This window comes from Cryptomeria japonica, chromosome 9 (genome assembly GCF_030272615.1).
Source record: "Cryptomeria japonica chromosome 9, Sugi_1.0, whole genome shotgun sequence".
Classification (NCBI taxonomy): Eukaryota; Viridiplantae; Streptophyta; class Pinopsida; order Cupressales; family Cupressaceae; genus Cryptomeria; species Cryptomeria japonica.
The window spans coordinates 681,848,676-681,920,764 of NC_081413.1; the positions used below are offsets into that span (position 1 = coordinate 681,848,676).

Genomic DNA, 72,089 nt, shown 5'->3' on the forward strand with positions numbered 1-72,089 from the left:
GTGGTAGATATGTTTAGCAAGATGTCCCATTTTATTCTATGTAAGGTCACTCATGACGCTAGTCACATTTCTCATTTGTTTTTCAAGGAGGTTATTAGTATTCATGGTTTACCTATCAATATTGTATCAGATAGAGATGCAAAGTTTATTGGTCATATTTGGAAGACTTTATGGCGGAGATTGGGTACTAACTTGTCTTTCAGTTCCTCCTATCATCCCCAAACGAATGGCCAAATAGAGGTGGTCAATAGAACACTTGTAAACCTTCTTAGATGCCTAACAAAGGATTATGGACAAGCTTGGGATCAGATTATTCACCAAGCCGAGTTTGCCTACAATGATAGTGTGAATAGGTCAACTGATAAAAGCCCTTTTGAAGTTGTGTATGGCCTTCATCCTAGAGGTTTTTTGGAGCTCAGAGATGTTGGAAAGATGGAACAACATAGTGGACATGCTTTAAAAATGGCTCAATCCATGCAAGAGGTTCATGAGCAAGTTAGGACAACCCTATTGGACACCTCTCAAAGAATCAAGGAAAGAGAAAATGAGAGAAGAAAAGATGTACAATTTATAGCTGGGGACATGGTCATGGTTCACTTGAACAAAGAAAGGCTTCAAAAAGTTTTCCCTAGTAAGCTTCAAATGAGGAGAATTGGTCCTTGCAAAATCTTGGCCAAGTATGGCAACAATGTTTACAAGATAGACCTACCCTGTGATATGGCTTTATCTCCCATATTCAATGTTGCAGATTTGGTGCAGTATAAGGGCACACTTCCAGAGGAGGATAGTAGAGTCTCAGAGGTCTCTCAAGCACTTTCAGACCTTCCCTTACCACCTACAACCTTGCCAAAAGCCAAGAAGGTGTAAGACTCCAGAGTTCTCAAGAAAACAAGACATAATGTCTATATGGAGCACTTGATCAAATGGAAGCACCTGATAGTTCTGATACTAAATGTAAGTACAGATCCAATAGCCAACAAGATGAGAGGGGGGGGTGAATCATACAAACTTAATCTTCTATAAAAACATCAGATTCAACCTCGGTAACATATACTTCAGTAATATAACCAAAATTGTTAAATATGCAAACTCAAAAGCATATAAACATCATAAACCTCATAACACCAGATTTAACGTAGAAACCCAAATAGGGAAAAACCACTGTGGGATTTCGGACCCAGAGCATGCTTGGTTAAAAGCAAATCCTGTTAAAGATTACAAACACATTGCTAGATGTGACCCAGATAAGGGATTTCCCTCAGATCTGTTAGGATCTTCACCTTGTTAGAAGTGACCTTGTTAAAGGATTTCAAACACTCAATCAGAATGTCACCTTGCTAGAGGGTTTTACAAATAAGACTGTTAAGTCCACTCGGTTAAGAGATTTTCTGTCACTTTCACAAAATAACAGTAATAAAAATCTATCTGCAACTTCACATCTAAAATGCTAAAGAAGATTCTTATTTGTTCAATATAATCTAGACATAAAACTAATATTGTCCATCTGCTGGGCTTCTATACTCTGTTATTCAAACAGGTCTTCAAGCTTCTATGCTCGGTAATCACTATGTAGCATCCCTGTGCATACACTTGCCCCATGCATTGTTTATCAACTGTTCCCTATTTATAAATAATTAGCTAACTGCTTAATCTCCTTGATCACATTTCCCATGATCAATCATAGCCATTAGATCTTCAATCTTGTCCAGGTTCAATGCATCTTTTGATCTGAAAATGTTTTACCTCGCCTAGGAACTTGCATATATTTCTTGGAACTTATGCTAGGGTATTGCGGTTCAATCTGCATTGTAGATCTTCATGTTGATCTTCCTTTGCCATAGATTCATTAACAAACTATATTTACGGCATACCAATCATTTAATCAGTTCCAGCTCATCAGCTTCCTTCATTAAATAATTCATGTAACCATTTAATGCATTATGTTATAGCTTGGTTACAACTCAGTTACAACTTGGTAAATACTAAAATTTACTCGGTAGACATTCCGCCTTCATTAACCGATAGCGATAACCTTAGGGTTTACTAACTAGGTTCCTTAGGGTTTACTGACTAGGTTCTTTGCTTGATAACATAGTATAGTATTAACCTTACAATTTACAACATATGTATGATGTCAAAACAATCTAAACATCATGATCTCATCATTGTCTGACTCGGTAATAGTTGCCCATTGAATACCTTATTCATCCTCTTATTCATCATAATCTTTCTGTGTGTTTTACCGACATCTTTATATTCTTCAAATCATACTTCTCTTGATATGGCAACATCATACTGAATTAGAAAATCAATTTCTTAACATCAATGACAAAATAATAATATCAAGACAGTAAACATCATTAATCAGTTATATCCATAATCATCAACAACCTTCTCAATATCCTTATTGAAATGCCAACAATCTTTCATTGTCTGTTATAATGCTATATTGCCAACAGCACCTTCCAACCTTTGAGGCTACTTGGGTACCTAAGGAAAAATTTTATAAGCTTTTTGTTCCCCTTTCTTTGTTGCCTAAAGGAGTCACTTGACTTCTTTCTCATTGGGGGAGTATGGTGCAGGAGCACCTAGTTTTGAGTACATTTCCTATATTTTGGTGTGTTAGTCTTTAGTTTGGTTTTGTATTGTGAATAATTAACTACTCATAACTCCACATGTGGTTTTGATATACATTTGGAGGATGAATGTCATTGGGATCATGTAGTTACTCAATTTTGACTTATAAGCCCTTGTAAGCCTAAAATGGCATATATGTGCATTTTGGTGTCAAACATCTTGAAAAACCTTATTTTTCATTGAGAGACATCATTTTAGTGGTTTTAAGTCATCCTAGGTAATTTGGAATAAGGAACAAAGCATAAAATGCAAAAATGCACTTTTGGCAAAAGTTGTCAATGTTGCTCAACAACATTTTACAACTTTGAGCAACTTTTTGAAAGTTGGAGCAAATCGGTGGTTAGGCAACCAATGGAGATTTGGTTAGGTTCAAAATGGAATATAAATTCTCTATGGATGAATGTAATGTGGTTGGTGAATGCCTTGATCAAATTGCAATACATTTTGAAGACCTTTTTCAGTTTTACATTGCATTTTTCTCAAATTGTGAGCAATAGTCTGTATTTCATGAATTGATTTCATTATTGTTTCTTCATGATTGATTGATCCATACATGCTTTGATGGTGCTCAGGAAGAATTTGATTTATTCTTTGTTGCAGGTTGAATTAAGTTTTTTATTTTATATTGCTCTCGGCCTAAGCAAGGGTTTTAAAGCCCAAACATGGTTCTGGCTTGAAGTCCTTTGAGTTACTCTCTATAAACCTTGGGACTCGAACCATGGAACCTTTGTACAGTGTATATAAGATTTATTTTGATTTGGAGGTCATTGAAAGGCCATTGGACATCATTTCCTAGGCGATCTCAGTCATAGCCCGGTTAGGAAATGATTGAAATTTTGCAAGTTCTTGCAGGGATGATCAGGTTGGAAAATGCCAAGTGTTTGATATGAGTAAGTGGGGTGTGGCAGATCCTTTATGGAATTTTGGAGGTGTGGTAGACCAAAGAAGATTCAAAACCCTTGGAAGAAGACTAAAAAGGCCCTAAAACCCTTCAAAATATGCCATTTTTGGGTTTTGTACCTGTACGAACTGACCTGGTATCCTCACCTGATGAATCTCAAAGTTCTTCCAAAAGGGTACTCAGATCATAAATTATTTTTTCTCGTTATTTGAGATAATTTTGAGTAATTCCACAAAAATTGGTTAGGTAGGGCTAATTGGGGTCTCTAGGGCTACTAGGCCTAGAAGGTAGGGAAAATAAGGAGCGATGGAGAAATGAATGAAATCCAAGAAAAAAACCAGTTGATTGGCTTGAAAAAACCTTAAGGACCCCTGTTACAACCCCTACAAGCATATTTTAGGAGATTGATAGATTAAGGTTGGATTTATCCTTTGTGAGTCTCAACCATGCCTGAGCAAGTAATTGAGCACATCTTGATTGGGAGCACTCCTAGAGAGTTAGTATGTCTTCTTTATTGAAGGAAAATTGTAGAGAGAAGGGAGCCCACTAAGACATCTCTCAACTTCCTATAAAGAAAGGTTAAACTCTCTTTGAGAACCCCTCCCCATCATAGAAAGAGGTAGGTATATAAATAGTAGTGAGAGAAAGATAGAGTGAGAGATATAGAGGTACAAGAGGAAAGAAAGAGAGTAGAGGGAAGGATGGATGGAGAGGTTCACGTGGACTATGACAGAGACTGGCCTATTGTAGCACTGGCACTTGCTGCTCAAGGGTTCTATGAAAGCATCCCAAGCCCCTCGAACAGTGAATGATGGTTCCCCTTTTCCACAAGGTTTTTTATTTTTTTAAAATACTCCGATGATTTTTTTACTACTATTTGTTTAGCGGAAAATAGTTAATATAGTTGATAGGGTGTAGCACATTGAGCCCAGATTTTGTATCCCCGACCAAAGCTAGTATATAAATAGTTGGTTTTATGTTGTTTGTTTATTAATGCAGGTGCTGACCTATCCAGCTATTTGCTTACTAAAAATATAAAAAATATAAAATTGTTGTGATGCCCCACTCATGGCCTACAGTGCTAGTACAGGTTCGAGATGAAATTGGGAAGGCCTTGATGGCATGACTGTACTCCCTTGTCTTCATGAAAGGTTGAGTTGGTTCTAAATGAGTGTCACCTACAAAGAGGTTCATTGTAAGGATGCTTGGAGGTCTATACTATCAATAGGTTCCTTGTAAGGATGCTTGTAGGTAGAGATGGCAACATGTGATGACACTTTCCCTACTTATGCGTCCTTGGTCTTAGCCTTGTTTCATGGAAGTATCCGGCATTTTTCTTTGTTTTATTTGATCATGTGCCTCGTATTGATAACTCTTTGTTATGATTATTTATTGTATAACCTTGGAAAAAAAGGTGTCAGTCTAAGCTTAGTGTGTGTCAGGCCTTATATCATTCTTCGGGCATGGGGGGTGGTTCCTTTTGGTTCCACATGGTCAATGGTCGATGCCTTTCCTCTATTGGGATATTTTCTCCGAGTTGGATGTTCGTGAGCATTTTGAATATTCTTATGGAGCATTTGTATTACATGATTACCTATTTATAGCAAATGATATGTATATATGGTAGGATACATGTACATGATGTAATATATAATTTAATGATGATTCATGTAATGTTAATAGAGATACATGGATATAAATTCTATATGGAAATTGATCATTTATTGATGTTGTATATTATCTTACTTGTAATTTAGTAGTGATGTTATGATACCCTAGGGAATATTGCTATATGATTATTAGTTGATATTCTATACACTTAAAAATTGGCTTGAGAAAATTAATTAAATACATGTTATTTAATTAATAATTCCTCTACCTATGAATAGATTCATTAATTTATTTATACGGTTCATAATCTTTATTCCTCTAATCATAAATCATTTTTCACATCATTTAATCCATTTTTCTTGTTAAGCCACACCAAATGGCCACCTCAACATGTGTCTCCCAAATTAAATATTCTTAAATATTTAATTGAGCAATTATCCTCAGCAAATCCAATAAACTAAATGGACACATGTCCTTTGCAACAACATTGAAAGATTAACCAACTATGAGACGCGTGGCATTTTAACCAATTGAAGTACACTTGACATTCCTTCTACATCTCCATCCTCCACCTTGCACTTGTTGTTGGGATTTTCAAATTGTTGGTATTTTGCATATAGATTGCATTAATGATATGTTGTCATTGATGTCAATTGAACCAGTATAATGATATTCATAATATTGCCAATGTTATTGTTCTTATTTCTTTTGTCTTGAAAACCGGTATGAAGAGAGTAAGAAGAGATTTGTAAAATGTTGTAACCGGTATGTAAAGTTTGTGAGTAAAATCGATGAACCGGTACAAAGGGTTAAACATGTCTATGTATGTAACCGGTAAACCCTAACCTGTTGATAAACCCTGATCGATCATGTTTGTTGGTTTATTACCTATTGAGAGGAAATGATGGAGACATGTGTGATCATTGTATAAGGATAAATTCAAATTGGTTTAGCGCATTTGTTTGATTTATTGGAAAGGAACAAAGTGAATTGCATCTAATGCACAGCACGTGATGAGTTACAAAGTCCAATGGAGCGTTGATCATGGAGCAGTTGGAATTGTCTTGAAGAATGTGAAGAGATTGTTATGATTTCTAACGGTTGGTCAAGATTGTACCGACTTGTTTGTAATCTCGATGATGAGAATTAGGTTTTTGCTTGTGTTGCCGACCTAATTGTTTGTGTATTTAAGGTCGATGAAGTTGTTTGTAAAAGTATTGGCAAAGTTGACAAGATTGGTAGAAACTTGTGAGTGTGCAGTTGCCTAACCGGTAGATGGATCTATACTTTGAGTAAAGACATATTGAAGCTTAAGATGGATCTGATCAAGCAAGTATAGTGCTATTTAGACAGATCAACAGAAAATGTTGTTTTCTAACAATTACAGCAGAAGTAAAATCCCCTAACCGGGTAATCTCTAACAAGCTTGTTTACTCATTAAATCCTCTAACAAGGTGGTCCATTAGCTTGGATTCTTAAATCCTCTAGCGAGGTTACTCCTAATAGGGTATTGTGCCTTTTATCAAGGCATACTTTTAAATCCCTTAATCGGGTGATTCCTAAATAGGGATTAGTTCTTAACAGGACTTATTGTAAAGCTCTAATAGGCTTTGGCTCCTAACAGGGTGAACTTCAAAAGATTTCAGATAGCTATCTTTGTGAGTCCCATCTCACCATGGTTTTTACCTATTTGGGTTTTCCACGTATAAATATTTGTGTCAATTGGTGAATACTTTTGTGGATGTGATGTTACATGATTAGATTAATTTCTGATGAAGCATTGAAGGTTATGTTTAAGTATTATTGATTTACATAAGGGTTGAAGTTGTTTTACTATTGAGTTGATATAACAGTCAAACTGGTGAATGTCAAGTATTCTTATGACTATTGTTTTTTATTGAGAAAAGTTTACTTTGTGAGATTGAATTTGAGTTTGGGAACTTTGTATCAGTTTTTCAATATACTGATTCACACCCCCCCCCCCCTCTCAATATTCTACCGGATACTTATTCTTTCATCATACCATCACTTGTTTCCTCTTGAGGGAGCAAGATCCACTATTTTCTCCAACTTCCTCATCTTCAACTATTTGATTCTCCAAAGCAAATCTCAGTCGTTGATCTCTACCACCTAGGACACGAGCCTTGGAAAATTTATAAATGGGCTCTCATTTGCACAATTAAAGCTCTCAATCATTTTAGAATTTTAAGCATCTTTAGCACTTTTCATCCTCTTTAGCATTTAAGAATTTTTAGAATCATTTTAGAATCAAGTTAGCATAATCATTTTAGCCAATTAATATCATTAGCATAATCATGTAGCATTTCAATTCATAGCTTAGAGTCATCAATTAGAAGAATTTAATTATCACATATGCCAATTTGCATATCATCTTAATCATATAGTATAAGAGTGAATTTCTTGCATTTAAAATTAGCACTCATTCTCTAGGTTGTCATTCTAAAAACCAATGTATCACAATCTGAGAGAAATCATGGTTTGAAAATAATCCTTGGAGATAGAGAACAATGGAATGCAATTAGGGAGTTTGTATTTTGCTTAATTGTTTAAATTCCTTAGTATAAGGTTTCATTAGTGTGTTTAATACTTTAATTGATTAATACTTATTTTCCAACACAGAGATATAATTATTCTGCTTGTGTACTTTAGTTTGATTTGTTCATATTAAAAAATTGCATTTGTAATTTGTAATGAGTAATGTGATAATGTGGTTTAGCAAGTAGTTTTTATCTTTAAAAAAAATCTCTACTTTTCTAGTTTATGTGTTGGATTCTCTAGGGTTTTTGTGGTGGGCATTACATTAGTAATTATTAAAATTTGACTATCTAAGAAACTATATGATCTAGAGTTTGGGGAAGAGAGGGGAAATTTAGATAGAAAGGGGGGAGAAAGAGAGTAACAATAAACAGATAGGTCTTAAGCTTGGAAATACAAAGAGTGAGAGATAAAGATATAGCAAGAGAACGATGATGCGAGCCTACTAATTATTGGAATTTGACTTAGTTTGAAAAATTATAAGATCTAACATCTAAAATTTACATTATGACTCCTAGAGATTTGAAGTCATTCTCAAATATCCTGCTAATATATACATAAAATATAACTTAAATGGAACTTATACTTAAAGGAAATCTTGAATATTTTTCCTTAAGTCTAAGTGGCATTTAAGTTATATTTTTTCTATCTCATTACACATCTCTCTCTCTCTCTCTCTCTCTCTCTCTCTCTCTCTCTCTCTCTCTCTCTCTCTCTCTCTCTCTCTCTCTCTCTCTCTCTCTCTCTCTCTCTCTCTCTCTCTCTCTCTGTGTATATATATATATATAGATCTCTCACCTCTCTCCCTCTCTCCCTCTCTATTGATAGGTAGGGAGTGAAGGAGAGAGATTAAATAGAGAGAAAGAGAGAGGTAGAGACAACTAAATATGGAAGCAAGGAGAGAGAGGTATGTAGATGAATAGAGTATGGGGGTGAGGGTGAGGTATGTAGATGAATAAGAGTATGGGGGTGAGGGAGAGGTATATAGATAGGGATAAGTAGAGAGAAAATGAAAGGGAGAGGTAGAGAAGTAGGTAGGGAGGGAAAGATCTGGGTTGACAGAGAGAGAGAGAGAGAGAGAGGTGAAATTTATAGAAGTGGCAAGGGAAGGCTCAAGAAATACAGGGAGGGAGAGAAACAAAGGTCTTTTAGGGAGGGAGAGATATGTAGAGAAAGAGAGAGGGAGAGAGGGTATAAAAATAAATTGAGAGGGGGGGAGGTGGAGAGGGAGAGTTGAAGCAAGGGAGGGAAGGAGAGGCATGCAGAGAGAGGGGGGGTAGATAGAGGTAAGTAGAGAGAGGGGGGGTAATTAGAGGTAAGTAAAGAGAGAGAAGGGGGGAGATAAAATTATAGAAAGATGGAAAGAGAGGTAGGTAGAAAGAGGGAGAGGGAAGATAGATGGATAAATAGAGATATAGAGAGAAGGAAAGAGGGAGGGAGGGAGGGAGGGAGGGAGATGTATATAGAGAAATAGAGATAGATAGGGAAGGATGAAGAGGTATGTGCAGATAAATGGAGAGGTAAGATGGATATAAGTAGAGATAAAAGGGAAGAAATAGATAGAGAGAGGGGGAGGAGGGAAGGAAGGTATGTAGAGAAATAAAGGCAAGGAGTGACTGAGGGGGAGGTATGTAGAGAGGAAGAGGGAGAGAGAGATATATATATATATATAAAGAGTAGAGAGGAAAGACTGAGAGAGAGAGGTAGAAAGATAGGTCTAGATCTTGGGGAGAGAGGAGAGAGTGAGATAGAGAGAGTTAGAGAGAGGGGGGGAAGGGGAAGTGATAGGGGGATAAATAGGTGTAAATCTCGAGGGAGACGAAGAGAGATATAAAGAGAAATAAAGAGGGAAGGAGAGAGTGAGGGAGAGATATTTATGCAAATGAATAGAAATAGGGAGGGAGACAAGAAGGTAGAGGTACGTAGAGAGAAGGGGAAGATAGAGATAAGTAAAGAGGGAAAGGATGAGAGAGAGATAAGTATAGAGGGAGAATGGAAAGGTGAGAGAGAGAGGTATATACATAAATAGAGGTAAGGAGGGGGTGAGGGGAGGCATTTAAGGAGAGAGAGAGAGAGAGAGAGAGAGAGAGAGAGAGAGGGGGGGGGGGGAGATGGAAAGGAAAGAATGTGTGTGAGGTAGGTGAGGTAGGTGAGGTAGGTTTAGAGCTTGGAGAGAGAGAAGATTGTGCGATAGATAGAGGGGGAGAGAGGGGCAATGGGAGAGTGATATGGAGAGAGATAGGAATAGAGATAGAGGGAAATAAAGAGAGTTAAATAGAGGTAGAGAGAGAATGGTGATAGGAGCTTGGTGATTATTGAATTTTGGCTACCTGCAAAATTATAAGATCTAGAGCTTAGAGAGAGAGGAGAGAGTGAGATAGAGAGGTCTAGGAGAAGGAGACTGATAGGTAAATAGATAGGTCTAGAGCTTGGGGGAGACAAAGAGTGTGAGATAGAGGGATTGCAAGAGAATTATGGTAGGAGCTTGCTTATTAGTGAAATTTGATTAAGTTTAAAAATTATACGATCTCCTAAAATCTAGAATCTTCATTATGACTCCTAGATATTTGAAACCATTCTCAAACATCATGCCAATATATACATAAAATATAATTTAGAGTATAAGAAAGGTAAAAGCCATATTTCAATATGTCTTTTACCTTTCTTATACTTAAATGATATATTTTACGTACATATTATAATGAAATAATCTAAGGAATTAACATTCACAACGTGTACACATTTTGTGGAACTAAAAATAAAAGCATGAGCATGTTTTTTTAATAACTTCAAATCAACAAAACGCGTATATGTTATGCTTATTAAGAAAAACACGTACATGTTTTTCTTGTAAGGAATTTAAGTAGCGAAACAACTTCCTACACTAACCTTGAGAGGAGGGTAATGCAAAAAAATTTACAGATCGTCACAACAATTACAAAAAACTTAACATAAATACTCATAAATAACATTCATACCACAACATAGTGATTTACGTGGGGAAAACCCTTTTGGGAGAAAAACCCCACACTCCAAAAGCCGCCCAATATATTATTCAGAAATCAAAAACAGATTACAATATACTTGCAGAGCAAGCTATTCTCAAGAGTACCACTAATTAGAGATTCAGAGGTAACTCAATAGCCATAAGACTCTTACACACAACCTCTATCTTACGCACCTCATAAATAGGAGATACAATACAAGAAACTGTCAAACGGTATTACAAAACCATGTGCTAAAACCAACCAATAAGGTGTAGCCAACCTTATCTCCCTTCTAGATGCCTTATGACGTGTCCCTCTTGTTTCACAACTCACTTATGTGTCTGATACAAATTATTTTTCCTATTTTAGGAGTACAAACTTTCGAAGGCCATAACTTGAGAACCGTGTGTCCTATTAACTGTTTGAAACACCAGAAAGCTCATGAAGTTCTCTTTTGCCTCGTAAACTACTATGCCATTTATGCCAATGTTCTAGGGTATTTTGGGGCCTCTAGAGTCCTCAAAATCAAATTTAAACCTTTCATTGGACCCCTCCAAAATGGAAAATTTAATATCTTCAAAATTGGTTGTGATCTTGTGACGTAACTTTATCAAAATGCTTATCTAGCCAACCAAAAGCTTCGAGGAGAATTTTACTCCATTTTGTGCTCAAACAAAAACTTACTATAAATAGTAACCTCATGTAAATGCAAGATTGAGACATCATTTTCCCAACAAATCTGCCACTTGTCGAACACCTTGCAAGAGTAAATGGAGTATCAATATAATGAATCAATTGCTAGGGGCCATGAGGCCCATTGACTCCGAACACCATCTAAACTTCTCTGTGCTCACTACCTTAGTTAAAGAATCTAAAAAATTCATCAAAGTTTCTACCTTAACCAGCTTCACCCTGCCATCTTCAACCATATCTCTGACAAAATGATATTGAACATCAATGTGCTTTGTCTGGGCATGAAATATCAGGTTCTTAGCTAGGCAGATCACACTCTGACTGCCACAATAAACTATCACAACTCCTTATTTTATTCCAATGTTTGAACATGGTATCTTAAGCCAAATGACCTCTTTACAAGCATGAGTATCTGCCATATACTCTGCTTTAGTAGTGGACAAAGCAACCACAACCTGACGCTTACTCATCCAACAAATTGCACCACTAAATAAAGTAAACACATAAGCACCGGTGGATCTTCTGCTATCAATATCACTTGCTCAATCTAAATCCACATAACCATGAATATAAAGGGAAATCACGTCTCCAACTGAATTACTATGATAACACAAAGAATACTCTGAGGTACCCTTCAAATATCTGAAGACTCTTTTGCCTGCATCCCAATGAACTCTACCAGAATTAGACATATATCTGGACAGAACTCCCACTGCTTGGGAAATGTCCGGTCTAGTACAAACCATAGCATACATCAAACTTCCAAGTGCACATTGGTAAGGCACTCTTCTCATGTCTTCCATCTCCGGTGGGGATGTAGGACAATATGCAGCTGATAATTTCATTCCAATAATAAAAGGAACACAAAATGGTCTACAATCCTACATGTTGAACCTCTGTAACGTTGAATTCACATACTTAATTTGGCCTAGCCATAGATTTTTATTATCTCTATCTCTTCTAATTTCCATCCCAAGAATGTGGTTTGTTGCACCAAGATCTTTCATTTCAAATTTAGCAGAAAGATGAGACTTTAGTTTTGAAATCATACATTTTCCTTTACCAATGAATAACACATCATCAACATACAATGCAATGTATAAGAAATTATCACCATCAGATTTATAATACACATAGTGATCTAATTTAGAACACTCAAATCCCAAACTCAACACATATGTATCAAATTTTTGGTACCACATCCTAGGACTTTTTTTGAGACCATATAAAGATTTCTTTAATTTATAGACCAAATTACTTTTATCTTTTACCACATGGTGCTCTTGTTGTGTCATATAAATATCCTCCTCCAAGTCACCATGAAGGAAAGCAGTTTTCACATCCATTTGCTCAACCTCTAAATCATAAGCGGCAACAATAGAAAGCAAAAATCTAATGGATGTCATTTTGGCAACAAGAGAAAATATCTCACCATAATCAACACCCTCAACTTGAGAGTGGCCTTTTGCAACCAACCCTGCTTTATACTTTTCAATGATTCCATCTGAACCAATATTTTTCTTGAACACCCATTTGCAACCAATAGGCTTTTGTCTTTCAAGCAATGGTACAAGATCTGATGTATCATTCTTTTTCAAAGCTATCATTTCTTCTTCCATAGCAATCTTCTAGGATTCTGCATCATTCATACCAAATGCCTCTTCTATAGATTTTGATTCATCCACATTACTACTCAAAGAAAAAATACATCTTCAATCATCAAATGAATACCTTTTAGGTGGTTGTCTATGTGTTGTAGACCTTCAAACAAGCTGAGTTGGAGGTTCTTCCTCCTATTCTGAAGATTCAGAGCTAGACAAGCTCTCCTCAACTTCTTGGCTATCTAGGGGTCTCGATTCAATTCTTTCAGGTGTAGAAGGAAATTTAATCGCATCTTCCTTTTTAGTCTGTTATGGCTGCAATGTAATAGAAGGAGACTTAATTTATCTAAAAATAACACTTATATTATGAATTACCTTTTGTGAAACAGGGTCCAAATGCTTGTATCCTTTCACACCATAACTATACCCGATGAATATACATTTCACATCCTTGTTCTCCAACTTTGTCCACTTCTCCTTTGGCACATGTGCATATGCCTCACAACCAAAAACTCTAAGATGTCTCAATGAAGGCTTGCGACTTAACCATGCTTCCATAGGCATTTTATCAACAAGGGCTGATGTAGGAGACATGTTGATCAGGTAGCGAGCAGAGGCAACAACTTCTTCCTAAAACTTTTGTTCTATACCAGCACCACTTAACATATTCCTAGCCTTCTCCATCAGTTCCCTATTCATTCTTTTTGCAACTCCATTCTATTGTGGAGAATAGGGAGTTGTCTTCTGTCTATTAATGCCACAGTCTTTACAAAATCTATCAAAATAATTAGAGAAAAATTCACCACCACTATCAATCCTCAAAATTTTAATTTACTTTCCAATCTGCAACTCAACCATTGCTTTAAATTCTTTAAATTGACTAAAAACTTCAAATTTATTCTTTAATCAAAACTACAATCATTCAAACCTTCAACAAGGTTTTTATTTTTCAAAGTCCTTAGATCCTTTTCTCCAATGTGGCCAAGCCTCTAGTGCCATAACATACTCTTCTCTGCAAGTAACTTTGCTTCAGAAGAAAGAATACCCTTGGGTACCTAAAAGCCATTTCCATCTGCTAAAGGTGAAATCCTCAAATCTTCCATAGATTTACTTTCTATAGAAGTGCTATTACACTCAATAGTATATGCGTCTAGCTTATACAAAGTGTCGAACCTGACACCTCTAGCAATTACCATAGCACTCTTAATCATCTTACATCCTGTTTCAGAAAAGACTACCTACATCTATCAGTTTGCTCACAGATAACAGATTTCATTTTAAACCAGAGATATGCAACACACTATTGATCCTTTTTTTCTACCATTAGAAAACCTGATTCTAACTTTACCTTGACCAACAATGTCTAAATGTGAATCATCACTTAAGTACACCTTACCTCCATTAAATTCTTCACATTCAAAAAATCAATCTCTATTGACAGTCATATGAAAAGATGCACCTGAGTCAATTAACCAGACATCATTACCTGCATGAGTCGCCAAAGCTACAATAAATGCATCACCATATTCCTTCTCAAACTCAGAATTAGAATCAATCTTTTTCTTTTTGTTCTTTTCTTCTTTGCGGTCCTTACGGATGTGACCTAGTTTATTGCAATTCCAGTAAATGACTTTGGACTTTCCAGGAGATTTTGATCTCCCTCTCGATTTGGACTTATCATGCTTCTCATTCTTCTTGCCTTTCTCCTTAGGTCTTCCATGAATAGTTAGGGCTTCCTTCAAAGTGTGGGATGCCTTCCTTTGCATCTCTTCACCAAGTAGGGCACCCACCACATCTTCAGACTTCAAAACAACAAAAGTACTACTGAAAGCCATAACAAGAGAATCCCATGAATCGGGCAAAGAACAAAGAAAGATCTAGCATTTCTCCTTTTCGTTCATCTTAATATTGATAGATACTAATTGAGACACCAACATATTAAATGGTTCCAGGTAGTCTGCAACTCATCCACCCTCTTCCATCTTCAAGGAATACAATTTCTTCCTCAAGAAAATCAGATTTAATAAAGATTTCGCTTGATACATTTCACCAAGCTTAGTCCATAGCTTCTTTGCAATGTTTTCTTTGTGGACATTGATCATAAATGGAGTTTGCCAAGCATAGTTTGATTAGACCCTTAGCTTTTCGATCCATAACATCATATTGAGTTGATGCAGTAGTATCTAAGGACCTTCAGACATTTGCATCAACAACATCCCATAGATCTCGATCTATTAGCAGATCTTCCATCTTCATCTTTCACATCTCAAAATTTGTTACATTAAATTTCTCCACCTCTATTTTCCCTGACAACTTGCCATCTGAAAATTCCTACAACAAGATCAAAAAGTGTCTTTTGCAAAAGCTCCCACTCAAATCTGGTTTAGTTCAAAAAACCCAACAACCCACAACTAAAACCAAAGGTGATCAAGCTTTGATACCACTTGTAAGGAAGTTAAGTAGTGAAACAACTTCCTACACTAACCTTGAGAGGAGGGTAATGCAAAAAAAATTACAGATCATCACAGCAATTATATAAACTTAACATAAATACTAATAAATAACATTCATACCACAACACATTGATTTACGTGGGGAAAACCCTTTTGGGAGAAAAACCCCACACTCCAAAAGTCACCCAATATATTATTCAATAACAAAAAATAGATTATAATATACTTGCAAAGAAATCTCTTCACGAGAGTACCACTAATCAGAGATTCAGAGGTAACTCAATAGCCATAAGACTCTTACACACAACCTCTATCTTACGCACCTCATATATAGGAGATACAAAACAAGAAACTGTCAAATGGTATTGCAAAACCATGGGTTAAAACCACCCAATAAGGTGTAACCAACCTTATCTCCCTTCTAGATGCCCTATGGTGTGTCCCCCCCCCCCTTTTTATAGCTCATTTATGTGTTTGATACAAATTATTTTTCCAATTTCAGGAGTGCAAACTTCCAAAGGCCATAACTTGAGAACCGTGTGTCCTATTGACAAATCGTTTGAAGCGTCGGAAAACTTGTGAAGTGCTCTATTTCCTCCTAAACCATTGTGTTGTTTAAACCCACTTTTTAGGACATTTATAGGCCTCTAGTGTCCTCAAAATCAAATTTAAAGCTTTCATTGGACCCCTCCAAAATGGAAAACTTAATATCTTCAAAATTGGTTGTGATCTTGTGACGTAACTTTACCAAAATGTTAATCTAGCCAACCAGAAGCTTCAGAGATAATTTCACACCATTTTGTGTTCAAATGAAAACTTGCTATAAATAGTAACCTCATGTAAATGCAAGGTTGAGACACCATTTTACCAACATCGCTCTCATAAAAAGATGCACTTGTTTTGAATGCTAAAAATATGAGCATGTTTTTTATTCAAAAAACACGTACGCATTATACCTCAAATTTTACAAGCCATAACATGTACGTGGTTTTTGAATTTATTAAAAACATGTACGTGTATTGCTTGTTTTTGTTTTTTGGGGGAATTTGACCACATTTTTTAACCCTATCTTGGTTCACTTACTCATATTATCTTTATTATTGGTAATATTGTTCTTAAGTCTTCAAGTTGAATGGTCTTTATCATAGGCCATCTTATGAGACACCATTTTCCCAACATTGCACTCATAAAAACATGCACTTGTTTTGAATGCTAAAAACTTGAGCATGTTTTTTATTCAAAAAAAACGTACGCATTATACCTCAAATTTTACAAGCCATAACATGTACGTGGTTTTTGAATTTATTAAATATGCATACGTGTTTTGCTTGTTTTCGGTTTTTTCGAGAATGTGACCACATTTTTTTACCCTATCTTGGTTCACTTACTCATATTATCTTTATTATTGGTAATATTGTTCTTAAGTCTTCAAGTTGAATGGTCTTTAGCATAGACCATCTTATGACACTTTCAAGATGTCAATCTCTATAGTACTATGTTATTTTTCACAACTCATAATTGTCCATAATTTTGATATATGGGGTCTTGCACTTGGATTGTGTGTACTTGTTTCTATGCATATATTCTTGTTTGGACTATCACATAACCACTTTCTCCTGCCTTGAAAGTTCCTCTTATGCACCATGACCCACCTCTTGCATGTAGATCCTCAAGGTTCTTTTTGGTCATGTTGGCATTATTTTTTTATCTACCAATGAACCTCTTGTACATCGTTATAGCAAGGCATTAGGTAGGTGCAAGAAGTTGAGTCCACTTTTTGGCCAAAAAGTGGAATGTTTTACCTTATTTTTAGAATTTAACACAATTGATCTAAAAATTTGAAGCGCTTAAAGATTGAATCTTTAAAAAAGAAATTAGCAATATGAAATGTAGTACTCTGAGTCTAGTTTTCATTACCTAAATTTATTTCATTACCTAAATTATACAAATTGGTTTTCAATAGGCATGTCTAAAAACCACTATTTAAAAGTCGCTTTTTCAAGGATATACCATGCATGTGTACAACCACCACATTTTGACCTAAATAAAATTATTATTATAAATCCTCTTGGGAAAAGATGTGTAAGATACTAAATATTTATGAAGATGTTTTTTAATAAATTTTTTTGAATATTTTTAAATTAATTTTTTATTGGCCCTAATTGATGTTTTGAGAAACCCTCATGTACAACCACCATAATTGGACCTAAACGTGTCATTTTTTGAATTTTTCATTGTGTAAAGAATTGTCTATAGATTGATGCCATATTATTTTTTACAAGAAACATAAAAAATTAAAAGCTGTTAAAAAATACAAAACCCAATATTTCAAGTTTATGGACCATTTTCATTAAAAATTAATTGAAATTTTTTTAAAAAAAAATCTAATCCTAAAAAAAATTATAGTTGAAAACTAATACCGTCATCTATAATGAGTTTAATTTCAAAAAAAAAGTCATTAGACACATGTATAAAGTCAATCTTTCCTCTTGACATGAAATGACCTTGTACTTGCAAGTACAAGACCAATAGTCATCTCACCATGCCTTTCCCAAACTTAAATCCAAAGAAAAATACATGTTATCATTTTAAAGGTATAAAACAAGTACCCATTTCTAAAATAGAACAGGTACCCATTTTAATTTTTGCCTCAAGGCCCTGAAACATAACAAGTACCCATTATTTACAAAATGGGTACCCATTTTACAAAATGGGTACCCATTTTTGTTGATGCTTTTCAACATTTCCGCTAAGACAAAAACTTCCCAAACAATCTTATGAGAGATTAATCAACCATGTAAAGCAAGAGAATGCAAAAAGAATGAAGTCATTCTATATGTTTCAATAGAAATATTAGGAAAGTTTCTTTAAGAGAGCTAAGAGAGCCAAGAGATGCCTAAAATATCATTTTCCAAAGAGAGATTGAAATTTTTGTTGGGTTAGGTATGCAAATTTAGATAATTATATTGCTAAGTGGATGTTGCAATAGGTGGAAATGGATAGCTAAGTGAGAAACCAACATTTAAAACTATAAAAAAATAGGCAGCTAGCATGTCATGTGGATGTCTAAACATCATGCTCATCTCTTGACAAAATTCTTTAAAAAATTCAACATGTTCCCAAAATAGAGGCAATAAAAATACACCATGGTCCAAAATCTAGGCAAACGTTGGTGTAGGAAAAAATAGGTCAAAGTTCAAACTTAAAAGAACCCGGAACATGATAAGGGAGTGAACACCAAAGTAGGTGCGAATTGCAATGCAAAATTGTGAGTATACATGGTTTTCTATTTTATGCTACTAAATTTTCCAATTGCACTAAGTATTGCAATAAGCACACAAAGAAAATCAAACATTGGTTTTTTTAATTATAAAAGCAACAAAACAAGGGTGTTGACCCTATACAAACGTAGGCCAAATAATCCACTGATAACAAGTCACAAACAGACCATTGTCAGCAAAACAAAGGCCAAAACAAACCTTTAACAACACTCTAGCAGTTCAACTAGGAACCCACCTCAAGGGTGGGAATAAAAATCACCCACAACTCGAGGAAGAGTTCATCAGCCTATGAAGAGTCATCAGAAAAAAAAACTGAAGCCTCAACAATCAAGTGATCACCATTAGCATCCTTCCAAAAAGTAGCAACACCTTTATGGTGTGAGACAAAATAATCCATAGCTAGAAGACCAGCTAAGAAGCATCTACAACTTCGAAAGTGGATGCCCTCATAGTCCAATGACTAAGTGCATGGCCTATCCCCAACCATAATTATGCAAGAGCATCCGGTGGTGTAAGGGCAATCTTGCATCACCAAAAATATTTCTTTTTATTTTGGTTTTCTTTAATGTTTTTGCAGATCTGGATACCCTTTTGGACAAATATGAGATTCCATCTCTCAAAATTAGCAAGTTGCTTTTTCTAGTCGACTGCCAAAAATAGCAGATTTTTATTTGAAGGTGGTTGGAGCCCAAAATTTACATGAAGATTAAGGAAGGAAAAATAAGAACATTGGCAAAAGAATCATTTCAAAAGCATTAACGGTTTGAAAGTTATTAAAGTTTTAGTTTCTCAAAAAATAAAAATAAAAATTTTTCCAAGTCATATTTGTGGCATTAAACGATGTCGAACAGGCCCAAAAATGGTAGGAATCGACAAGGTAGAGTCTAAGCATATGCTATACTTGGAGAGATTTTCGATGCTTCAAACAATTCGTAAATCTGATTCCTGAATCAAAAGTTATGGTTGCCGAAAGTTGGACAATTTTCAGAAAGTTACAATTTTTTAATTTGGCTGTATTTTCAAATTTCCAATTTCATGTTTTGGTATTTGTTTGTCATTTGGTAATTTTTATATTGTAATTTCAGCTCCAAAACATAAGAAAATCTACTTAAGACTCATATGTAGAAATTGGGAAGTAGTTGTTGGAGTTGTTGTATGAGAGTTTTGGAGAGTTTAGTTTCTGGGTTGGGAAATAGAATTGTGAGGGTTTTTAGAAAACTTTGTAAGCTATGTGTTGCAGCCTGTGAGGATTTATTCCTCTTATTTGTAATTGCTTGTATTGAAAATAGTTTTTGAAAATAATAAAATATAAATTTTCAGTGTCTCTTTGTTGTGTTTTTTGTTTCTCGGGTTGTTCCCTCATCACATAAGAACTACATCCTCATGGAGAGATGTAGAGATGCCATTATTAATTAAAATGAAAGCAAAAGTAGAATTACCCATGAATGAAGTGGTATCATCAACCTTCAAGAAGCAGTCAATAAAGCTACCAATGGCCTCATAATAAGAATTCTCCCAAAAATGCAGGGAAAATTTGGGAAGACGAACCCACACTGGATGCATATTAAGTGGTTCAATAAGAGAGTTAAAAGAAGTTGTACATGGTTTGATTGAGGGAGAGTTAACTCCCCAAGCCCATTTGCTCAACACCAAGTCACAAGCATTAGGAAAAAACAAATGAAGCAATAAAAAACCCTTAGCACAAGGGAAAAGCTCAATGTTAGCAGCAACCAAGGGCTTCCAAGAATACATCACACAACGATGCAAATCTTGGAGAGAAGGCCAAAGAGTAGTAAATTTACACACCAACCCACAACATTAGCAGAAATCCACATTTTCCATCACATTTTGGCCACAAACCACAACAAGGGAGGTCTTAACACAAGCAAGAGAACAAGATTTCCCCTTAGGGGGAAGGGCAACAATAGATTTGGTAATACGAGCAAAGCTCTGCCACCAACAATAGAAAAAGGCCTTGAAGGGGAGGCCTCAACACCCACAACACCAACCACAGGATGTCAACCAACAGGAGAAACCTCATCATGAGTAGCAAGAAAAATGGGTACAAAAGCACAACCAACGTCCACTAGCCTCCACCAAACCCACCAAAGAAGCAGAGGCCAACCCCACGGTACCACTAGGCACAAGCTCAACAATGGTAGGGGCGGGAGGAGTTGTAGCAATGGGAAAATGATTCAAAAAAGATTTCGTCGTTGGAGCAATAAGGGGAGTCGTTGGAGCATGAGTGAGAGACATCTTATTATGAATAAACCAATCAAACATTGGTGTTATTAATAACTAGCTTTTACAATACCTCTTACCATGCAAAGGCCAATAAATCATTCTACTAAATTTAGACTCAAGCAAGACTTGTAGATGGATCTATTGAAGAGTTCATAATATGGTTTACAATCTTGGCTCTAATCCACCTAATGTACTATTGCACATCATAATAAGGGGTGATATTTATAATGGACCATCATGGAACCAAATGATCTAAAAATGATGTTTGTACTACATATATTACTAGTTAATCATAGAAAAATATGACTATTAATGACATGTGCAATTGCTATACATGAATCCCAAGGACTAACACTACATAAGGTGACAACCAATATTGGTAAAATGGAAAGACAAGGTTCAACAATAAAATTATATCTAGAATCAAATAAATAAATGAGCTTCATATCAAACAAACCTTATCCTTCGATCACTACTCTAGAATGCAAAACAATTCATTCACAATTATTAGAAAAAAAGAAAAGAGGAGGCTCACCTACAATTACTCTCATTATAATAAATTTAGATATCTATATGTCAATCCAATCTCTTTCAAATAACCTCTCATTTTTTATTTTTTATTCTTTTTCATAATATAAAACTTACAACAACAAAAATTAAATCTCAATTAACTCTTTGATGTCGAGGTGAATACTCACCAATCACAAAACACAAAAAGAGATTTGTCCCCGTATAAATTATACATATATTTATTTTATTTACATTACTCAAGAAAAAAAATATCATCATTCACACCAAATAGATTTATAATATAATTAATTACAAATTTATGATCTCAAGATCAGATAAAAAATAATAAAGATTAATGATTCTAAGAATCCTTCATAACATTACACACTTACATATAATACAAAAATATTGTACATTTAATTTATACGTGCTTAAACTATACTGTTTATATGACAAATCACATAAATCATATAATACATCTCATCTTTGTTTTTTATAAAGAGAATAAATATTTTGATTGGAATATTATTATTATAAATTATATATATATATTCAATTTTAATTTCTAACACATTAATTCAAAATATAGTTTCCGTTTTTTTTATGTTTAGTGCTATTTCAGGACGCTGTCAATATGATTTCTTAAGGATGGTCCCATTTTTATGAATGGTGTACTTTTATTTAAATATTAATGAAAATACCTCTTCATTAAAAAAAAATTGTTTATTCAAAAAAAATTGTTTCATCATATTGATATAACACATTAATTCAAAATCCAGCTCTCTTTTTCCCAAAGAAAAAAACGATATTGATATAAATGAGATTACATGGAACTGCCTCAAAACTATGTTTGAAAAATACTTGTATTTTCAAGCTTTTTTCAGGGGATTGGCATCATCCATGGTAGAAGAGGCAGAAGGATCAGGGACTCGGTGTACAAGCTGTTTGCCAATCATACTGTGCAATCTTCCAAATAAATCATTTTTCACAGTGTCAAAGGCTCGCTCGAGTTTCTCTAATTGCTCCATGGTATTAGCATTGCACAGGAACAATCCATTATACAGATCCATGCTGTCCCCAGATATAGTCTCTGTCTATACATATAAAAAAAAAATATTATATATATATATCAAATTTTTTTACCTATTGATTAAGCTCTTTCTTTTAGTGTTTAAGCTCTGTCTACACTTACCAAATGTCTGAGTGTCTCATAACTTTTTGTGTCAATAGGTGTGGATTTCAGGTTCATATGTGACAATATCCTGTATAATACACTGTTAAGTCAATGGTATGGATATGGAGTCCAATGGTAAAATATTGTGCCACAAGTATAAAAGTGATTATCTTTTTAGTTGTAGATTTCAAAGTAACTCCAAGTCAACGAAAAACATTACACTGTGACATCAAAATATAATGATATTTGACTGTAAAAATTTAAATTTTTGTATGCAATTAAAAGTTATACAAACCTCCCCACTGTATGAGTCAAAAACTGAGTTTCTGCAGCATAAAGGTCATGTTCTGCACATGTCATCTCTACCATCTTACACCCCTGTTAACAAGTAGATTTCAAGACTTCAAGCTTCTATAATGGATGGTATAAAGAATTCAACTTCCAAGAAAAATTATTTCCATACTATTGATAAAACCACATAAACATTGTAGTTACCATCATTTTAAGGAGCAGTTTTCTAAGATTTTTTTCAGTTCTAAAGCTTTCTATGTTCTCTGTCAAGCATATGCAGAAACTATAGGACATATTACCCTTACCTCAGATTCAAATATTGAGAGGAAATCATTGCATTTCTGTGCACGGCTGCCCACTTCGCTAATGCGGACTTTATCATAGACCAAGGGAAGACCTGCCCAACTGGTTTTGCCACTCTCTGGTCCGAACATTGGATGAGTGCACAGAATTTCACATTCCTCAGGCAAAACCTGCAAATTTCCAATAATAATTAGGTTTCAGGAAATACAATGTGTTTTGAAGATTCACCAGCAATTATGCATTTCATTTGTATATAAAGGGAAGATTCTAATAAAAGTAGAATTTCAGTAAATTGGAAGCAGAATTGGCAGAAAATTTCACAGTTTTAGCATTAGGAGTATAGAAGAATTCTTTTCAAACAATGACCAAAAAAACAGTTTGGATATTAATTTTCGTATGATTCAGATAATAATTTTTTTATGGAGGATTTTATGTTTTATTCAAATTGTTTAAACAATTTGATTTGAGAGTCTGAGTTCAAGTTGATATTTCTTAGGCTAAGTGTAGGATATTCAAATATTAGAGATTGAAATTATTCAATTTATCAAAATTCTATAATATGATCTTGGTCTCATCATTTTCAATAGTAGGGATCTTATGCTCAACAAAGCATAATTTTTTGCAAACTCATTTAAAATCATTCAATTTAAATTATCAACAACTTCAAAATTTAAAATTTTGTTTTTCTAAAATAAATATCAAATTTAATAAATAATAAATTTTCATTTTATTAGGCTGGAATCTCTTTGGCTGATAGTCAAGCATGGTCTCATTCTTTGTAATGTTGAGGCCTTACAATCAGCAAGACTTGATCTCTGTTGGACCCATTCAACTTCACCAATACATCAAGGACTCATTCAATAAAAGAGAGATGGCCTCATATTTTAATGGGATAATCTGAAGTCTTTATGAGATGATCTGAATTTGTAGGAAGAAGATGTATGTTCAAATAATTATTAAAAAAAAAAAATCAAGAAAAAATCTAATGTAGTCAATGAGCTTTTAATCAATTGATAAAGTTGAACGATTTGTAAAATCTCCAATCATAAAAATAAGATAGGAACCATGTCCTACAAAATGACCAAACAAATATCTCATAATCCTTTGACTCTGCCCAAAAACTTTCAAATTTGTACTTTCATATCAGATAGCTAAAAATTCTCTCTGCCCAAAAAATTTCAAAATTGTACTTTCATATCATATAATAGCTAAAAATTCTTCGGATTAAGAAAAGTACTGTATGTACCTCCAAAAATAGATTTCTTGGAAACTCTTTGACAGAGAGCACATCTACAAAGAGAGTGTTAATTATGTTGAGCTCCTCCAATGGAAAAGAACGCAGAGTGGATTCCATGGCCAGAATGGTTGTGCACACCAATATCACATCCGGACGCTCTTTGCAGAACTCTCGGGGATCCCTACACTCACCACATCCTTCTCAAATGAGCACGCCAAAAAATCTAAGCAAAATAAGAGGCAAGTAGAACTGATTACCTGAAGAATGTGACTCCCAGAGCCTGGCAAACATCAGAGTAGTCCGAGCGTGAAGTAGCAATAAGCGAATGACCCTGTTTGTTCATTGTCTTGGCAAGAAATTGCCCAAATTTCCCAAATCCCACAATGCCAATCTTCAAAACATGGGAAGTAAAAGTAGTAGTAGGTTTTGTGACATTATTGGCCTCGGCCGCCATTGAAGAAAACCTTTCAAAATCGCAGTGATTAAGAGGATCCGAAGACGGATGAGTTTTCCATGTATTTAAGCCGAGCAAAATCTAGGTAATGCTTTTTCAAACACCAAGAAAGTTTAAACTTCACACGACAACTAGGGCTTACGAGGCGTTGTGTCACCCAAAAAGAATTGCATTGAGGCAGCGTAAGCGCGTATTTTGACACACAGAGTATCTCATTTGAAGTGCAATAGTCAAAATTTCTCTTCCTGTCTCGTGCCTGACGTCCCCTGAGTTTTTTTATTTCACTTCTGGACAGCTATCTCGTTTATCTCCTGACATTTGGAGGAGGGGTTTCTTCTCCGCGATTCACGTTTTATAATTTTTTTTTAAAAGATGATACCTATCAAACAAATTTTGATCGAAAAAAAATATATTTGTGATATATATAATAATAAAAAGGAAACCTCTTTATTTTCATACAAAATAGCACATGGACAAAAATACAAAATCTATAAATCACAATGGATTTTTATACAATTTCTAGTGGTTTGATCTTCTTAATCTGTCTTTTCAATGTAATAAAAATACAAAATATGAAAAAGATATTTCACTTACATTTATTACATTTTCTAAAAATTCATATTTGTGATATATAATAAAAAAAGGAGCCTCTCTATTTTTCATACAAAATAGCACATGATCAAAAACATAAAATTTGTAAATCACAATGGATTTTGCATGATTTCTAGTGGTTTGATCCTCTTAATCTGCCTTCTCAATACTATAAAAATGTAAAAAATCTACTGAAAAACAATTGTGTTATCATATGTTGTTTTGTATGGAGAATAGTCGTTGCCTAGAAAAAGATTATAATCTTAAATATATTACATGTTTTAAAATGATCTTATTAGTCATATTGGAGCGTTGTGATAGTTAAGTCGTGGTGTTGTTCTTCTTACCATCAAGGTTCAAACCCTACTCAGATGCTATTGTTGAATGTTTAAATGGGAATGAGGTCCATCTTTGATTTAAATATCTTTAGATGGAGAAAAGAACTCTACCTATTTAATCTTCACATAAATAAACACATTTCATTCCATTAATTGTAAGCTTTGAAAGCCTACTATATTCATGTCATCTTTGAAAGCTTACTATCTTCATGTGATTAGTTTGTTGTAATTAGGTTTCTTGTTGTTCGATTCCATTCCCATGTTATATTTTTAGCTGATTATGCTCTTTTAATGCATGTTAGCTTCAATTTTTTATTTTGTAGTCTTTGAAAAAGGGTTTCAACCCTTCCAAAAACTCACTTTTAATCTATAATTAAAAATAAATAAAATTTAGATCTATATTTGACCATAATAAATTACCTTTGTGTATATATCATATCGTTGTTATTTTTTATGTCTTGAATAGAGGCCATTATTTAAATTGTAATTATGTTGATTCCACTCCCCTTGAAACTATCGTAGTGACCAACTGGGGTCTTCCAAATTCTTATTCTAAGTATTACAATTCTAAGAAGATTGTTAGGCTTAATACTAAATGGCTATCTCCTACTGGGGTGATGGTGGTTGGTTATGCAAGAGGTCTTCGTCTTAGCACTAGTAATTTGGTGAAGGGTATGACTCTTCTTTGAGGGGTCAAGTTTACCCTTTCCATTGGTGTTGACACCTCCTCATTGAAGGAGATTCCAAATTGGTTATTGATGTTGTCGGAGGTTCTGACATTCTGGGAACTGGATCTTGGAAGATATTATTATTGGCATTCACAAACTCCTACTAGATCTTGATTTGTTTAAGATGAAACACACCTATAGAGAAGGTAACAACGTGGTTGACACCATGGCAAGTCTAGGGATGACTAAGATACCGTGTCTTTAAGATGCTAGTGGAGTTTGAGGTGCTTCTCAAAAATTGTGCGAAGACTCCTTTATGAGGAATGGAACATCAATCGTAGTCATGATGATTAATAAAACTAATGCTTTATTTTCTCGAATCTATTTTCTACTCAAGAATGTGTGTAGGTTGGGGTCACTCATTATGATCAGTTATCAATTGTTTGGTTGCTAGTGACAGGGTTTTTTGAATCGAATGTTTATAATAACCAAAATGTATATGTGGTTACCTTATCAGCATCTTTGTGTTGCTTGGTGGGTCATGCTAAGGACGTGGCTTTCTTGTTGGACTGCTTGTCTGGCTATGTCTTTCTTCATCTTATCACTAATAATTTGGCAAAGGGTATGGCTCTTTTTTAGGGGGTCAATATTTCCCTGTCCATTGGTATCGACACCTCCTCATTGAAGGAGATTCCAAACTGGTTATTGATCTTGTCAAAGGTTCTAACATTTTGGGCTAAATCTTGGAAGATATTATTATTGACATCCACAAACTCCTACTGGGTCTTGATTTGTTTGAGTTGAAACACACTTGTAGAGAAGGTAACAAGGTGGTCGAAACCATAGAAAGTTTAGGGACAACTATTGTGCCTTTAAGATGCTAATGGAGTTTCATATGCTTAGTAGAAAATGTGAGAAGATTCCTTTATGAGGAATGAAAAATCAATCCTAGTCATGATGATAAATAAAACTAATGCTTTGTTTTCCCAAATCCCTTCTCTACTCAGGATTGTGTGTAGGTTGGGGTGGGTCATTGTTATTTGTTATCAATTGTTTGGTTTCTATTGGTGGGATTTTTTGAATTGGATATTTATAATGACCAAGACTTATATGTGGTTACCTCGTCAACATCTCCATGTTTCTTGGCGGTCCATGCTAAGGATGTGGCTTTCTTGTTGGATTGCTTGTATGACACCTCTGATACAACAATTGTCTCCTTAGCTTTGTCAAGATGTTGGGTGAGCCCTATTGCTAACTCGGTTCCCTCTTGGTTAGCTTGCCATCATGGTGTTCATTTGGTTTCACATCATTCTAGCAACCCTCCTCTATAATAATGGCATGTGTGCTCTTAATATCTCCTATGAGATTTAATTTTTTTTGTTATCGTCACATTTGCAAGGCCGAATTAATTTCCAATTATGTGATGGTGATTGATATTGTGTGGTTATCCTTACCTTGCCTTATTTTTTGTACACATAGCATTATGTGGCACATTTGAAAATTTATGGAGATGGTTCCTATTAATAATGTTTATTTCTATAACACAAATCCCATTCACTTAATAACTTTTTGGATCTTTCCTCTTTTGTTACTTGATTATTGGTGTAGACACCTAAAAATGTCTCATTGGTCATTGCTAATTACTCATCTTATTAAATGAATAATACATTGATTATTTAATTATGTTAAGTATTCTTCTAAACTGACTCAATCATCACATTCAACATTTCTAATTATTCAATTTCTATTCTTTAATTAATTGATCAATTAACCCTTTCCTAAATATTAATTAAATATCAATTATTTAATTAATTATGATTAAATTTCTTAATTAAATAATATTTATTATTTAATTAATTCTATTTCTAATGTTTAAATAATTTCATTTAAATTATTTAAATTAATTAACTTATTCCTCCAATTCCCCAAATTCAAATTTCAAATAATTCCTTCAAATTAACATTTCACCAAATCTGCATTTCAATGAATTTCATGTGCATTTCAACATTCGAAAGTCCAAATTCAAATCCAATTTGAAAATGAAAATCAAATTCAATTTCAAAATCATACAACACATGTTGAAATCATAACTAAATGATCAAATCAGTTGATTAATTAGTTAACTCTTCAATCACCCCTTTTCACTCAAAATCACCTTTTCTGACTAATCAATCAATCCACTTATCTCTCCAATCAATTCAGTCTTCTAATCCATCAATTCAGTCAAGTAGCCGGTCTATTCAGTCTACTAGTTAATTAATCGAGTTCACTCTCCAATCAATCCTGTTAACAGACCAATCAAATGAGTTAACAAATCAATCAAGATGAGTTCACTGATCAATCAATCTCAATTGACTAACAATCGGGACTTGAGTTCAAATCCTCACCCCTTCTATGCTGAAAATCTATATAAACAACATCATTTTCACAAATCAATCTAGATCACACTCTTCAAAGCAATTGCCAATCTATGCAGGAATTTCAATGCAATACCTAAGAGCCACCCACACAATTTTGAAGAAGAACAATGGAAGCACAAATCTGAAATAGGGAGTTTGAACTTGTTTAAAGCTTTCAATTCTAGAATTTATTCTATTACTTTGTGTTTTGATTCATGCTAGATTAGTTAAGGATCTTTGGTTGTCCTTATTCCCTGATTAAGCATATTAGATTTGATTATTTCAAGCATGGAAACATTTGGTGAACTCAACGTGAAGCAACTTTTTGATATGTTTTTCTCGTCATTTGTAGGTTTTGTACAAAACAGGAAATATGATGCTCAATTGTATTGACAAAAATTTGCGCAATTGTTCATTTTGATACATAATTGTTATTATTTTAGTTCGCAATTGTAGTCATTTTAATTCATAATTCTTAATTCTGATTCGCAATTGTAGAGATAGGTTAAATTTTATTTTATTTTTGTCGTTTCTGTGTTTTTGACATTTCTGCTCCTAACCCAGAAAAATCTTTCAATTCTGAAAAACATGATTTCTATGCATAAAATGTCTCTAATCCAATGGTAGGAAGGCTAATTTTCAAAGTTTCAAGTGTCGGGAGGATGAAAAAGCATATCAAAGAAAGCGAAAAACTTCTATCTTCTATCTTTTACCTCTGTCTAATTTAAAAATAAAAAAAATAAAAAAAATCTGCCTAACTGATGCACAATTGTTCTATCAAAAATTCAGAATTGTGATAACACAAATTCACTATTGATCAGTTATTAGTTTGCAATTGACTAGATAGTAATTCACATTTGTAGGAATAGGGTAAAATGCTTCTGTTTCAGTTGATATATTTTCTCTGTCAATAATTGCCTCTATTTCTGAAAACAGAGAGGTCAAATATGTAACCAACTTTGAAGAGTCATAACTTTTCACTCCGAATTCAAAATTGCAAACCGCTTACATCGTTGGAAAGATCTCCAAGAGCTCTAGTTTTAGTCCTTTTTGGACCTACCTATGGCAACATCCTTAAAGGACCATTCAAATTTTTGAGGGCTAACAATGATCTGAAGACCTCTGAAAATGCAGTTTACTAACATGTAGAAAATACCAAAAATTGTATTTTTTAAATTTTAAAATTTGTAACCGAAAAAAAATTAGGTTGTAGAGCCCACCATGTGTCGACTAGCCTTTTCTGGTCTTCTTGCAAGGGTAGCTTAGAAAATATCATTTTGGTGCATTTAAAATAAACCACAAACAATTTGTTTTCCTTTTCACAATTTCTATGAGGGATAAAATGAGCACCATGTTTGCATGGAGCAACATCTCCATTTAGACTAGACAGTTTTGCAATTGGGGTTAAAAAGAACATTGTTTTGCGTGTTTGTAAGGTGATAGGTATATCCTCTCCCCTCTTTTGGGTGATCAAAAAGCCAGAACCATCTCTTTCAATGTTTTATGTCAATTCTACATTAGGATAACACCTTTAGTAGGCATGCCCTCCCAAGAAGCCCATAAGGCTGGTGAGAGGGGAATGACCTAAGTTGTTAACGGCTAACGCCAAGTATTTTGAACCACTATAAAATAAATGTGTTTGCAATGAAAATTGTAAGCAATGGGTGTTGGAATGGCATAGCGACAATTAAATTCATCGGATCTATGCCCACCCGAACAAAAGCTTGATTAAAAACCTTAGGATCTAAAGGCCAAACCGAGTCAGTAACCAGACACTTGAATTATCACAATGCAAGGGTGGGGAAGAATCTTCCCCCAAGACACTCACCATATATCTCCTAGGATAACAGGCCAATTGAGGAACAATCTTCTTTGGTCTAATTTCCAGACAAAGGCAAAAAATGGGCGCACCTTAGGGTGTGATAGGGTTGTTTGAGCTAACAAAGTATCAAGATGTGGGTTGTGATAATATTTGTGACCTTTTGACCTTAGGAGAGTCTGCTTGATGTGCTATCGAATTTCTCAAATACTATCGAAAACAAAATGGGGTCTTGAAAAAGATCTCAACATTCATGAGGATTTGAAAAAGTCCTTTAAACAAGTGTTATCTTTGTTTAGTTTAGATTTTTTCTTTTCTTCCTACTGTGTCTTTGTAACATCAACATCAACAAGATCAAACCCCTCAAAAAATTCAAGTTTCAACATCAACAAGATCAAACCCCTCAACAAAGTCAAGTTTCAATATCAACAAGATCAAACCCCTCAACAAAGTCAAGTTTCAATGTCAACAAAATCAAAACCCTGCAACAAACAAGCTTGTCAAGATCAACAAATCAATCAAACATTGCAACATTCTAGAAATGGAGAAAACATCTTACATGTTGTGATCCTAGGCCCAAACCAATCAAGCAAACATCATAGATTGGAGTTATACATTTTGTAAGGAAGGTGAAAAATTCATCTCTTCCATTCCTATTCCATCATCGTCCATAGAAACATTATCTCAATAGATCAAGACTTTGCAACAACAAATGATGTACATGACTAGTCCTAACAACCATAGGGGATGGTTAGAAAAAATGATGAGAGAAGTGATAACCATGAGAGAATCATTATCAGGCCAACCTTCTTCTTATGGTGAGACCATTCATACATGCCAACCTTCATTCTTCAACAAAATCATTCCTACCTCAGTTCAACCAATATTAGAGTCATGTCAAGCTTCTTTTTCTTTCAACCCAACATATCAAGCATACCTATCACATCAAGCCAACATTTAAAACTCTTCCAACCCAAACCAAACCTCTTTCAACGAAAATCAAACCTCTTTCAACCAAAACCAAAACCCTTTCAACCAAAATCAAATTCCATTCAACCAAAATCCAAATCAATCATATATATCCACCATTTCATCATCCCTTGAAGTCACACAAGACCAAACCATGCCATCTGTATCCAATTACACAATCCCCCAAGGGCTATCCATTGTACAAATCCAATATAATCCAAATCATGATTCAGAGAGTCTCACTCAAAATCCTTTCTCATCGGGCCAAAGTGTTGAAACCTTCCAAAAATCTCTCATGCATATCCAATCTCCTTCCCCATGTCAAGAGGATAATCCAAAATCAAAAGAAATCAATCATGAAACAAGTCAAGATCAAGAACAAACCCTTCCATTTTATCCAATTTTTGATCAAGATCCCACCAACCAAGAATCTTATGATGATCCCCTCATTATTTTCTATTCCACTCATAATAATACTTGATGCACTACAAAATACCCAATGGTTAGACTAAAACTTGTGGTCGTATAACACACAAAAACACAAGAAATCGTTAGTGTTAATCAACCAAAAACTAATCTAAGCAGACATATCAAAAGAGACACTAAAAATATGATAAAGGATTTAACTATGGAAGTAAATACCACAAGACATCTCCAAATGTCTTTTAACATATTCTTAGCTCCTTCTCCTTTGTTCCTCTCCTCTCCAAGTTCTAAATTAGTGTAGCTCTCAGCAGCTTTTTGCACTATGGATGCTTATGGAGGTTCAAGATTGAAATGTTTTAATTATGCTATGCAAGTGTAAAACAAACTAATTAGATATATTATGAAATGAACTAAGATTTATTTTATTCCAAAATGACAATATATGTGATTTATACTAAATGCTCTCTTTGAAATTCACTATAGATTAAATACATACAAGTTTTCAGGATCTGGAGTATGAAAGAATGGACTCTATTTATAGGGGAAATGGAGCAATGGATGGTTGAGATTGAGTAATCTCAACAAGGGTCGGGATTGAATGATATTCAATCCATGTGAGGACTTTCAACCCAATCCCAAGATGACAAGTGTCAATATGAGATAGGTTGAGAGGAGAGGGAATAAGCATTAAATGTTTGACATGACCTAATACTTAACTTGAGAGTTAAGGTCAAGGTTGGGTTGAGTGAATAAATTTTTTATTTAAAGAATAAAGTTTTTATCCAATAGATAAACTCTTGTGCAAAGGTAAAAGGGATAATCATGGTCAAAGCAATAAATGCTTGAGGAGACACATGAGTCACATGAGGGTTGAGTTAGGGGTTAACCATAAATAGTCATGTAAGAGCCATAAGTGGTTTGGAAGACTTTAGAGGTTAAATTGTTGAACACAAAAAGCATTAAATGTTTTTCAAAGGCTTTGAAGTCTTTGAGAAGTGACTCCAAGTTGCTTAGGCATGTGACAATAATTAGAGGATGGATTAGGTTAATTAGGAAGAGTTTAGAAGAATCTAGAAGGGGGTTTAGGAGTGCAAGTGGATTTGGTGGTGAGGGAAAATAGGATTTTAATTAAAATAAAATTAATTTATTTCAATTTGTGGTTGCAACTTGCATTTGTAGGAAAATGCAAGTGGGGGGGGATAATGATTTAAATAAATATTTTATTTAATTTATTTAAAAGAGGAAAGAGGATTAAATTGAATAAATATGATTTATTCATTTAATTGAGTGTGAATTTGGTTGAATTAATTAATTAAAATAAATTAAATAATTTATTTAATTAATAGGAGAATGTTTGAAGATGAATTAATTAAATATTAATTTAATTAACTAATGGCTAGTGGATTTTTAATCAAATAAATATGAAATATTCATTTAATTAAAATGGACAGATTTATGTGACTACATTTGCCCCGCTTTGAGACGGTGCGGTTTATCGCGTTGTTTCAAAAAAAGAAAAATAAGTGTGAAGAAATGCCCCATAAAATATTAATTTAATGGGTGGTATGCTCCCTCGAAAGATGGGCCGAAAATTTTTGAAAAATCGAACGATCTCTCGAAAAAGAATGAAAATTGGTAGGGTGGTAGAAGAGAAGAAATTAGCAATACTGGTGAAAAATAGAAGAAATCGGAGACAAAATGAAGAAATGGGAGGCTCGGGAAGTTCACCGGGACCACGATGATGAGCAGTGGAAAATTAGGGTTACAACAAAGGGTTTATATGGGGAGAAAGGGGTGAAAACAGGCTCATTTGTATTTGTGACCATAGTGAAATCTGAGCTCTGGTTTTGACTTTTTGGAGGAGTAAGCAGCAGTCAGGATGTCGGTTCCTATAGCAGAGCACCGTCTAGAGTGAGTCTGTCAATTCCAGCGGCCATATGACTACGGACCAGTGGTATGTGAATTTTGAATTTTTTTATTTTTGTACATTTTTTATATGTTTTTAGCTAGGTCCAAGTTGAGTCAAGACAATAGCGCTAAAATTGTGTTTTAGCGCTGTTGTCAGCCAAATTAGCGCTTTTGTGCCGCTATGGCGTTATTGCGTAGTGGTTCTAGCGTTGTTGTCAGGGTTAGTGCTATTGCATAGTTGTTTTAACACTTTCGATTATTGAGCGCTATTGTATGGTTGATTGAGCGCGTTTGTGGTTAGGTAACGCTATTGCATAGTCAATATGGTGTTTTTGTTGTTTGAGCGCTATTGCCTAGTTGGTTGAGCGCTTTTGCTATGAAGTAGCGCTATGGCATAGTCAGTATAACGCTATTGTTGTTTGAGCGCTATTGCCTAGTTGGTTGAGCGCTTTTGTCAGCCTTTTAGCTCTATGGAATGCAGAATAGTACTTTTGTGTAGGAAAAAAAGATGCCCCAGAGTGTTTGAACAAAAATCTTCCGATGCCAATGATGGATGGATGGAGAGATGAGGTGAGAGTTGTTTTGAACCATAGCAGTCCTGATAAGACTTAAGTCATTAGGATAAATGTTTGTTGAAGTCTAGGTGTGCCATGATTGCTTACTTGTTAAGACCCGAAGATACTTAGGATTTATTCATTTAATTGAGTGTGAATTTGGTTGAATTAATTAATTAAAATAAATTAAATAATTTATTGAATTAATAGGAGAATGTTTGAAGATGAATTAATTAAATATTAATTTAATTAACTGATGGCTAGTGGATTTTTAATCAAATAAATATGAAATATTCATTTAATTAAAATGGACAGAGTTATGTGACTACATTTGCCCCGCTTTGAGACGGTGCGGTTTATCGCGTTGTTTAAAAAAAGAAAAATAAGTGTGAAGAAATGCCCCATAAAATATTAATTTAATGGGTGGTATGCCCCCTCGAAAGATGGGCCGAAAATTTTTGAAAAATTGGGCGATCTCTCGAAAAAGAATGAAAATTGACAGGGTGGTAGAAGAGAAGAAGTTAGCAATACTGGTGAAAAATAGAAGAAATCAGAGACAAAATGAAGAAATGGGAGGCTCGGGAAGTTCACGGGGACTATGGCGATGAGCAGTGGAAAATTAAGGTTACAGCAAAGGGTTTATATGAGGAGAAAGGGGTGAAAACAGGCTCATTTGTATTTGTGACCATAGTGAAATCTGAGCTCTGGTTTTGACTTTTTGGAGGAGCAAGCAGCAGTCAGGATGTCGGTTCCTATAGCAGAGCACCGTCTAGAGTGAGTCTGTCAATTCCAGCGGCCATATGACTACGGACCAGCGGTATGTGAATTTTGAATTTTTTTATTTCTGTACATTTTTTATATGTTTTTAGCTAGGTCCAAGTTGAGTCAAGACAATAGCGCTAAAATTGTGTTTTAGCGCTGTTGTCAGCCAAATTAGCGCTTTTGTGCCGCTATGGCGTTATTGCGTAGTGGTTCTAGCGTTGTTGTCAAGGTTAGTGCTATTGCATAGTTGTTTTAGCACTTTCAATTATTGAGCGCTATTGTATGATTGATTGAGCGCGTTTGTGGTTAGGTAACGCTATTGCATAGTCAATATTGCGCTTTTGTTGTTTGAGAGCTATTGCCTAGTTGGTTGAGCGCTTTTGCTATGAAGTAGCACTATGGCATAGTCAGTATAACGCTATTGTTGTTTGAGCGCTATTGTCTAGTTGGTTGAGCGCTTTTGTCAGCCTTTTAGCTCTATGGAATGCAGAATAGTGCTTTTGTGTAAGAAAAAAAGATGCCCTAGAGTGTTTGAACAAAAATCTCTCGATGCCAATGATGGATGGATGGAGAGATGAGGTGAGAGTTGTTTTGAACCATAGCAGTCCTGATGAGACTTAAGTCATTAGGATAAATGTTTGTTGAAGTCTAGGTGTGCCATGATTGCTTACTTGTTAAGACCCGAAGATACGTAGGATTTATTCATTTAATTGAGTGTGAATTTGGTTGAATTAATTAATTAAAATAAATTAAATAATTTATTTAATTAATAGGAGAATGTTTGAAGATGAATTAATTAAATATTAATTTAATTAACTGATGGCTAGTGGATTTTTAATCAAATAAATATGAAATATTCATTTAATTAAAATGGACAGATTTATGTGACTACATTTGCCCCGCTTTGAGACGGTGCGATTTATCACGTTGTTTCAAAAAAAGAAAAATAAGTGTGAAGAAATGCCCCATAAAATATTAATTTAATGGGTGGTATGCCCCCTCGAAAGATGAGCCGAAAATTTTTGAAAAATCGGGAGATCTCTCGAAAAAGAATGAAAATTGACAAAGTGGTAGAAGAGAAGAAGTTAGCAATACTGGTGAAAAATAGAAGAAATCGGAGACAAAATGAAGAAATGGGAGGCTCGGGAAGTTCACGGGGACTACGGCGATGAGTAGTGAAAAATTAGAGTTATAGCAAAGGGTTTATATGGGGAGAAAGGGGTGAAAACAAGGTCATTTGTATTTGTGACCATAGTGAAATCTGAGCTCTGGTTTTGACTTTTTGGAGGAACAAGCAACAGTCAAGATGTCGATTCCCATAGCAGAGCACCGTCTAGAGTGAGTCTGTCAATTCCAACGGCCAAATGACTACGGACTAGCGGTATGTGAATTTTGAATTTTTTTATTTTTGTACATTTTTTATATGTTTTTAGCTAGGTCCAAGTTGAGTCAAGACAATAGCGCTAAAATTGTGTTTTAGCGCTATTGTCAGCCAAATTAGCGCTTTTGTGTCGCTATGGCGCTATTGCGTAGTGGTTCTAGCGTTGTTGTCAGGGTTAGCGCTATTGCATAGTTGTTTTAGCGCTTTCGATTGTTGAGCGCTATTGTATGATTGATTGAGCGCGTTTGTGGTTAGGTAACGCTATTGCATAGTCAATATGGTGTTTTTGTTGTTTGAGCGCTATTGCCTAGTTGGTTGAGCGCTTTTGCTATGAAGTGGTGCTATGGCATAGTCAGTATAACGCTATTGTTGTTTGAGCGCTATTGCCTAGTTGGTTGAGCGCTTTTGTCAGCCTTTTAGCTCTATGGAATGCAGAATAGTGCTTTTGTGTAGGAAAAAAAGATGCCCCAAAGTGTTTGAACAAAAATCTCCCGATGTCAATGATGGATGGATGGAGAGATGAGGTGAGACTTGTTTTGAACCATAGCAGTCCTGATGAGACTTAAGTCATTAGGATAAATGTTTGTTGAAGTCTAGGTGTGTCATGATTGCTTACTTGTTAAGACCCGAAGATACTTGATCAAAGTATCTGTTGATAGTCTAGGTTTTAAACTTATGAAAGTTTGAAACAAAACAACTGATGATGATGGTTGATGCACGTGTGCAGGAGGATCTTCGCGTCTTACAATTGCGTGAGAGGCATTCCACCACACAAGTGTTGCGCAATCGATTGACAGAGGTCGAGGTGGATTGCATTGCAGTGACAGGCTTGTACGATGTGATGTATATGCTCGTGATTCGAATGAATCACGGTTTGATTATAGCATTGGCAAAGCGGTGGCATAGTGAGACATGTACGTTTCACTTAGCGCAGGGAGAGATGACAATGACTTTGGAGGATGTATGGCGCATCCTGCACATTCCTATCCGAGGAGAGCTGGTGAGCTATGATCGAGCGTGGGGGACCCTAGCAGTGTAGAGATTTTTTGAGGAGGATGTTTATATCGATGATGGATCAATAGCTTGAGAGGACATAGCCGCATTGTATGAGCCATTACTAGTAGTGCTATCAGGTATTTTTGGGGGACTATTATGCCCAAATCGACGATCGCATGGACTGGTCGTTGGTTGGGGTCAGGTGATCGAGCAGATGATTACAGAGGGGACCCGGTTCGCATGGGGACCGTGCGTGCTATCGCACTTATATCAGGAGTTACATGAGGTAGTATATCGAGGGATAGGCTCCTTGGGAGTGGGTATCACGCTACTACATATTTGGGCATGGGAGCATTTACCTGTTACCCGACCAGTCAGTTTGAGATTTCGAGCAGTGGATCAGCCCTATGTATATATGTATGGAGGGATGATGAGTCAGCCCCACCCGGGGAAGTTAGAGTGGTGGTGGCGGGCACTGGATGATCTGGAGACCGTACATTGAGTGGGAGCCATGGGAGGATGATGCAGAGGTGTTGCCATATGTTTTTATGACTCAATTCCTCATTGGTAGGACAACCTACAATGTGGAGAGTATGTCAGGGTGGTCCGAGAGAGGTACTTATGGGGGCCAGTATTACCGTATGATCAGGCATTAGCAGAGTTTCACACACTATAGGCGAGACCATGGCATATGAGGCCAAGGATGGTGGATGTTGGGGTGTCAGAGGAGTATACGCAGTATATTGCGGCACATCCGATTCCTCAAATATTAGATCCGACAGAGCTGATTCCAAATTTTGAGGAGGAGAGGGGATGGAAACGAAGGAGGAGAGGAGGTTGCAGAGTAGTAGGTGGACGAGGGAGAGGGGATCCTGGTGATGGAGATGGGGGTGGTGGGGATGGAGGAGGAGGAGGAGGGGGTGGCGGGTTTGGAGGAGGTGGTGGATTCGGAGGTGGAGGTGGGGGTGGTGGTCGATTGTAGCGGAGAGGGAGAGGTGGGCAGCCATTGCGGCTATCTCAGAGACCGTTGATGTAGGGAGGTATGAGATTAGGTGGCAGGGATACAGGTGAGGGATAGGCACCTATAAATACAAAGGAGGGAGCGATGAGAGAGGGAGCCACTAGGGAGGCACCTATGGATATGGGGGAGGGAGCTATGGGAGGAGATCTGCGGGATCATATGATAGGATTTTTGCAGACTCGTGTAGAGGATTTGGAGGCAAAGGAAACAGCTAGAGATGTGCAGCTATTTGCACGAGAGTCGGAGCTGACTATGGTGTTGCAGGAGAGGGATGATGCAGTGGAGAGATTACCAGAGCTGCAGGAGAGAGTCTGGGTTGGAGTAGGAGCACAGGGTCCTACTAGGGAGGTGATGAGGGAGATTTGACAGGCACAGGAAAAGATAGAGTATTGGCGGGGGTTATACGAGCAAGTGGTGCCAACTAGTCAGCGAGCACTGAGCTATTCCCAGATGCAGCAGGCGAGATCAGAGCAGTCTCAGAGGATGTAGAGCAATGGTGGTTTGATGGGTCCTCCTCGGAGAGATAGATCAGGTGGTGCAGGGGCTAGCAGGGGAGCAGGTAGAGATGGGTGTGCAGCATCTGGTCAGAGTGATATCTGAGAGAGCATTTGTATGCATGTATTTATATTGTCATTTTGGAGTGTCTCTTGGATGGCTCTTGGTAGCCGATGTTTTGGACTTCATTGTACTCTGATACATGTATATTTTTGGCGATATGATATGATATATGTGGAGATCCCATTTTTGTGAGGATATGCATTTTGATGACATGTATGGATGTTTATGCAAGATGATGATTTTATGATTTTATGCTCAGATGGATACTTTATACTTGCTATATGTATGTGTTTTTATGAGATGATTCCTATATGCATGTTTTTATGATGATTTATGCCTACATGATGTCTATACGCATATTGTATGACGTGATGCTAATATGTATATGCAGGTTTATATATGTGCATGATGTGTTGGTGATGTAATGCCTTATATATGTAATGCCATGATGGTTATGTGTGCATAATGCAATAATGATTATGATGGTACTTTGGATTTTTATGTTTGATGAGACAATGAGATAATGATATGCAATGATGTTATGATTTAATGCGGTGAATGAATGATTTATATATGTAAATGCATCTAGATGTTGAAGGTAACAAATGTTGAAATGATGATATCTAAATGAACATATATAGATAATGTATATGAACCTATGTGGAAACAAATGGTTTTGTTTATGAATCTAAATGGTGAAAAATGATGATGTGAAATGATAATGCAACTCATGAATAACTGCACCTTAATGCAATTAAAAAATGAATGCATGTTTGTAATGAATCCTAAATGAAATGCATTGAATGAGTATAAAAAATATACTAAATGGATAAATGAATTCACTTAACTAATGGATAGATAAATAGATGTATGCCACGATAAATGATGATAAATGATGATTGGTAACTTGATACTAAATGAATGCATAGTAATGGCTAATACAATCAAGGACATTTGTATCATATGAATGAATCTAAATGTCATGATTATGCAATGATGAAATGATATAATAAGACTAATAAGTGATAAGGAACTATATGTAATTTAATGCAACTAAATGATATGAAATGCACTTGATGTAAATGCAACTAAATGTAATGATGACGATATGATCATGATAGATGAATGCAAGGTTGTTTAGACTTTGCATGATGCACTTGATGATGTATCAGAGTACTTTGTCACGATTGTATCCAAGACCATCTCAATTTTCACATAACTTCTTATATTAACTTTGTTCACACTTGCATACAAAACCATGTATATGAATAATGAATGAGTAAATGGATGGGCGAGATGGAACGAAATGCAATATAAATAGATGAGATGAAATGACGATCCATAGTGCTTTATTTTCATCATTGAGCTTAAAAAAAATGTTGTAAGAAAATACAAGCAACTTGACATAATGATTCAAGATGACCTGAGTATTCCTTACATGGCTTTCGACATAGCAAGTTAATACAAGCAACTTGATATAATGGATCAAGTTGATCTGTGTATTGCTTGCGGAACAGACAAGGATTATCTCCTTTTATGCATGACTTGGAACGTCCTCCTTGATCTTTTGTCGATCATATCCTGAGACAAGTTCATACCATAATCAGAGATAAACCATCATCAAGTTTGGATGAGGCAATAGGAACCAAAGATGGAGCATTGTACCTATAAGAAAACAGCATATATAATGAATAAAGAATATGGATCCTTGATAATGGTTCATGCTCATATGGTCGAGGTATACGCTGTAGTCAACAAGTCGTAGTGATCTATGACTGTATTTTGCCTATGATCACGTAGCTTAGTGAACTTCCCACGTAGACACCATTAGGACATGCCTTAGTACTTCATCGGAATAATTCACAGAAGATACACAAACAATGTTGTAGGAACCTAATATGAATAAATAACCCACAAATCAACCAAGCACTTGAGAGCTTAAACAAAATCTTCTTGTCAAAGAAAACGGTACCATGTCTTTGTTTTGGTAAGGAAGGATGCCTCCTTGTTGAAGACAGTTTGTGTGTTGATTTTTGATTGTTTGTTTGATCAATAAGTGGTCATCATTGGAGTTTTTCATAATGTTTTGCTTGGTATCTTCTCGGATGAGTATGTACAATGTGGTGCCATGTTTTTGTTTGATTTTCGATGTTTTCTGATGTTTTTGGATTTTGTGAGACATTTTTGAATGTTTTTGGTATTTTGTGAGACAGTTTTGAATGTTTTTGGATTTTGTGAGATATTTTTGAATGAAGATCCCAATGAATCACAAGTAATATAGAATCCACTTCCATCAATAGGTTGAGAGCGTTGCCCCCAGTTTAGGAATGACTATGAAAAATCAAGATGTAAGTCGTATGGAGTACTTTTCTGGATTGCAAATCAATAACTAGCCATGGTTTGGACAGATGGATGTGTGGATGAAATGAATGTGATCGCAACAATTCTGAAAGACAATGAAGCCATAGCCTTTACAAGTGGCGCCTGTTTTCCATGTTTTCACCATCTTACTTACCCAAGGTGCCACCGGAGTGGTTGTTCACCGTTTGGATGCATGATTTTTCTTTATTATTTTGATGTTTTTATATTTTCTTCAAGACATTTTTCTGAATGTTTTTGGTGTTTTTTCTGGTATGTATGTATGGGAGCCTAATGCTCTGTGCAGCTTATGTATAAATCTTTTTAAGGTGCATGTTGTTGATCAAATCTACTAGCAGTTCTCCTTCTGAAGTAGCCAACTGATATGCCCCAGACCCAAATACAGTAGTGATAACATATGGACCCAGCCAATTTGATTCAAACTTTCCCTGATGTTCTCGGTTGGGTTGGTAATAAGGATTTTCTCGAAGAACAAGATCACCTACCTCGAATGTATGAGGTCTAACCCTATGATTATAGCTTCTACTCATGCGTTGTTGATAGGCCTTGAGGTGATTGTATGCAGCTTGTCGCTTCTCATCAAGTAGCTCTAAGTCCTAAAGATGTGACACTCTGTATGCTTCATCATCGATGAGATTGTGCAAGGAAACCCGTAGTGATGGTATCTCAACCTCAATAGGAAGGATAGCTTCTGCACCATAGACCAGTGAGTAGGGAGTTGCGCCTGTAGGGGTTCAAATGCTAGTGCGGTATGCCCATAGTGTTGGATTCAACTGAACGTGCCAATCACGACTGGCATCATTGATTGTCTTCTTGAGGATTCTTAATATGTTCTTGTTCAATGCATCGGCCTGACCATTGCCTTGTGGGTAATAGGGAGTGGAAAAGCGGTGCTGGATGTGGAATTTCTCATAGAGCTCACGAACATCCTGATTTTTGAATGGAAGTTCGTTATCTGTGATGATGGACATGGGTACACCATATCGGCAGATGATGTAATTAAGGATGAATGAGGTGATCTGCTTGTCGATGACTTGGGTAAGTGGAACAACTTCGATCCACTTTGTGAAGTATTCGGTAGCAGTAATAATGAATTTGTGGTCGTTGGATGAAGATGGATGGATTTTACCCATAATGTCAAGGCCCCATTGACAAAAAGACCATGGTGTTGTGATTGGTTGCAATTCCTGTGCTGGTGCATGTATCAGGTCTTCGTGAACTTGGCATTTCTTGTATTTTCTAACAAAGTAATAAGAGTCTTTTTCCATAGATGGCCAATAGCATCCAGTGCGCATGAGTTTCTTGGCTAGTGACGGACCGCTTGCATGAGTTCTGTGTATGGTGAAAATGGATAACAATAACAACAATATTGAAAGGCTAAATGAATCCAACCACTAAACCCTAGCCCAACAATGAACAAAGGTCCACCATAACATATGAAGATTACCTAAGACAATGCAAATAATTCAAAATCACAAAGATTATACCAATCACATGTCCAATAGGGTTTTGATCTCCATTCTTCCTATCTCCATTGATCTTGCTTGATGTATATTTGCTCTCAGATTTTTGTATGCACAAGAGCTCAACAAAGAACGGAATGTGGTTGCAAGTAGGATCGTATTGTAGGCAAGTTCTCCAAAATTGATGATTAGGGTTTGACAATGAAGGAAGCATCTTCTTAAATAGAAGACACAATATGAAATGGAGGGTTAAGATTGACAGGTGTAAAAAGAGAGGTCGGCTAGGATTAGAGGGTAGGTAAAAGAAATAGTAAAATAATGAAAGAGGTAGGTAGTGTAGGAATTAAGAGATGAATGACATGTGTCATGTGTAGAAAAAGATAATGAATTAATTAAATAAATAAAGATTTATTTAATTAATAGAAGAAATAGGACAATTAAATAAATAAAAATATTTATTTAATTTAGGAAAGGGTAATTTAAATAAATAAATGTATTTATTTAAATGAGAAATAAGGCTAGAAGAGGATAAATGAATTAATTAAATAAATAAAAATTTATTTAATTAATAGAAGAAATAGGCTTAAATAATTAAATAAATAAAATATTTATTTAATTAAACTGGACAATTTTAGGTGTCTACATTTTGCCCCTCTTTGAGACAATGCGACTTGTCGCGTTGTTTCAAAGAAGATAAGATGAACTAATACAGAGTTGCCCCAGAATGGGAATAATATGCCCCCTCGAGAGATTGGATCTGCAGGTACCAGCAGCACAGGGTCCTAGAGCGTAGGGACCTAGACAGGGACAGGTGCCAGTACAGGCACAGGTGCAGAGACAGGTGCAGGTTCCCAGGCATGTACAGAGACAGGCACCGGTTCAGGCACCGAGACAGGTACAGGGGGAGGCACAAGTACAGGCACCCATAGAGGGCGAGCCACAGGCAGAGGCTGAGGGTGGGGACCCAGAGGAGGATGAGCTGCTAGAGCTGAGGGAGATCTGTCAGGGCCAGGCAGACGAGATCCAGGAGTTGGAGCGGGAGAGGGATCGTCTCAGGATCAGGCTCAGGGACACAAAGTGGGAGAGGGACTAGGCTATCCAGCGATATACTGAAGCTGAGACAGCTCTGAGGGCAGGGAAGCAGGCGGCAGAGGACGCAGGGGCAGGCTACGCATATGTGCTGCGAGCCGGAGAGGAGATCGCCTATTGGAGGGACCTCTACTATGGTGCAGTGCCAGCGGATCAGCGAGCGAGGAGCTTCCATAGACCATCGCGGACAGCGACGGCTACGGGAGGGAGTCGGAGGAGGCAGGCATCTAGTGGTGGGGTCATGAGTCCTCCACCACCACCAGACAGGCAGGGTGATCCTGGAGCGGGTCCTTCTACAGCTCAGCGTCCGTCGAGGCCAGGCGGCTCCGAGGGAGGGAGTTCATCATAGCCATAGAGGGCTCCCCTTTGTATCAGTATATGTACCATTTTTTGTATTGTAGACACCTGCGGGTGATTTTGTAGCCATATGATTCTTTTAACATCATTGTATCATGACACATTTGATTATATATGAGAGATGATTCACCCTTTTTGCGGCAGCTATATGCATGTGTACCTTATGTGATGAGATGTTCTTTATATGATGCATGTTTTATGTGATGGATGCTTATGATATGGATGCAATGCAATATTTTTGTTCTTTTATGTTTTATATGGGATGCATGATGCAAATGTAAATGTATGTAATGCAACTGAATATGATAATGCAAATGATTATTTACATGATGGAAATGTAAGATGTGCTAACATGTATTGTATGCAGAATGTGATGCAGTTGTGATATGTATATGTATGTATGAAATGCTTATATGTGGTGATGCAGGTGTAACTATATGAAATGCAAGTGTTTTTGGTGTGTCATTATACTCAGTCATGTGATAGCGGGCTATACGGACTCGAGAAGGACAAATGGAAGTCAATCAAGAAAGGGGGATGGAAGACAGAAGATATGAAAGTGAAAGAGCTTCTTGTGCGTTATCATCATTGAGCTTTATTATGGCAAAATAGGTTATGACAATCGAGGCATTTGTTCGACCCAGAAAGTCATCGTACCTGTTTGCATGGAGATAAGACAGTCACAAACAAGGAATGCCCCAGTTCATACTAGACTCACAGTGTCCTCATATCCTTGGACAAGTCATAGCATTACTAAAAGACAATCCATAGACAGCAAACAAAATAGGTGACGATACCCCATCCTCGCCTTTCTAGTCAAAGACATCCTGGAGATAGAATCTCTAGTCAGAGACATCCTGGAAAAGCTAAAAGACATGTCACCAAAAAAGATAAAATCAAAAGGAAAACCAAGACTCGACACCAACATCCACTGTAGTCCTCAATTTTAGTGTCTCTTGTCACTTGTATAAGTCATGTTTGAGTGTGGTCACAATGTTCACCTTCACAAAAGGGATAGATTAACACTGAACCATATGTTGTTTGAGTCTGTTGAAAGATTTGATTTTGTTGAAGCCCATTGTTGCCGTTGTGTCTCATCAAAAACTGACTGAATCCATGAAACTGATACTTTATTGCGGAGAAGACAAAACTTTATTGCGGATCTGCGATGCAAATGTTGCTTTATTGCGGATTGTGCACGAATAGACTGAAGAAAGCTGAAAGAAACTGTACTCCTCGAAACATGTGATGTTCTTAGTTCCACACCCATCACTAGACGTAGGAATTGCCTTAGCCACAGATAGGATCTGATTTTATTATGGATGGAAAGGGAGTGAAAAGGGAGGTTTATTATGAATGGCTAACCAATCTTAGGCAGATCAATAACAATCCATGATGGGAATGGGTAAGCTTATTGTGAGTGAATAGCTTGTGAGTGTGTGCAAATTGAAAGATGAAAGAGAATCTTAAAGGAGAGAGGAGCAAAGTCTCTACGCATGGCGCTGGTGACCCAGTTTTCACCATGGTACTTGCCCAGGGCGCCACCGAAGTGGTTTTCACCGTTGGACGAAATTATTTCTCTTTACTTTTTTGATTTTTCAATTTTTTTTGTGTCACAAGGCGCCTGTTTACCAGGTTTTCACCGAGTAACGATTTTTTTGTTTTATAATTTTTTTTGTATTTTTGAATTTTTTGATTTTTTTTGTATTTTTGGATTAAGATGTTCTGAAAAGCTATGTGTAGAACCTGCGAAGGTGCATGCTGTTGATAGGATCCTCCAAAGGTTCACCTTCTGTAGTTGAGAGTTGATATGCCCCACATCCATATACCGCTGTGATAATGTAAGGACCAAGCCAGTTTGGTTCAAACTTGCCCTTCTTATCTCTGTCTTGCTGATTCTTAGGGTTCTCTCTGAGGACTAAGTCACCTACCTCAAATGTGCGAGGCTTGACTTTGTGATTGTAGCTACGACTCATTCATTATTGGTAAGCCTTGAGATGATTAAAAGCAGTGTGTCTTCGTTCATCCAGCAGTTCTAGTTCTTGTAAGCGAGAGACCCTGTAATCTTCATCGTTGATTATGTTTCTCAAAGAGACCCGTAAAGAAGGTAACTTGACCTCAATAGGCAAGATTGCTTCAGCGCCGTAGACAAGTGAGTAGGGTGTAGCTCCTGTAGGTGTGCAGACACTTGTACGATAGGCCCAAAGTGCAAGATTGAGTTGGATATGCCATTTTAAGAATTGTTTTGTTAGACGCCTCAGCTTGGCCATTACCTTGGGGGTAATATGGTGTGGAGAAACAATGAGAGATATGGAAGCGCTCACAGAGTTCACGAACATCCTGATTTTTGAAGGGACGCCCGTTGTCAGTGATAATGGAAGTGGGAATACCATATCGGCAAATGATGTAGTTCAGGATAAAGGTAGCAATTTGTTTCCCACTGACTTGTGTGAGAGGCACAACTTCAATCCACTTTGTGAAATACTCTGTAGCTGTGATAATGAATTTATGACCATTGGAAGAAGGAGGATGAATCTTGCCTATGAGATCGAGTCCCCACTGACAAAAGGGCCAAGGAGATGCAAGTGGTTGTAGTTCTTGTGCTGGTGCATGTATGAGGTCTCCATGAATTTGACACTGCTTACATTTCTTGACAAACTGATATGAATCTCTTTCCATAGTGGGCCAGTAGTATCCAGTCCTGATGAGTTTCTTGGCCAAGGTAGGACCACTAGTATGCGGACCACATATCCCTTCATGCACTTCACGTAACGCAATCTGAGCTTCGTCACTTTCTAAACATCTAAGAAGAGTGCCATCTAGACCTCGTCGGTATAGGATATCAGCTAGAATGACGTATCGAGAAGATTGGCGAATGAAAGTGCGGCTTTGTTTGTTCGATAGATCGGGAGGTAAGATATTGTCGCGAAGGTAAGTGAATATGGAACCATATAACTGGGATTCAGGACCAACAACGCCTATCATTTCAGTAGGAGTGATCTCGTATGAGGGAACCAGCAGGTTGTCTACCAGGAACTCATAGCAGGTCTCATTATGCGGTAGATCAATCAGTGAAGCAATTGTAGCCATAGCATCTGCAGCACGATTCTGTTCTCTTGGTATCTGCTCAAAATCTATCTTTATGAAGTGTTGTTTCAAATCATCTACCAATTGTTTGTAAGGCATTAGTTTTTCATCTTTTGTTTGGTAATCATCAGTTGCTTGATGGATGACAAGTTGAGAATCCCCAAAAACACAAAGTTCTTGGATCTTCCATTGAACCGCAATTCTTAATCCAATTCTTAATGCCTCATACTCCGCTATATTGTTAGTGCAAGGAAATGATAAGCGGTATGATCTTGGTATAGAATCACCTTGAGGAGTTACAAAGAGAATACCCGCTCCTGCCCCATGTTGTGTGTATGAGCCGTCAAAGTATAGTTGCCATGGCTTTGCATGTGATATTGTTAGAATGGACTCATCTGGAAATTCTGACTGTAGAGGAACATCATCTATCATGGGAGCATCTACTAATTGATCTGCAATTGCTTGTCCTTTTATTGCTTTTCTGTCCACATACTCGATGTCAAATTCACTCAGGATCATTACCCACTTGGCCAGTCATCCAGTAAGTGTAGCTTTGTTGAGAAGATATTTTAGTGGATCAATTCTTGCAATCAACTTAGTTTTGTGAGTAAGCATATAATGTCGTAATTTTTGTGAAGCAAAGACCACAGCGAGACATGCACGCTCGATTGGTGTGTAGTTTAGCTCATATCCCACCAATGTGCGACTGATATAATATACTGCTTTTTCCTTGCCGTCAGCTATTTGTTGTGCTAGGAGTGCCCCCAGTGATGTTGGAGTAGCTGATATGTATAGTAGCAAAGGCTGATCTGGAATTGGTGGCATCAAAACTGGCGGATTCAAAAGATAGTCTTTGAGCGTTTGAAAAGCTTGTTGACAGTTCTCATCCCATTTGAACTTGATGTTTTTATGTAGCAGGTGCTGAAAAGGATTACACTTATCTGCAAGTTGTGCTATGAATCTTCGTATGGACTGGAGTCTCCCTTGTAAGGATCGGAGTTGACTGATATTCCTGGGTGGTGGCATGTCCAAGATAGCCTTGACCTTTGCTGGATCGGCTTCGATTCCTCTTTTAGACACAATGAATCCTAGGAGCTTCCCGGAGGTTACTCCAAAGACACATTTCTTTGGGTTTAATCTTACCTTGTATTTTTCCAATCGATCAAAGACGACTGAAAGTATGTCCAAATGTGTATCTCTGTTTATTGATTTTCCCAAGAGATCGTCAACATAATCTTCCACAGTTATGTGCATGAGATCATGAAAGATAGTGGTCATTGCTCTTTGATATGTAGCACCTGCATTTTTCAGCCCAAAGGGCATGACATTCCAACAGAAAGTTCCCCATGGACAAGTAAATGATATTTTATGTTGATCTTCGGGTGCAATCCTGATTTGATTATATCCAAAAAATCCATCCATCAAAGATAACATTTCATGACCTGCTGTGAGATCAACGATCAAGTCGATGTTTGGTAATGGGAAGTCATCTTTTGGACAAGCTTTGTTAATATCTCTGAAGTCTGTACATATTCGGATGCTGCGATCTGGTTTACTGACAGGTACTAAATTGGAGATCCATTCGGGATAATCAATTGGGCGTATGAATCTGACATCCAATAATTTCTCCAGCTCTGCTTTGACTAGTAATGCCACTTGTGGGTGCATTTTCCTTAATTTCTGTTTTACTGGCTTTGCCCCCGGTTTGACTGTCAAATGATGCATTACCAAATCCAGATCTAGTCCAAGCATATCAGCGTATGACCATGCAAAGTTGATTTGTCGTTCCTTGAAGAAGTTTATGAATGTTGCCCTCTCAGACTCTGTCAATGATTGAGCCAAGAATATGTTGTGGGGAACCTCTTCTATACAATGTTTGTCTTTATAGTCTCCTCTACCAACATGGATGATTTTTCCTCATATGATGTTGGGAGAATGTCGAGCCTTCCATCTTCGGGTGCCTCAGAGAGGTTTTCGCCCTCAGATACGTCCTTTCTTTTTACTTTTTTGGAGTCAGATAGCGCCACAGTGTGGTTTTCGCCATAAGACCCTTGTTTTGTTCTTATTTTCGCATTTTTGCGACTGGAAGGTCCGACACCCTCACCAAAGTATGCCATGTTGTTGAGTTCTATGGCGTATCCTGCTTTGTGGTCTCCAGAGGGAAGATCATCTCGTATGCCAAAATAGTCGATAATAGCTTCGTCATTTTGAAATGTATCAAATTGTGCTGGTCCTTCATGATCCCAGTCAATAAGTTGGGGATGAACAAGGGGAAGGTCTTTAATGTTTTCAGAGTTTGCAGGGCTAATAGTGAAGATGTGGTTATATTCATGTATGTCGAGGCAATCGTCGAGGTCATCGATGGCACTCTCCTCATCAGTTTCGATCGTGAGCGAATCCAAATTGTCATCACTAGTAGCGCCTTCCGGGACAGGTGTCCTCATCCTATGTGATTTCGACCTAAGACCTTGAAACGAAGACTGTGGGGAATACTTATGGGTCGGTTCTTGACCAACTTTGAACCTTTTGTAAAATTCCTCCTCTTCTGTGGGTTCATCTGGCTCTCTGAATGTCTCGGTGAGCTCATAGTCACTAGAGGATTTGTCTTAACCCCATTCCCATTCGTTGGAATCTGTGGAATAGTAATTCTCTTGTTGAATTTCAGCAACTTTGATTTGTGCGGTCCTTTCTGTTCTTTTATTGTGTCTCTTAGAAGTCAGAAAACCAAGTCCCTTTGAGCGTTCCCATCTTACAATTAATTCAGGTTGTAAGGGCTCCATGGCGCCTTCTTTGCGTAACCCGAGAGGGCTTTTTCCATCATACCCAAATCTTTGTAGAATCTTGAAGCCTTTGCCATAATTCTCACAGGGTATATTAATCTGATCATGTGTGTCCTCTTCAATGTCTTTATAGAGCATTTTGTATAAGTTTTCCTCTTCTAGTTCGCCCCATCTTTGAAAGATGGTAGGATCCCATTTGAGTATCATGATGGAGATTTGCTTGTTAGGATGTGGCCTCCCATATTCTTTTGGAGAACTCATGACTTGTCGTAAAAACATGGTCTGATTCAAAGTATATTCTCCCATGCCTTTGTCCTGAAACTTACCTTTAAGTTCACCTTGTCTTGAGGTCGAAGGTTTCAATGACTCAGGATCAATATATGCCGAAGAAGGAGTAGCCTCACGATTACTGGGAATGATGGTCTCAGTGTGTGATCTCAAGTTATTGCAATATATGAACGGATTTAGATCACCGTTGACCGTTACCTCGACTCCATTATGAGGAAACTTAATGCATTGATGATATGTTGATGGGACTGGCCTCATTTCATGAATCCAAGGACGTCCTAGCAAAATGTTATATGTGAGATCTAGATCTAGGACTTGACAAACCACATCCTTTGTGACTGGCCCTATTCTTAGCGGTAAGGTGACTGTGCCCTTGGACGAGCGCTCTTCATCATCATAGGCCTTGATGGTGATTTGATTTGTAGAATTCACAGCCTTGTCAGAATATCCCAATTGTTTAATGGTGCTCAAGGTACAAATGTTTAGACCTGCTCCTCCATCTATCAGGACTCGCTTTATTCGATGTTTATGTATGAAGGCTTCAACATGTAAAGGTGCATTATGAGGCTGACTTACGGAGGCGTCATCGGCTTCTGTGAACGTAAGGGAATGTGGAATGGAAAGGTATCCCACCATGGCTTGAAACTGGTCCACGTTCAGATTAGCAGGAACGGCAGTGTCTCTCAAGATTTTGTCAAGGATAGCTTTATGAGCGGGGGATATGCGTAGAAGCTCAAGAATGGAGATGAGCGCGGGTGTCTTCCCTAACTGTTCTACAAGGTCGTACTTAGGCTTAGTTGATGAAGGATTGGTATTCTTAGTAGAGGCACCTGGCAACGTAATCTTACCTCGATGGGTTGTAACATGACATTCAGAGGTAGATTCGGACGAAGATCCAACACCTCTTAGGACAATCTTAGGTCTCTGAGAAGGATTCTCGGGATTCTTGTTCTTGATAGTAATAGTAGAGATATGATTGTCCATTGAGATGTGGTTGATAGTAGAATCATAATTATAAGGTGCTCTAGTGTAATTGGCTTGATCATCCGTGACTTTGGCTTTTCCTTTGTCATGTTTTGGGAATGGTTCCTTAAACATCTCATGTTCTTGATTAGATGAATGTCCCTCAATCTCAATATCGCCTCTATCAATGAGATCTTGCACAATGTTTTTCAATCGATGGCAATTACCTGTTTTATGACCCTTGCTCTTATGAAATTCACAATACTCATCATCATTCCACCAATTTGGTTTGACCTTTGGTTCATATGGAGGAAAATCTGGAATTGTGATCACTTTGTTTGCCACAAGCTTTTTGAATACTGATTCAAGTGGTTCTCCCAATGGAGTGTACTTCCTTCGTGGTTTAGAAGTTGTTTGAGTATTCACTTGATTGTTTGTAGAACTCAATCCAGAAAAGATGAACTTGGGTCTTACTGTATTGGCATCCACAACACCATCATTAACTGTGTTCTTGTTCTTGTTCCAAAATCTTGGCTTGTCTTTTCCTTTAAAGTCATCTTTGTTTTCTTTGAATATCTTGATGACTCCTTGTTCGATTAAGACCTTTTCTGTTGCTAGTCCCTTTTCAATAACATCCTTGAATGTAGATAAACAAGATTTCCTGAGATCATATCCAATGTCCTTGTTAACATTTTGAGTGAACATTTCCACCATTTGCTTCTGTGGGATTTCGCAAGAGCATCTGCTAGCTAGATTTCTCCATCTTTGTAAAAATGTTGCAAAAGATTCTCCTTCCTTTTGTTTCGTATTGCACAAGGTAGTAACTGAGACATCTGTTTCTATATTGTAAGAGAAATGTTGAATGAATGCCTCTGCTAAGTCACCCCATGACTTAATACCAGGAGGTAGTTGAGAAAACCATTCCATAGCTTGATCACCTAAGCTCTGCGGGAACAACCTCATCAAGTATGTTTCTTCTACCGCTACCTCTATGCAGGCTGTGAAAAATTGTCTTATGTGTGCCTTGGGGTCTCCTTTCCCTCTATACTTGTCAAATTTTGGCGTCACAAAATGTGCAGGAAACGGAGGCATTGGAATGCTCTTATCAAAGGGATAAGGACATATATCTCTCATAGTGTATGTTGGTTTTGATGTACTCATGTCCTCCATTTTCTTTTGTAGATCTCTTATTTGTTGTTCCAAATTATTCTTGGGAGGAGATTGGTTTCTTGTAGCATACCCCATGTTTGAGACACCCATTTGAGGAGGAGCTTGTTGCATGTATGGATGATACTGATCGTAGACATGTCCATATGGAGGTCTATATTGTTGCGGCATATATGGAGCACTTGGCATAACTTCATGTTGAGGGACCCCATATCTATTTTGTGCATATATACCATATTCAATGGGCATTTCATTTTCCATTGTATTGCCCCCAATTTTGACATGAGGTCTCCTTGTGTCAAAATTTTGAGGATGTCTTTGAGTATCTACTTGTTTTGATTGATCCATACCTTGAGCATGTGATTGAGCATATCTATCCACATAAGGCTTCCATGATGGTCTTCGAAGGTAAGTATCATATGTTTGAGCTTGTGTATGTGGGATTTCTGGTTTTTGAAGCAAAACTGATGGTGACTCTGGCATCATATTCGGTGCTCTATTTCCTCCACTATTTGGTCTCCTTTGATCCATGTTTGATTGAGTTTGTTGTGAGGGTCGACTTTCCATAAGTTGAGACATGTCAAAGTCATGAGGTATTTTAGCTCCACTTTGTGCCATCATGTGTAAGAAGTATTGTCGATCTCTCCTCATTATCTCTTCAACCAATCTATTGAAATGAGGATTCATTATGGATTCTTCTATGTCTACTGATAGTATTGAAAGACTGTCCATATTGTCATTGCGTGTAGCATTGTTGTTTATAGTGTTTGCGCTTTCCACATTTGGATTGTTTCTATAAACATCCATGTCTGGTAATGTAGTGTGCTCAGGATTATAAAATAAATCATTGTCATACTCATAAGAACTCATGTTTGCAGATTCTTGAGCTTCCTAGATTTTTGAAGGCGGGTTTCAACCATGAACTAGGTGTTTGACCAAGCTGTGAGAGACTAGATGAAAAATATGAAAAGAGTATGGAAGACCAAGAGTTGTATAGATTGTAAATGAATCTTGAGGTGTAGTTGCTATGTCCAAAGTGTAAGACCAAGTATGTAAGTAGTAGAGTAGGTGTGACTTCCAAAGAGATGATTGTTTCTCTTGATGAGGTAAGCTGACCTTGACTCTAAGTAAGACCAAATGAGACCCAAAGGTAAGAAACCTTGATGAGGGACCACTTAGCAAAGTGTAGTTGTATGTAGTGTGTTGAAAAATTATAGTGAGGACAAGCAAGTGACCTTTTTGACCCAAGTTTAGACAAGTATGAATGTAAAATGAGATGTGAAGCAATGATGGACTATATGAGACCTTAGAACAGGTTGAATGCTAGATGAAACCTGAAGAGACAACCTAGGAAGCTCAAGTATGCCGAAACCGATTTCCTTTTGTTTGTTGAACTGTCAAAATTTTCAATTCCTGACACAGACGCCTCTGTATATTTCACAGACGCGATTCCCAGACACAGACGCTTCTCTGTTAGACACAGATGCCGCTAAAAACACAGACGCTATTCTGCCCTTCACAGACGCGCTTAGATGACCCAGACGTGGTTAAAATAGACACAGACGTGTTTCTGTAAATTTCATGCAATTTTTCCAATCTGTGAAGTTGTTTTATTGTGACCAAATCTGACTGTTTGACTGTTTTTCGTGACAAGAGGACACAATGTTGATGACTCAATGTTTACAAGCTGTTTAGACTCCAAAAGTGTGTTGTTTGATGTAAAATGTTTTTCATACACTTGAAGACACAAAAGACACAATGTTTTGTTGTTTGGTCTTGAATGTTTGAATGTTTAACATAAGACAAGCACAAATCTTATGGTTGGCCAAGACAATAGTTGTTGATCCCACATAGGGTTTTACCCCCGAGGCTACGCTATTCAGAGCGGATACTTAGATGCTTGACCTCACTGGCTCCACCCTCGGCACTCACTTCTTGGGTCAGCCAAGCATCAGTCCCCATGAAAACTCCCCATGGCGAACTTTGTATCTCTACTAAGAACCATATGTGTGTGGGCCGCTACCAGAGGTCCGACCTCCTGCCTCAACAACTAGAAGGATTTGGGCTTCTAAAACAAAAAGGTGCTAGTAAGGGCATCCGCTCGTGTGGCCATACATGGGGCACTTTCAGCTCTGTAAATACAGAAGGCTCCCAGTCGGTAGGGGTTACGCCCTACAAATGATCAAATAAATTTGATCAAACGGGTTTATGGGGAGACATAGTGTTGGTATGAACTAATCAGCACACGTTATTCATAGTTTTCACCATGAATACATTTGTTTATAGTGGCTTGGAAGAAGATGGCTTTTCTTTTGCTACCACTTGGGTCATTCTCTTCTCACTAGTATCCCTAATGACCACACGGGAAGACAGGCCCTCTAAAGATTAAACAAAAAGAGCCTATTGCTCAAGACACAAAAGACAATGATTCAATTTTAGTGCACCAATGGAAGTGTTTGCTAATCTATGAAAACAAGGCACACAACAAGATTACAAAACCCTAGCAAAGGCCCTGCAACAAAAATTTGTTAGTAGTTTGGGTTGTTTCAAATGATAACCCCTTCCTGCAAGAACACAAGTTAGGTAAATTTTAGAAAACCCAAAAGACTTTGTGAAAAGGGGCCTTCAATAAAAATGTTTTTGCCTCCAAAGCAAGCTGCACAAACTTACTTAGCTAGATCTGCAAGGGTTAGTGCAAAAACAAACCAGATCTGAAACCCTAAACGCGAAATCCGAAAACCTGAATCAAAGAAAAATTGAAAATTTTCAAAACAGAAGGCACAGACGCAGTTATACCAGACACAGACGCGTCTGTTTGACACAGACGCGGTTCTGTGATGCTCAGACACGCTCAGAGAACGCAGACGCTTTTCCTAAACACAGACGCAATCAGATCTAACACACACGCGTTTTGGACACACAGATGCGGTTCCAGAAACCTGCAAAATAAAAACTGGCAAAAACACAGGCGCGATTCCCGATCCCGCAGACGCTTCTGAAACTCAAAAACGCGATCCGAACTCTCGCAGACGCGGAAAAACCTAAAATGTCGTCAAAACAAGTCCAATCTACAACTTCAAAAATGCAAAATCTACAACAAAAATGTTAAATGCAAAGGGACAAGAGTCCCACCAAGCGTGCCAAAATGTGTATGGTGAAAATGGATAACAATAACAACAATATTGAAAGGCTAAATGAATCCAACCACTAAACTCTAGCCCAACAATGAACAAAGATCCACCATAACATATGAAGATTACCTAAGACAATGCAAATAATTCAAAATCACAAAGATTATACCAATCACATTTCCAATAGGGTTTTGATCTCCATTCTTCCTATCTCCATTGATCTTGCTTGATGTATATTTGCTCTTAGATTTTTGTATGCGCAAGAGCTCAACAAAGAACGGAATGTGGTTGCAAGTAGGATCGTATTGTAGGCAAGTTCTCCAAAATTGATGATTAGGGTTTGACAATGAAGGAAGCATCTTCTTAAATAGAAGACACAATATGAAATGGAGGGTTAAGATTGACAGGTGTAAAAAGAGAGGTCGGCTAGGATTAGAGGGTAGGTAAAAGAAATAGTAAAATAATGAAAGAGGTAGGTAGTGTAGGAATTAAGAGATGAATGACATGTGTCATGTGTAGAAAAAGATAATGAATTAATTAAATAAATAAAGATTTATTTAATTAATAGAAGAAATAGGACAATTAAATAAATAAAAATATTTATTTAATTTAGGAAAGGGTAATTTAAATAAATAAATGTATTTATTTAAATGAGAAATAAGGCTAGAAGAGGATAAATGAATTAATTAAATAAATAAAAATTTATTTAATTAATAGAAGAAATAGGCTTAAATAATTAAATAAATAAAATATTTATTTAATTAAACTGGACAATTTTAGGTGTCTACAAGTTCCACAAATTCCTTCATGTACCTCTTCCAAGGCCTTTGTTGTCTCATCCTATTTTAGACATCGAAGGAGAGTACCATCAAGACTACGTCGGTATAGGGTTTCAGCAATAATGGTATATTGAGCAGTTTGGCGAATGAAGGTTTTTGGTTATTCGATTGGTTAGGAGGAAGTGTGTGTAAGGAAGTTAAGTAGCGGAAACAACTTCCTACACTAACCTTGAGAGGAGGGTAATGCAAAACTTTTTCAGATCATTACAACAGTTACAGAAAATAGAAATAGATATAATAACATTCATACCACAACACAATGATTTACGTGGGGAAAACCCTTTCGGGAGAAAAACCCCACCCTCCAAAAGCAGCTCAATATTTTATTCAGCAATCAAAAACAGATTACAACATACTTGCAAAGCAAGCTCTTCGCAGGAGTACCACTAATCAGAGATTCAGAGGCAACTCAATAGCCATAGGACTCTTACACACAACCTCTATCTCTCACACCTCATAAATAGGAGATACAATACAAGAAACTGTCAAACGGTATTACAAAACCATGGGCTAAAACCACCCAATAAGGTGTAGCCGACCTTATCTCCCTTCTAGATGCCCTATGACATGTTAAAGCACACATCAACACATGTCGCTCCCTTTTTACAGCTCATTTATGTATCCGATACAAATTATTTTTCCTATTTCAGGAGTACAAACTTTTGGAGGCCATAACTTGAGAATCGGGTGTCCGATTGATGAACCGTTTGAAGCGCCGGAAAGCTCGCGAAGTGCTCTATCACCTCGTAACCCGCTTTGCCGGTTACAGCCACTTTTTAGGGCATTTTGAAGCCTCTAAAGTCCCCAAAATTAAGTTTAAACATTTTATTGCACCCCTCCAAGACGAAAACTTTAATATCTTCAAAACTAGCTGTGACCTTGCGACGCAACTTTACCGAAATGCTTATCTAGCCAACCAGAAGCTTCAGGGAGAGTTTCGCACCATTTCGTGCTCAAATGAAAACTTACTATAAATAGTAACCTCACATAAATGCAAGGTTGAGACACCATTTTTCTAACAGTGTGTGATCGTGGAGGTAGGTATAGAACTCACCGTACCATTGGGATTCAGAACCAATAAGGCAACATATCATCTCAGATTCGAGGATATCATAAGTGGGAATCCAAAGTTGTTCAACCAAGAACTCGTAGCGTGTTGAATTTTGTGGAAGGTCTAGGAGAGATGTGATAGTAGCCATAGCGTCAATAGCTCAATTCTGATCTCTGGGTATCTGCTCAAAGGTGATAGTAGTGAATGATGCCTTTAATTTGTCCACCATTTGTTTGTATGGCATGAGTTTGTCATCCTTTGTCTAATATTCATCTGTTGCTTGTCGAATGACCAGTTGGGAGTTGCCATATACTTGTAGTTCTTGTAACTTCCATTATATGGCTAGCCTGAGTTCTGTAATCAAGGCCTCATATTCAGCTATGTTGTTTGTGCATGGAAATGTAAGCCTATAAGACTTAGGGATATTGTCACCTTGGAGTGTGATGAATAGAATGCCTGCCCCCGAGCCATGCCTAGTGTATGAACCATCAAAGTATAGTTTCTATGGTTGTATTGTTGTGATCATGAATATCTCTTCATCTGGAATATTAGAAATGAGAGGATGATCGCCTATGAGTGGTGCATCAGCCAACTGATCTGCAATGACTTGTCCTTTGATAGCTTTATGGTCCACATACTCGATGTCAAATTCACGTAGAATCATCACCCATTTGGCCAAGCGATCTGTCAATGCTGCTTTGCTGAGTAAATACTTGAGTGGATCAATCTTTGCAATGAGTTGTACTTTATGTGTCAATAGATAGTGTCTCAGCTTAGTGGCTGCCAAGATTACTGCTAGGCAAGCTTGCTCAATAGGTGTGTAATTGAGTTCATAGCCAACTAGTGTGCAAGAGATGTAGTAAACAACACACTCTTTCCCTTCTGCATTATGTTGTGCCAATAGTACTCCCAATGTTGTATTTGTTGCTGATATATAGAGTAGTAGAGGCTTACTCGAATCTCGTGGGATCAGCAATGGTGTATTCATGAGATAGTCTTTAAGCATTTCAAATGCTTGCTGGCATATGGTATCCCATTGAAAGCGGATGTTTTTATGTAGTAAGTGTGTAAAGGGGTGACACTTATCTACCAGTTGTGCAATGAATCTTTGAATGGATTGTAGCCGCCCTTGTAATGTCCTTAGATGGCTGATATTCTTTGGTGGTGGCATGTCCATGATTTCTTTGACTTTTGCAGGATCGACCTCAATACCTTTGCTGGAGAAAATGTATCCTAGAAGCTTCCTTGAGGTTACTCCAAAGACACATTTCTTTGGGTTGAGTCGAACATGATATTGTTCTAGTCTATCAAATATTTTCTCTAATATTTCCAAATGACCTTCTCTTGTGAGTGATTTTGCCAGTAAATCATCAACATAATCTTCCATTATAGTATGCATCATATCATGAAAGATGGTGGTCATTGCTCTTTGATAGGTCGCACTTGCATTCTTTAGACCAAAAGGCATTACATTCCAATAGTATGTTCCCTATGGACATGTGAAGGTCGTCTTATGTTGATCCTCTGGTGCGATCTTTATCTAATTGTATCCTGAAAATCCATCCATGAGTGAAAGCATGGCATGTCCTGCTGTTAGGTCCACTATTATGTCGATGTTTGGTAGGGGGAAGTCATCTTTAGGAAGTGCTTTGTTCAGATCTCTAAAGTCAGTACAGATACAGATGCCCCCATTTGGTTTGCCGACAGGCACAATATTGGACATCCAATCTGCATAATCAATTGGTCTAATAAAACCAACATCTAGAAGTTTCTTAAGTTCTGCTTTGACTAGTACTGCAATCTGAGGATGCATCTTGTGGAGTTTCTGCTTGACAGGTTTGGCTCCTTCTGCGACGGTGAGGTGATGCATGACTAAATCAGGATCAAGCCCAAGCATGTCTGCGTATGACCATGCAAAGTTGATCTGACGCTTCTGGAAGATCTCTACAAACTTTGGTTGTTCCTCTGGAGTTAAAAGAGATGTCAGATGTATGTGGTGGGGTGTTTCAGGAGTCCCCACATTGTATTCTTTTGTCTCTTCAATGAGAATTGTTGATCGTTCCTGTTGTGTACTAGAAGGGAAAATGTCAAACCTTTCATCCTCATGCGCCTCAGAGAGGTTTTTACCATTGGATACGCTCTTTGTTTTTACTTTTGCAGGATCAAACAGTGCCACAATGTGGTTTTCACTAGAAGATCCATGTTTTATTGTTATATTTTTGCAGCTGAAAGGTTTGGCATCCTCCCAGAAGTATGATGCGCTATTAAGTTCAATGGAGAATCTAGCTTTGTGATCCCCGCTAGGTATGTTATCCCGTAGTTCCAAAAAGTCAATGATCACCTCATCATTTTGGAAATGGTCAAGACATGGGGGATTAGGTTGGTTCCATTCGATGAGTTCCGGATGGATAATAGGCATTACTTCATCGATTAGGTTAAGTTCGTTAGATGTATCAGTGAGGGTTAAGACGTTATGGTGAAGGTCGTTGATGGTACTCTCCTTGTCAGAATTAGGCGTAGGATGTGACGTAGGGTTTGTGGAAGAAGTTTCCAGCTCAGGAATCCAAGAGGTCTTTATTTGTGCTTCTCCGTAGATAGGGATGTCTTTGCAGGGTGGAGGTGGTGATGTGTCTTCCTCATCTGAAGTATTAAGCCGTATGGAATCAAATTCCCACTCATGTGAGTCAGTCTCTAAGTCACTTTCCTGTAGTCGGTTATTGTACCATACTGGGATATCCTTTGAGTTAAACACTGCAGGTGTGATCGGCTGATGTACCATTGTAGATGAAAGGATCGATGCTGTAGGAAGGATTATGGGGATCAACGAATCCAATACGGGGAGTATCAGTAGTGTTGACTCTGCTACTTATGCTGGAATTGCCAGTGTTGTCGATATTGCTAGGAATTCTGATATAGTTGTTGCTGCTAATGGTGCTTTTGATGTTATTGTTGCTACTGATGGGGTTACTGGTTTGATTGGTGGGATGATTGATGCAGTGGATGGTTTTGCTAGGATTTTTAGCCTCAATGGGGCAGTTGCTTGGGTGATAGATGTTGCTTTTATAATCAAAGGTGACCTCTTTGTAATAGGTTGATATAGTGGTTTGTTGGGTTTTCCTTTGAATCTGAGCTTAGGAAGAATCTCTTTTTGAAAGCCTAGGCCAGTGTTATCTTTGGGCTTTAATTCCGGTTGCAGTGGTTCATGTTGTTCTTGCTTGAAATGTCCCAAAGCACTTTGACCATCATAACCCATTCTTTGCATAATGAGAAGGCCTTTACCATACTGATCTGTGGGAAGCTTAGATTGCGAAATATCGGTGGTGATGAGATCTTTATAGATCCATTCTGCTAAGTCTTCATCTCTGGTTTCCTCTTCTTGACTCTTTCCAAGGATGAAAGGTGTCAAAGTATATGCTGATTTGACCAGTGGTTGTTGAAGTAACCGTTGAGGTTTACCGTGAGTTCTAGGAGAAGTAGGCATTTGTCCCACACAAAAGAGTTGACTCAAATTGTATTCCCCAAGACCTTCCTCTGCTATCTTCATCTTAAGCTTCTCTTGCTTGGGTATAGTGGTGTTTGAATTGGAAAGAGAGGCTAGACTTACATATGATGTAGAGGAGATGGCTTCTCTATTGTTAGGAACGATAATCTCTGGTTGATGACTGATATTATGATAATATGCAAAGGGGTTTGCATTGCCTAGGATTGTGATTTCTACACCATTATGTGGGAACTTGATACACTGATGGTAGGTGGATGGAATGGATTGCATGGCATGTATCCAAGGTCTTCCTAACAATAAATTGTATGGTAGAGGAAGGTCCAGAACTTGACAAATGATGTGTTTCACCACAGGGCATACTCGGATTAGTAGCACAACAGCTCCTTTGGATGAACGCTCTGCATCATCATAGGCTTTGATTGTTATCTTCTTGCGGGGATCCACTGATTCAATTGTATATCCCAAAGCTGTGACTAATTGTAGAGTACAGATATTCGAGCTTGCTCCATTATCAATCAAGACTTGCTTGATCCTATGTTGGTTGATAAATCCTTCAATGTGGAGTAAGGCATTATGAGGTTGCTGGAAGGATGTGTTGTCACTTTCAGAGAAAGTGAGACAAGGTGATGACCTTAGATTTCCAACCATGGCTTGGAAATGATCTGTATTTAGGTTTGCAGGTACTGATGCCTCTTGGAGAGCTTGATCCAAGATTGTTTTATGGGATGGAGATAGGCGCAATAGCTCTAAGATAGATATTAGTGTGGGCATTTTGTCTAACTGGTCCACAAGGTTATACTGCTTTGGGGTAGATGGGATGCCTTGTGGAGCTGCTTTTATGGTAATCTTGCTGCGACATGTAACAACATTGCAAGTGGAGCTGGGATTTTTGATGGTTATAGTTGCAATCTATCCACTGGCATCGTATAGGTGATTCACAGTGTAATTATATGCGGCTTGCATATAATCGGTAGTATCTATATTTCTCCCTGAAGTGGAAGGACCCCTTTGATCATGTGATGGAAGTGGATTTTTAAACATGAGATGATCATTGTTTGTTGTTTTGGGTCATGTCCTTCGATTTTGATTTCACCTCGGTCAATAAGATCCTGAATAAGATCTTTCAATCTGTGACAATTTCTTGTCTTATGCCCTTTTCCTTGATGGAAATCACAATGCTCAGTATCCCTCCACCATGAAGGTTTGACTTGAGGTTCAAAATTTGATGTTTTGGGTAAGGTTACCAGATTTTGAGAAACCAGCTGACGTAACACTGTCTCGATGGGTTCCCCTAAGGGAGTGTATGTTCGCTTTGGTTTAAAATTTTGTTGACGCTGTTTGGGTTCCTCTTGAGATGTGTTGCGTCCTTGACTTGGAGGAGCAACTGTGTTATTCTTGGGTGGGGGGTTCTGTCCTGCAGATCGAACCACAGGTTGTGCACTTTTGATAGTTCTTGCATCCACAACCCCGTCGTTGACGACATTTTTGTTTTTGTTCTAGAAGTTAGGCTTGTCACTATTGAAGTGTGTACAAGGGCCATCCTTTGGTTCATTGTAGATTTTGATAAGTCTTTTTTTGATGAGAGCCCGCTCACATTTTAAGCCTTTGGTGATCATGTCGTTGAAAGAGTCTGTGTCTTTTACATCTAGGTGAAATTCTATTTCGTCATTTAAGTTGGAAATAAATATTTCTGCTAGTTCTTGTTCAGGTAACTGAAGAGAACGTCTGCTAGACATTTGATGCCATCGTTGCAGAAAGACTGAAAATAGCTAACCTGGTTTTTGTTTAGTGTTACATAGATCAACCATTGTAATATCACGTTCAATGTTGTGTGAGTAATGTGCCAAGAATTTCTGGAATAGTTCTTCAAATGTCCTAATGCCACCTGGTAATCGGGAAAACCATGATGTGGTTGTTCCTCCCAAGCTTTGGGGAAAAAGGCGCATTAGGTATGTATCCTCGTATGCCACTTCGAAGCAAGCTGAATGGAATTCTCGAACATGATCCTGAGGATCTCCCTTTCCTCTATATTTTTCAAACTTGGGTGTTTCTAACCCTCGCGGAAAAGGTGGCATATGAATGTTCCTATCAAAGGAATAGGGACAAATGTCATTGAGTGAAAATTGATTGGTTTTTACACCACTATGAAGTTGTTGGGCGATATTTTTAACTTGTTGCCGCAACATGTCTATTTCATTTAGAGGAGGAGGAGGTGGTGGATTACCTTGATGAAGGTTGTATCTGATGTCATCTTGACCTCTTTCATCCTCATTACGACTTTGATGTTTTGATGCTTTTCTTAGTTGTGCAACATCAAAGTCAGAGGGTAGTTTGGCTCCTTCTTGAGCAATTCTTAAAAAGTGAGCATCAGCATTGCTCCTGAGTATTTTATCAAATAGTCTATTAAAGAGAGCGTTGTGTTGTGCCCTTTCTATTGTTGCAGGAGTAGGAGTACTTGGATTTTTGTCATTTATGTTTCCTCCCAGGGCTTCTTGGAACTCATTGATATTTTCTTCCTCTTCCTCTTCAATTTCTTGTTGTCTAGACCTGGATCTGGTATGAGCCATTTTGTTTATAAGTTTTTATTGAAGTTTGATGAAAATGATGATGAGTTGGTGATGGAATGAAAGATTGATGTTTGGTGAAGTGTTTTGCATACGGATCTCTAGCACTAAAGGTAGATGCTACCAAAGTTCTTTCTTGAATTGCTTGTTGTGTTTGATTGACAAAGTTTGATGTGATAAGGTTTAGAGAGATCTGAGATGTGTTACAGACTCAACTACCTAGTAATGAGAGGATGCACTCATAGACTAGTTTTAACCTACGTAGAAATATCTCTTAGGATGAGTTTATCCTAGATGTAGAGACACTCTAAAAAGTGATGCATTTGTGTTTGATTCAAGCAATATTTTGAAATAGAACTTAGGACAAAAACCTTTTGATGTTTTGAGATTTGGAATGGATTTGATGAGATATGGATATGATAATAGATGAGATGTTTAACTTCAATAGAAACTTTGTGTTACAAAAGGAACAAACTAATCCTCTTCTTGTTCAGGGGTTGTTGGTTCTTCCCTAGCTGAGTTATATGTGATACAAATATCTGGAAAGAAAGCGGGATTGATGTTGCCTCCCTTATTTTGATGATAACTCAAAGCTCTATACTAAGTAAAAGCTCTACGGTTTCATGACTCTGGATCAAATTCGTTTGATTTCCCTTGAAGGTAAAGACGCATGTGATGCAAGAAGGTTCTATGAGAGACAAAGATTTGTCTATTAAGATAGAAAAATTTCCTCCTTTTCATAAGAGCCTTTGAGCTCAATGGTATTGTCTTCAAGTTGATGTTTTGATGAAGATTCTTCTTTCTCAAGATGTGAAGAATGGTCATATAGTTCGATGTTTTTGTTGTTGCTCTTTGTTTTTGATCTTTTTGCTGGTATTTGAAAATGTTGTGTTGGATGAATACTTGTTTTTGGAACTGATTTCTAATTTTTCTTTGACAAGAAAACAAAGCAAGCACACAAACACAAGAATGTCGCCTCAAAAGGCACAAATAGGTGTGGGTCTAGATCAACCCAATCCTTTGAACTTTTTATGACCCTTTCCTTCAAATGTATTTTAGGTGTTTTTCCAAAGCCTAAAGTCTGCTCAATTTGCACTGGTCTTGACTCAAAAACGAAAACACTTCAAACACTTTTTATCCCTAAGGTCAAATGGCCAGTTGCGATAATTTTAGCCCACATCTTGATATTTCTTCAACTTTGGTACTACATACCTTAGGAATCTCGTCGTGGCAGGTAAGGATGTGATATACTAAGTCTTGCGCGAGAATAACAAATAGATGATCCCTATGATGGGGGAGTCACCACTTTTATCAGGCCTACAAGTAACCTTTCAAAAAGCTATGTTTCTACTCAAGGAAATATGTATGGTGAGTATCTTGGGAGCAAAACCATCTATTCTCTTGCACTGAATTTATCACAGATATCCTCAATCAATAGAACGGGTGGACTACTTCTTAAAAGTGTTTAGTAATTTTTGATGTTTTTTGATATAAGTTCATTCTGCAGTGACTCACTTAAGAGCCTTGTAACTTGTGGTGGGGCCCATTTGTCCTTTCAGCAAGTTACACTGTAGGAACAGCTATACCCAACTCTACAGCTTTTGCTCTCACCTGATTTCTATAGCGGCTCGAAGGATTTACCGCACGAGGTCATTCCCAAGAGTGATTGATCCCTTAGCAAACCTCTCGTAAAAAGATAAAACTTGAGTGATACTAACACTTTTCTCTTGCACCTAGGACCACGAAATCCAAGGGAGAGGATAGTGTGTGTTAGAAGTAGGACCACTCGACCAACTCTTTTGCACAAGTGTACCAAACACAAAATACACTTGTTCTTTTTAACTTGTCATTGCAATGATGTTCTATCTAATTTGGATATGTTGCTCCAACAACCATGATGTTCTTTTTAACTTCAAAGGCAAAATGTTTAAGTAACTAGGAATTGAAAATCCTGGTCAATTGAATTTGAAACACGTTTGCATGAAGTAAATCGTTTTGAGAATAACTTTAACAAATTTGGGATTCTTTTTAACTTGCACAAAATGAAGTGTTGATTGTGAATTTTAGTTTGATGCAAGAAATAAAATTTGTCTTGTCTTATTTTAAGCACCAAAATAGAGTGTATCCCTAACTTGCAATGAAAGCAAATTTGTTTTGTTGATTTTAGAGCACCGAATGAAAATTGGAATCCTAACTTGCAAGAAATGAAATTTGTGTTGTTCAGTTTTAGAGCACCAAATGAAAGTTTTTTTAAATTTTTAAATAACAAACGAGGTTAGTTTAAAACCTGCACATGAAGCAAAAAGTTAGTAAAATGCGACCATATGGTGGGCTTCTACAAGCTTAAAAAAATTTATTTTATCGGTTACAAGGAGTTTTTTACAACATTCTGTTACAATAGCGCTACTCTGTGTGAAAATAGAAGCGCTTCTTAACACAAACGCACTACCATATAGACAAAAGCGCTAAAATAAAGGATTTTTACAACAATACAAAATCGCTAGTTAAGAAACAAAAGGGCTAGTTAAGACTAAAAAGTGCTAATATACTGATAATAGCACTAAATTTGAGACAATAGCGCTATTGTAAAGATAATAGCGCTAAAATACCAAATTACAATAGCACTAAAGCGAGAACAAAAGCGCTCAAGCACGACCTGTGTGTCAAGCTAAACAGTCAAAAAGTTAGTTTTGTAAAAATAAAAATGTTATTGGTTGTTGGATTCACGTTGGGTTCACCAAATGATGCTCTGCAAAATGGACAAGTGTTAACCTAAAACCTGTGGTCGTATAACACACAAAAACACAAGAAATCGTTAGTCTTAATCAACCAAAAACTAATCTAAACAGGCATATCAAAAGAGACACTAAAAACATGAAAAAGGATTTAACTATGGAAGTAAATACCACAAGACATCTCCAAATGCCTTTTAACATGCTCTTAGCTCCTTCTCCTTTGGTCCTCTCCTCTCCAAGTTCCAAATTAGTGTAGCTCTCAGCAGCTTTTTGCACTATGGATGCTTATGGAGGTTCAAGATTGAAATGTTTTAACTATGCTATGCAAGTGTAAAACAAACTAATTAGATATATTATGAAATGAACTAAGATTTATTTCATTCCAAAATGACAATATATGTGATTTATACTAAATGCTCTCTCTGAAATTCACTATAGATTAAATGCATACAAGTTTTCAGGATCTGGAGTATGAAGGAATGGACTCTATTTATAGGGGAAATGGAGCAATGGATGGTTGAGATTGAGTAATCTCAACAAGGGTTAGGATTGAATGATATTCAATCCATGTGAGGACTTTCAACCCAATCCCAAGATGACAAGTGTCAATATGAGATAGGTTGAGAGGAGAGGGAATAAGCATTAAATGTTTGACATGACCTGAGAGTTAACTTGGGAGTTAAGGTCAAGGTTGGGTTGAGTGAATAAATTCTTTATTTAAAGAATAAAGTTTTTATCCAATAGATAAACTCTTGTTCAAAGGTAAAAGGGATAACCATGGTCAAAGCAATAAATGCTTGAGGAGACACATGAGTCACATGAGGGTTGAGTTAGGGGTTAACCATAAATGATCATGTAAGAGCCATAAGTTGTTTGGAAGACTTTAGAGGTTAAATTGTTGAACACACAAACCATTAAATGTTTTTCAAAGACTTTGAAGTCTTTGAGAAGTGACTCCAAGTTGCTTAGGAATGTGACAATAATTAGGGGATGGATTAGGTTAATTAGGAAGGGTTTAGAAGAATCTAGAAGGGGGTTTAGGAGTGCAAGTGGATTTGGTGTGTGAGGGAAAATAGGATTTTAATTAAAATAAAATAAATTTATTTCGACTTGTGGTTGCAACTTGCATTTGTAGGAAAATGCAAGTGGGGGGGCAGCAGGGGGCAATAATGATTTAAATAAATGTTTTATTTAATTTATTTAAAAGAGGAAAGAGGATTAAATTGTGTGTGCGGGAAAAGCGAGTCTATGAAACTCACAATGCGAAAAAGTGGTCTCAAAGAGGCTTGCTCGCACACCCACAAGACTTCTTGGTGCAAGTTATGGAGTCACGAAGAATGACTCAACTTCCCAAGGTTGGTTCCATGGTTCTCTATCTCACAAGGTCCCTCAAGCCAATGCATTTGCTCTCAGATCACTGAGCAAAGTGACTTAGGGATGGCTAATGCAAGAACGAGGGATGCTTTAGATTGATTTAGTTATGGAAATGCATCCTAAGCTATGCATGATTCTACAAATGCAACAAACTAGATTATAAGATGACAAGATTAGTAGAAACACTATCCTAACATGATATACTAGTTAATGTTCTAAGATAATGATAAAGAAAATACTCTAAAATGCTTATTTAGACTATTTCCTAATACAAAAGAGGCTAAGTGTGTTGATAAAATTGAGCATCAATGAGATACTAAAGCTTGCATGGATCTTCAAAATGGAGGAAGGAGAGCTCTATTTATAGTGAAAATAGGGCAATGGATGGCCAGGATTGAAAGAGTTAATCAAGGGTCAAGTTTGAAAGTTGGCAATCCATGTTTACAATTTTCACCAATGAAATGGTGACATTTGTCAACATAAAATCAGTTGAGAGGAGAGGTATGAAGCATTAAATGCTTGAGAAGACCTCATGGTTATCCTTGGGGGTAAGGGTTAAGGTTAGGTTAAGATTATCCATTGGATAAAGCTTTTACCCAAAGGATACACTCTTGTGCAAGGGGTAAAGGGATAACCATGGTCAAAGTAATGAGTGCTTGAAGAGACCCCTGGGTTAGATGTGGGTTGAGTTTAGAGAAAGTCTCTAATCATGCTGGAGGGTTGAGTTAACCATTAATGGTTTGGAAGACTTTCAAAGTTAAGTTGTTGAAGCCTTTAATGGTTTTCAAGGACTTTGAGGGTTTGAGAAGTGACTTCCCCTTGCTTAGGGATGTGACAATATTTAGGAGATGGGTTAGGCGAAATTAGAAGTGATTAGAAGAGTCTAGAAGGGGGTTTAGGAGGCAAGTGGGAGATGTACGATTTTGCAAGTGGATGAGGAATAAAAGGATTTAATTAAAATAAAATGTTTTATTTCAATTTAGTTTTATTTTGGGAATTTGAATAAATTAGATTTATTCAATTTGGGGTAAACTTTTTATTAAATATAAATTTAATTAAAAGTAGAGAGAAGGGGTTTAATTGAATAAATGATTTATTCAATTAAATGACATAAGTGAATTTAACTAAGTAAATTGAATAATTTACTTAATAAAATAGAAGAATGTAGGCAGTTTAATTAAATTAGATTTAACTAAATAGAGGAATGAACATTAAATATTCCTTTTAGGAATATGGTCATTTTTATACGTCTACATTTTGCCTCTCTTTGAAGTGACGTGTGTGCACATGTTAATTCAAAGAAAATGATGTGTCATCAAAATTTTATTATGATCAGTGTGATGTCGTTTTAAGATTTTCATGTCGTGCCCCAAAATTGATAAATGATGTTTGATAATGCCCCCTCGGGAGATGAATCAAAATTTGGAAAATTTGATTTAATTTGATAATTTTGTTTCCATTTTAAAATTTTGTCAATGTGGAATGTGAAAAGTTGATTCATCTCCTGATAAATAATGTTTTTTAGGGTTAGACGGAGATCGTGAGCAAGATACATGCCCCATCTCCAAACCCTAGTTTCAATTCACCCTATAAAAGGGGAAAAGTGCATTGTTTTGTCTCATTTGTGCTTGTTGACCTTAGAGAGAGAGACTTTTGGAGAGAAAGACAAAATGTCGGTTCCCTTCTCTTCTCATCGATTCAAGCACGTTCGGAGGTATTGGAGGCCTGCCCCGTATGGACCACTGGTAAATCAACCTTTTTGACCCCTTTTTTATTTTTATTTTGTCATTTTTTATCATATTTTTAATTTTGACATGTGGATTTTATGTTTTAGCGCGTTGGGGTCGTTTCGTAGTGCGTATGGTTTGTCAAGTTAGGCAGCGTCTGAAAGATATAGGGTAGCGCATAGGTCAACTAGATTAGCGCATAGCAGTAGTTTAGTGCATTAGGTGCACAGGGTAGCGCATCGAATAAAATGAGTAGCGCATTGGATAGACCTAGCACATAGGGGGATGAGGAGGCCGCATGGGTAGGGCCAGATAGCGCGTAGGTGTACCCTAGCACATAGGGTTAGATAGGTAGCGCAAAAGCATTTTAGGGTAGTGCATGGGGTAGTTTCAGTGCATAGGGTAGATTGGATGGCGCATTGGAAGAAAAGGCGAGCGCGTAGGATTTGTCTAGTGCATAGGGTAGGTTGGGTAGCGCATGAAGAGCACAGGTTAGCACATGAGTATATTTTTAGCATGTAGACAAGTTTGTTTAGTGCATAGGCAAAATTTTTGTGGTAAAGTGTGATTTTTTGGATGAAGAAAATTGGTAGGTTGAGGTTAGTTCTGTCATAAGTTGTCCAATATGAGTTCCGACATAACTTGATTGGATTTGCGATGTTTCAAGTTATTATAGATTTGATGTGGATTTAGATATGATGTGAAACTTGTTTCAGATTTGTTCAAAGTTTTTCAAATTTTGGGTATGAATGTGTTGGATATGAATTGCGGAGCTTGAGTTGTGTTGCAATCTGATATGATTTGAAAACTTGAGTTGTATTACAAGTTGATATGATTTGAAACTTGAGTTGTATTACAAGTTGATATGATTTGAAACTTGAGTTGTATTACAAGTTGATATGATTTGATGGATTGATGTGATGTGAAACTTGATTTAGATTTGTTCAAAGTTTTCAAGTTTTGGATATGAATTTGATTTTGATATCTATGTTTTGATGAGGAAACTGATATTGGACTTGTTTTGCTTTTTGATAGGAGCGCCTTGGAATGGTGTAGTCGCGTGAGCATTTTCCTAGACTGTGGGCATTGATACCACGATTGATATAGGCTGACAGAGACATTATTGATATGTGTGGCCTGACCTCCTTATTAGATATACCTCAGTTTATTGTGAACCAGGGGTTATTGACAACGCTGGCTAAGAGTTGGCATAGTGACACGAATACCTTTCATTTGGCTACAGGTGAGATTACAGTGACGCCAGAGGATTGCTACCGGATTCTTCAGATTCCTGTGGTAGGTTCATTGCTACCCTATGAGCAGTCAAAGGAGGGTGGGACAGAGGCACTGCACCGGATCTTTCAGGATGATACTGTGTGCGGATACGAGATCCCTTGGTAGGATTTTTTGGATTTGGATTATGCTCCTCTTCCATCAGTACTGGCATGTTTCATAGGTGGGTTCTTATGTCCCGATCGGAGGTCGAAGGGACTGTCCATAGGATGGGGATTGGTTCTAGAGGAGATGGTGACACATGGTCGCCGATTTGCATGGGGGTCGGCTATGTTGGCCCACTTATACAGGGATTTGCATGAGGTGGTATATTTGGGGTATGGTAGTTTATCAGCAGGAGTGACACTGTTACAGGTATGGTGTTGGGAGCATATTCCCGCAGCCAGGCCATTGGTGGATAGAGATAGGCCTCTCGGGTGCGCTTATGCATATGGATATCGAGGGATAGTCATCCAGCATAAGCTGGGCAAGCTAGAGCATTGGAGGAGGGTTCTAGATGATATTGATATGGTCGTCTGGCGACCCTATACAGGTTGTGAGGTATGGGTAGAGGATGGGATGGAGATGCCTCGTGTCTTCATGACCTGATATCTGATAGGGTGGACGCCCTTTGTTATTAAGAGATTTCTAGTCACTCGAGTTTTGCGACAGTATGGATGACAATAGGGGATACCACAGGGGAGCTGCTTATATGCTCGACGGAGGCAGGATATACCAGATTGGGGACCCACTCTTGATAGCGCGGTGGTGGTAGAGGAGTTCATTCAACTATCTAGCCAGATATGGGACTACGCCCCTGAGATATTAGATGCGGGCATGACGGAGGAGTTTGCCAGATTGTTTGCAGCTCGTGCAGTGGCCAGGATATCAGATCCAATGAAGATGCGTCCCGCTTTTGACTATGATGAGGAGGAGGGAGGTGGTGATGAAGGATTTCATGATGGGGGAGATGATGGAGGAGAGGGCCAAGGTCGACG

At 37.2% G+C, this 72,089-nt stretch overlaps 1 protein-coding gene across 2 annotated transcripts; it reads right to left on the reverse strand.

Annotated features, from left to right (window-relative positions):
• Positions 1-22,213: 22,213 nt before the first annotated feature.
• On the reverse strand, positions 22,214-25,245 carry LOC131073860 (arogenate dehydrogenase 2, chloroplastic). 2 transcript variants are annotated; one of them, XM_058010369.2, is made up of 6 exons: positions 24,737-25,243; positions 24,489-24,660; positions 23,245-23,412; positions 22,944-23,026; positions 22,667-22,736; positions 22,214-22,568 (listed from the first exon to the last, which is right to left on the reverse strand). In XM_058010369.2, exons 1-6 carry the CDS (start codon positions 24,931-24,933, stop codon positions 22,344-22,346), a joined length of 915 nt encoding a protein of 304 aa, XP_057866352.2. In that variant the 5' UTR covers positions 24,934-25,243; the 3' UTR covers positions 22,214-22,343. The 2 variants fall into 2 exon arrangements, with proteins under 2 accessions (XP_057866352.2, XP_057866353.2); XM_058010370.2 differs by having other exon boundaries at positions 22,364-22,564; positions 24,737-25,245.
• Between the last annotated feature and the right edge of the window lie 46,844 nt (positions 25,246-72,089).

What these genes read in the sequence shown, in the direction of transcription:
- LOC131073860 (XM_058010369.2), bottom strand. Translation starts at nt 24,933, where the DNA reads ATGGCGGCCGAGGCCAATAATGTCACAAAACCTACTACTACTTTTACT. An exon ending in TCTCAATATTTGAATCTGAG is followed by an intron (nt 23,027 to 23,244) that starts GTAAGGGTAATA and finishes ACTTGTTAACAG; the next exon opens with GGGTGTAAGATGGTAGAGAT. An exon ending in TTGACTCATACAGTGGGGAG is followed by an intron (nt 22,737 to 22,943) that starts GTTTGTATAACT and finishes TGTATTATACAG; the next exon opens with GATATTGTCACATATGAACC.